Raw genomic sequence first — 72089 nt, 5'->3', positions numbered from 1 at the left:
TGAAGGCACCAGGTTTATAGTGTCAGGAGGAAGAATTGTGAAGATAGGAAAAGCCATTGAGCTCTTTGTCCTAAATAGGGGGCTTGTGTGATATGTACATTATATCTCTTTAAAATTGTCTTCAAAAATGTCAGGAACTCTAGAAGGAGCTAGGGGTGCTAGATTGTCCCCTGGAATCCTGGTGAAGATCCTACTGCAAGCCTGGTAAATTCAGGGTACAGCTTCTGTTTAGTTTGTTTTTGTGTCAGCGCATTGTTTATATTTGTAGAGTTTGACATCCCTGGTTATCTTAAGCATTGGGGTTGGGGCTAGAGTGTTAAGAAGTGAAATATCCTTTTTGCTCTGCTTCTTGGTTGGAGGCTGTCCCCAGGGACTGTGTGTCCCACCAGGTCCATGGAGACCTGAGAATCCCAGAAGACACTAATAGACTGCAACCTGCTGGGATATATGTCACAGGAAAATCACTAGGAGTGATGTGATTAGGAAGTGAACGAGTTGTTGTCCTTTCTTTGACCAAGTATGTGCAGTGTGTTGATTTTCCCAAAATAAGAAAGTTCTGGATGTCCTTAGGATTGTACAAATATAAAGAAATACGTGGTTCCCAGCATGAATATTTCACTCTGTCATGAAAAAGTAAACCCTGTACCCCAGGAGAAAGAGAGAGAGTCAGCCAACAGTTAGGGAACACCCCTGGAATTAAGTAGACTACCTTAGATCCGCTTGCACCAGATTATGAAAGAAGGATCCGGAAGTGTCAGTAGTCAAGAAGGATGCTTGTATTGAGGCAGACCCATCCCACATGAAGACCTCTAGTCAAAGTAGACCCCATTCTGTTTCATTTGAGTCTTCAGAAGAGGGAATTTCTTGGTCGTCTGGATTGGAATCATTCCCCTCTACCTGGGCTGCATCTCATGGATCAGTTCACCTTTCTCACCCTTCCTCATCTCTGAACTCTTGCCTAAATGAACTGGTGTTGCATTTCCCACCTCCACCTGCTCATGGCCACTGTCGGAGAACCTAGAGTTTTTGGCCCCACTGGCTGTCCTCTAGTTAAGACTCAGCTACTGGTATCAGCATCCAGACAGCTGCCAGATGTACTGAGTGCCCACAGCTGGGCGTGTTTTACATTCCTGCCAAGACAGCCTCTGTCTTTTGTGCATTTGATCCCCATGACCAACCATTGTGCTGACAGCTACTGCTCTCTTCCAGACAGCGGCTATTAAAGGCAGTGTAGGTTTCCCACCAGTACACATTTTCCTGACCTCAGCTGTGAGGGCTGAATAGGAAAATGTTTTAGATTTCAGGAGCTCCTTTCTAGAGAGGTGTGCTTGCACAAAATTCAAGCTTGGTGTGAATTAGAATGAATTGCATTGTTAGTGTCTTTTCTCCTGAAATACTTCTAAGTGTAGTTTTTGTAAAATGATGTGTTCCTGCCCTCGGTGTTTGTATCCAGGAAATTTGTATTAGAATTCACAGGCACCTGGGTGGTTCAGGCAGTTAAGTGTCTGCCTTAGGCTTGGGTCATGATCCCAGGGTGCTGGGATTGAGCCCTGGTTGGGCTCCCTGCTCAGCTGCCACTCAGCTACTCAGTCTCCCTCTGCCTTTTCCCATCTCTCTTTAAAATAAATAAATACATTCGTTAATATTTTCCCTCTTTAGAAAGTTAAATTTTAAGTTGCTCTTGCATGATTTACTTACAGTACCAAGAAATAGGAACATGAATTGCTTCCATTGGCTTTTTGGAGATACTAACCCTCACAGATATGCTTAGAACATACATGATCACCTGATTATGTACTTCAGAAATCTGACATCTGGGTTTGTGATTCAGAATCAGAGTGAGCATTGAAAGAAAACAACAATGTTTTCAGAAACTAATCAGTAACTCTGATTTATTTTTATTGGGAAATAATCACATGTCGTATTAACGAGCAGCCTCCTGTCTCTCTCACTTATGTCCTGATCTATAAACATGTGTCCATATAATGTGCTCATTTGTACCTCTAGTACAAATTCTATTCATGCTTTCCCTCATTCGTCCTTAAATTTTGGGTGTAGTTTTGAAAATGGTCCAAAGGAGTTTTTCCAGGTCCTCCATGGATATACAGTAGAAGTCACTGACTCCTCACCTATTCTTAGTTTACATTGACTTACCTTGTTTATTTTATGTTGGCTTATAAATTCTCAAGTTCTGTTAGCTATAGAAAAAACAGTTGCAACGTGCTTTTAGATAAAATAAAATCTCTTAAGATTTGTCTATTAGATTTTGCCTGCAGCTTTAGTGTGTCATAATGTATATATGATCACAACATCTTTTCAAAGAATACTTTTTGTTGATATTAGACATAGGGAAGCAACAAGGAAGCCATCATCATGGTAAGTTGGTAAACACACTCATCACTGCCAAATGTTTGCCCAAGCTCCTTGGAAATGCCTCTGTGCTCCTTCTCCTCCAGGAGGAGCTAGTTAAGAGGTATGCTCACCTCCTGGAGTCTGACTAAGGGTTTGTAAAGTTGATTTTTTGTGACAGATACACAGTAAAAGTCTTTGAGATTCCTCATTGTCTCAAATGGTATTTCAGCTTGTCCTTTCCTTGCCTGATCATTTCTGTCTTGGCCCTCATGGGACTGAAGTTCTGTGGAAGCTTCTCATTTTAACTGCCTTCTTGGGAACTTGTGCCTTTCTCATATACCTCTGGAGAACCATCCTCGCTGTAAGTATATTAATGTACCTTCTGTACTTTCATTCATAAATAAGCAAAAAATGTTAGAGTCCCTGGACATTTTTATGTCTATTCAATACTACAAATTTCCCTCTAATATGTCAATTTTGATTATCACCTAGATTGATGTAGTTTTAAATTTCTATTGAAGTGCCTTCTTGATCCATATGTTCTTTTTTTTTAAGTTCAAGCATAATTGGCAAACAGTGTAATGTGAGTTTCAGGTGTACAACATGACTCCGCAATTCTGTACATTTCTCAGTGCTCAGCAGAAGAAGTGCACTCTTCTTTCCCTTCACCTCCTTCACCCATCTGTCCACCCACCTGCCCTTCCACCCATGTCTTCTTTAGAAGTGGGCTGTTGAATCTCTCTCTCTCTGGTCATTTCTCCAGCTATCTTTCTGTTCTCGATCTCTAGTTTAAGTCAACAGGGGTCTGAGAGCATAGTTCCGGTGATTTCAATTCCTTTGGTGGTTCACATGTGTTGTATGGCCCCGAATTTTGGCTCTCTTAGTGACTGTTTCATGTCAGCCGAGCAGAATGTCTATACTTCATTGTTGAATGAAGTATTCTGCCAATGTGTAGTGGATGGGGTGGATGGGTGATGCTGGTCCGTTCACCTGTGTTCTCATGAATATTCTGCATCTCTGGGTCTGTCTATGAGGGATAAGAGGATTTTGAATTATCCAGCTGTAGGAATGGATTCATCTGTTCCTACCAGCAGTATTTTCAGTTTCTGTTTCATGTGCTCTGACACTCTGTTGTTGATGCATACGCATTAGAAATTGTTGTGTCTTTTTGGAGAATTGACCCCTTCATCTTTGAAATAATGCCCGCCATTATTCCTGACGGGTTTCCTTACTGTGTGGTGTGTGTTGAAGGACCATTTCACTGGCAACAGATTTCTAGCTCGATGTTCCTTTAAACAGTATAAACACTTCATCCTTCTTGATGGCATGGTTTCTGAAAAGAAGTGTGATGTCATTCTTATCCTTTTCTCTGGAGTAAGGTGTTACTGCTCACCTCTCCCCTTCCCACACCCACTCCCAATCCCTGCTCCAGATTTCCAAAACATTTTTTTTTTCTTTAATGATCTGTAGCAGAATATTCTAGATTAGGAAACATTGGTGGTTTTGGTTCATTGTTTGTGTGTGTGTGTGTGTGTTTTGGTATTTATCCTTCTTTCAATGTTTTGATTTTCCTGGATCTTGATTAGGTAACTCCATTAATTTCAGACAATCCTCTGTCATTATTCCTTCAAATAGCTCTCCGTCCACTCTCCTATAGGAATAGTTATTCCTGTTATGTGTGTGTTACACATTTTGTAATGACCTATCAGTCTTGAGTTTTCTGTGTTTTCTGTGTAATTTTTGTCTTTGTGTTTCTCTTTTGGAAGTTTCTTTCCTGTCAATGATTCTTTCCTCTGGTTTATTTTGAGTCTCTTCATGAAGCCAGCACAAGCACTCTTGATTTTTATAATGGTGTTGTTGTCTTTCTAGACAACATGTTACAATCTTAGAGTTTCCTATCTCTGCCCACATTTACCATCTCTTCTTCCTCTTGTGCACTTTTCCCTTAGACCCACTATCTTACATCAAAGAGACTTGAAAGTCCAGCCTGCTCTCCCCATCACTTCTGCCACAGGAAGTGTGATTCTCGTGCTTGCTGTCATGGTTTTACCTGCAGCATGCCTTGTAGGGTTGTGTTGAAAGCTAGATACTGCGTCCTGCTGAAGGAAGGGAGGTAAGTGGGAGTTAGGGTGAGGTTTTCTGCTTCTCTGGCTCGGAGATAGACTGAGGTCCTCACCAGTGAGACAGGGAGAAGATGGCACTGGAGTTGAGGATTTCCCTCACCTCTGTGGCTGAGTCTTTGGGAAACCGCCATTTAGACTCTGGAGACATAGTTTCATTTGAGGGCAGACCTTTGTAAGAAGAAAGAACTCTTTTGAGTTTCTTTCTCCGTGGGACTATTCCCCCTCTCCCTCACAATGGAGAAAACTTCCCTTCAAAGAGAACAGAAAAATATTATATATTTGGTGTAGCCATCGACCTTTCCACTTCCCCTGCCCATGGGGCTGGTGACATAGGCCACAGGAGCTCAGAGGTTCCTTATCAACATGTGAAATCAAAGGAATAACCATGGCTTTCTGATTTCCCTCCCCTGATGCACTCTCCCCAACAACATACTATGACTGGTTTATTGATAGCATGGTGATATTCCAATATCCTGGCAAGATTTGCAGGTTGGCCCCAGCCTCTCATCATCCTGTAAACCTTTTAAAACAGGAAATATGTTAATGGTGTCAAAGTGAGGTCTTGCCTAGATGTTGTTGAGCTATAATAACATGAGGTTGACTCAAATCTGAATTGCCTCACTTCCCTTTTTGGAACCATCAGCTGTCATTTCTGTCATGGCTTATGCTTCATCTCATAATGGGCCACTCTTTATCTCATCTGATGGCTTTTACTTCTTTTTGATGACACTGCATTTAAACAGTCTGGGAAACTGCATAGCACTTGCTATGTCATAACTGTGTGTGAATTCAGCAAACAGCCAACTCTTTGTAAGGTTTCAAGATAGCTTTGTAGAGAAGGAAAGAGGTGGCATATCCTTGACACAGCCTTTGCTCCCTTGCCTGCCTGCCTGCATTCTTTCCTCCTTCCTTCCATTTTCTTTCTTTCAGTATTTTAAAATAGTGCCAAATTCTGTACTTCAGTGCAGATACTAGGTTGCAAAAATGTGAGGGAAATATACTAAGTGAAAAAAGTCCAGTGGAGAAAGTCAATTATCCTTTGGTTTCAATTATTTGCGGAACATAAAGAACAGCATAGGGAATATTTGGAGAAGGAAGGGAAAAATGAAAAGGGGGGGAAAAGTCAGAGGGGGAGATGAACCATGAGAGACTATGGACTCTGGGAAGCAAACTGAGGGTTTTAGAGGAGAGGGATATGAGGAGCCTGGTGATGGGTAATAAGAAGGTTACCTATTTCATGGAGCACTGGGTGTTATACACAAACAGTGTATCCTGGAACACTACATCAAAAACTAATGACAGAAGGGACAAGATGGCGTGGGAAAGTTGGAAGAGGCACCTTTTCAACCTGTACTCTAAAGCGAGCTGATTACCTACCAAAGAACTCTGATCACCTATGAAATCAGCATGAGATCAGAATTTTACACATCTGGATCTCAACAGGGGCAGAAGACACCAATGGGCAGGTAAAGCGGAATGGGAAAGGCGGACTGATATTGCAAGATAAACAAAAGGGGGAGGGAGCCACCAGAGCTGACCAGTTGGAAAGTAATACCCTAATAAGGAGCGAGCGTGCCCAGTGTCTGGGGACCAGCATTAACTTGGAGACTGGTTGAAAGCACTCCAAAAGAGCAAAGGAACGTGGGGGGTAAATTGTTGGAATTGGGGCAGCAAGGGGCAGCTAAGTCCTCGGTCCCAGGACAGCCTTCCCTGCCTCTGAGCCAGAGAGAGTGTGACAAAGAAACCAGATCTTGGTCCCAGAGCCGCCAGCAAACCCGAGATTGCGTGGGTTCTGGCTCCTGTAAGGGGATGGGAGCCACACAGGATGGCAGAATGTGTGAGCCCTGCTACAGAGCCTCTAATGTGCATGTCCCTCATCCTCCCCTGAGAGAGGTACAAAGGCCCAGCCAGCGCTCTTTGATATGCGCCATTGTTTCAGAGCCTAACAAAGGCACCCCAAACTCTCCCAGGAGAGAGGTGCTGGAAGGCCCAGCCTGGTGCTTTTGGAACTGCACCCCTTCTCAGAGCCTGAGATGTGCAAGCGACCCACAGCCTCCCCCAAAAGAGGTGCATGCAAGCCAGGTGCTCTTAGACCTAGAAAGACTAGGAACTCCCAGCCTGGACCAGCGGGAAAATCTCAGTGTGCGATCCATGCTTAGGACCTCTCTGGCGGTCTGGAGATCCCAGACAGACGCCGCTGCCATGCTTTTGGGTACAAGCAGAAGATCCTGCGTCCCCAGGAACCGTGACTCAGAACCTACTCTGCCAGCAGCCAAGGGGAAGTTTATATGGGCTCTGCAATACCCACAGAACAGACTGAGGCTTCTCTCTGAGAGGGAGGTCAGGGTACAGTTTGCTTTCCTCTAAACCTACAAAAACCATTCAAAAGAGGTTAAGACGAGAGGGGGGTAAAAGGTGAAGAAACATAAAAAGCTCCAGAGAAGAAAAGCCTGAAAAAACCGGTTTCCTCAGAGCCCACCCCCTAGACTGGGACTGGAGGACTTAACTCAGGGAACATTACTGACTGAAAACCAACGTGGCAGGCACCTCCCCAAGAAAACCAACCAGGAAAAAAAAAAAAAAAGAGACTACAAGAGAACCACCACCACTACTTCATAGGACAACTTTTATTTTTAATTTGTTCCACTATTCTGCCTAATTTTTTGTATATAGATAATTGTTTAACCGATTTACCATCACAGAGAGCTGTCCAGCACATGAAATTCCATAATAAATTTCCAACCTAAACTTTTTGTTGCATACACCTGTGTTTCTCTTTTGCACTTCTATTTTTTGAATTTTTAAAATTTTTAGTTTAGCTGAGTTTATTCCTTTTTTATTTTTATTTTCTAATATTCATATAGAGTTAAACTTCAAAGAAATCCCCATTCCCCAATCAATACTACGCCTAGAGGTAAACCATTTTTAATCCCTTTATCCTAGCAAAGTTGAGTCCTTTAACAAAGATATCAATTACATCCAGCAAGGATCAAAACAATCTTCCTTGACCACACAGAGAATTTATAACCACTCTCCCATTTTTTTCTTCCACCAGTGTTTCTGTGTTTTTGTGTTTGTCCTGATAGTATATAAATCTTACACTTGGGGTTCTTTTCAACAAGGTTATTCCTGTATTTGCATATATTTACATATTTTCTCTTGTTATATACTTTTATCAGTCTTTCTGTTTGTCTTTTGTTTGTATACCTCATAAATCTTTCCTTGGGGCGCATTTGGGCTGAACCTTCTCTTTCATCTTCCCTTTCTTTCCTGTCTCTCTCTATCTCCTATTTTTTTCTTTGTCTTGTCTTTTTTCTCTCATTTTGGTGGGGAATCCTGATTGCTCAGAATTGTTACAGAGTGCACCCTGACTGCACCACGGTCGATATATCCAGCTACATCTGTTCAGTCATCTCTCACCAAAATTACTAGGAGGAGGAATCCCAACAGAGAAAAATGCAGAGGATGGACCTTCCACAACACAGCTAAGGGCTATCAACATAAACAATATGTCGAAAAGAGAATTCAGGTTAACATTTATCCAGGCAATAGATAGGTTGGAGAAAGCCATGGATGACCAAACGGAATTGATTAGGGCCGTGCTGAAAGGGACAAGACAGGATGGTCACAATGTTAGGGCAGAGTTAAAAGTTACCAGGGCTGATGTTCACAATGCTCACAGTGAGTTCCAATCTAATCTAAATTTTCTAAAACCTAGGGTAACTGAGACAGAAGATAGAATTAGTGATCTGGAAAACAAACAGATAGAGAGAAATATCAAGAGGAAGCCTGGAACAAACAGAATAGAAACCACAAACACAGAATCAGGGAAAGAAATGATGCCATGAAACGATCCAACGTCAGAATTATTGGAATTCCTGAAGGGGAGGAGAAAGAAAGAAGTCTAGAAGATATAGTGGAACAAGTCCTTCATGAAAATTTCCCAATCTAGTGAATGGAACCAGCATTCATGTACTAGAGGCCAAATGTTCTCTACCCAAGATTATAGATTCCAGAAAAACATCAAGACACCTGATAGTCAAATTGAGGAATCATAATTGTAGGTATAATCTCTTGAATGCCGCTAGCACTAAGAGGCTCCTTACTTACAGAGGAAAGCCCATGAGAATAGTATTAGACCTGTCCACAGAGACCTGACAAGCCATAAAGGGCTGGCAAGATATTCAGGGCACTAAATGAGAATAATATGCAGCGAAGAATACTTTATCCAGCAAGACTGACATTCAAAATGGATGGAGAGATAAAGAGATTTCAAAACCGGCGAGGCTTAAAAGATTATGCAACCACCAAGCCAATGCTGCAGGAAATCTTAAGGGGGGAGTTCTATAAAAGAGGAAAATTCCTAAGAATAGTATTGAACAGAAATATAGAGACAATCTACAGGAAGAAAGCCTTAAAAGGTAGCACGATGTCAATGAAAACATATCTATCAATATCACTCTCAATGAAAATGGCCTAAATGCTCCCATAAAATGGCAAAGGTTGCAGATTAGATAAAACGATAGGACCCATCCATATGTTGTCTACAAGAGACCCATTTTGAACCTAAAGATGCACCCAGTCTGAAAGTGAAGGGATGGAGAAGCATCTTTCATGCCAATGGGCCTCAAAAGAAGGATGGGTAGCAATTCTCATATCAGATAAATGAGATTTTAAACTAAAGACTGTAGTCGGAGATACATAAGGACACTACATAATCCTTAAAGGAACTAACCACCAAGATGATCTAACAATTGTAAATATCTAGGCCCCCAATATGGGAGCAGCCAATTACACAAGAAAACTGTTAATCAAGATAAAGAGTCATATTGATATGAATACATTAATAGTAGGAGATCTTAACCCGCCTCTCTCAGAAATAGACAGATCATCGAAACAGAAAATCAATAAAGAAACAAGAGCATTGAATAACACATTGGACCAGATGGACCTCATAGATATATACAGAACATTCCACCCTAAAACAACAGAATACTCATTTTCCTCAAGTGCACGTGGAACCTTCTCAAGAATAAACCACATACTGGGTCACAAATCAGGACTCAACTGATACCAAAAGACTTAGATGATTCCCTGCATATTCTCAGATCACAATGCTTTGAAACTGGAGCTCAATCACAAGGAAAAGTTCCGAAGGAACTCAAATAACTGGAAGCTAAAGACCACCCTGCTTAAGAATGCTTGGATCAACCAGGAGATCAAAGAAGAACTGAAACAATTCATGGAAACGAATGAGAATGAAGACACTTCGGTCCAAAACCTATGGGATACAGCAAAGGTGGTCCTAAGGGGGAAATACATAGCCACCCAAGTCTCCATCAAAAAAATGGAAAATTCCAGAACACAGCAGCTGTCTCTACACCTTAAAGAACTGAAGAATCAACAACAAATCAAACCAACTCCACACATAAGAACGGAAATCACCAAGATTAGAGCTGAGATCAATGAGGTAGAAACCAGAGATACAGTAGAACGTATCAATGAAACTAGAAGCTGGTTTTTGGAAGAATCAATAAGATCGATAAACCATTGGTCACACTAACCCAAAAGAAAAGAGAGAAAGCCGAAATTCATAAAATTATGAATGAAAAGGGAGAGATCACAATAAACATCAAGGCAGTAGAAACAATCATCAGAAGTTATTATCAACAGTTTATATGCCAATAAGCTTAGCAACCTAGATGAAATGGATGCATTCCTGGAAAACTATAAACTCCCAAAATTGAACCAGGAAGAATTCAACAACCGGAATAGACCAATGTCTAGTAATGAGATTGGAGCAGTAATCAAAAATCTCCCAAAAACAAGAGTCCAGGTCCTGACGGATTCCCAGGGGAATTCTACCAAACTTTCAAGGAAGAAATAAAACTTATTCTCCTGAAACTGTTTTAAACAGTTGAAGCAGAAGGAAAACTTCCAGATTCTTTCCATGAAGCCAGCATTCCCCTGCTTCCCAAACCAAGCAAAGACGCTACCAAAAAGGAGAATTTCAGATCAATATCACTGAGGAATATGGATGCTAAGATTCTCAGCAAGATCTTAGCAAACAGGATCCAACAGCTTACTAAAAAGATTATCCACTATGACCAGGTGGGATTCATCCCTTAGCTACAAGGACGATTCAACATTTGCAAATCAATCAATGTGATAGAACAAATTAGTATGAGAAGAGAGAAGAACCACATGGTCCTCTCAATCGATGCAGAAAAAGCATTTGACAAAATCTAGCATCCGATGCATTAAAACGCTTCAAAGTATAGGGATAGAGGGAACATTCCTGAACTTCATCAAATCTATCTATGAAAGACCCACAGCAAATATCATCCTCAATGGGAAAAAGCTTGCAGCCTTCCCGTTGAGATCAGGAACACGACAAGGTTGCCCACTCTCACCACTCTTGTTCAACATAGTATTAGAAGTCCTAGCAACAGTAATCAGACAACAAAGAGAAATAAAAGGTATCCAATTTGGCAATGAAGAAGTAAAACTCTCTCTCTCTTTGTGGATGACATGATTCTTTATATGGAAAACCCAAAAGACCCCACCCCCAAACTACTAGAACTCATACAGCCATTCAGTAATGTGGCAGGATACAAAGTCAATGTACAGAAATCAGTGGATTTCTTATACACTAACAATGAAAATACAGAAAGGGAAATTAGAGAACTGATTCTATCTACAATATCACCAAGAACCATAAGATACCTGGGAATAAACCTAATCAAAGAGGTAAAGGATCTGTACTCGAGAACTACAGAACACTCAAGAAAGAAATTGAAGAAGACACACAAAGATGGAAGACCATTCCATGCTCTAGGATCAGAAGAATAAACATTGTTAAAATGTCTATACTGCCTAGAGCAATCTATTCTTTTAATGCCATTCCAATCAAAATTTCACCAGTATTCTTCAAATACCTGGAGCAAATTATCCAAAAATTTATATGGAATCAGAAGAGACCCTGAATCGCTAAGGAAATGTTGAAGAACAAAAATAAAATGCGGGGCATCACGTTACCTGATTTCAAGCTTTACTACAAAGCTCTGATCACCAAGACAGCATGGTACTGGCATACAAACAGACACATAGACCAGTGGAACAGAGTAGAGAGCCCCGATATTGACCCTCAACTCTATGGGCAAATAATCTTTGACAAAGCAGGAAAAAATATACGGTGGAAAAAAGACAGTCTCTTCAATAAATGGTGCTGGGTAAACTGGGCAGCTATATGTAGAAGAATGAAACTCGACCATTCTCTTATACCATACACAAATAAAAACTCAAAATGGATAAATGACCTCAACGTGAGACAGGAATCCATCCGAATCCTAGAAGAGAACATAGGCAGTAATCTCTTCGATATCAGCCACAGCAACTCCTTTCAAGATATGTCCCCAAAGGCAAAGGAAACAAAAGCCAAAATAAACTTGGGACTTTAGCAAAATCAAAAGCTTCTGCAGGGCAAAGGAAGCAGTCAATAAAACACAGAGACAACACACGGAATGGGAGAAGATATTTGCAAATGACGGTACAGACAAAAGGTTGATATCCAGGATCTACAAAGAGCACCTCAAACTCAACACACACCAAATAGATAATCATATCAAAAAATGGGCAGAAGGTATGAACATACACTTCTCCAATGAAGTCATACAAATGGCTATCAGACACATGAAAAAATGTTCATCATCACTAGCCCTCAGGGAGAGTCAAATTCAAACTACATTGAGATATGGCCAAAATTAACCAAACGGGAAACAATATGTGTTGGAGGGGATGTGGAGAAAGGGGAACCCTCTTCCATTGTTGGTGGGAATGCAAGTTGGTGCAGCCTCATTAGAGAACAGTGTGGACATTCCTTAAGAAATTAAAAATAGAGCTTCTCTATGACCTGCCATTGCACTACTGGATATTTACCCCAAAGATACAGATGTAGTGATAAGAAGGGCCATCTGTACCCCAGTGTTTATAGCAGCAATGGCCACAGTTGCCAAACTGTGGAAAGAACCAAGATGCCCTTCAACGGACGAATGGATAAGGACGATGTGGTCCATATACACTATAGAGTATTATGCCTCCATCAGAACGGACGAATACCCAGCTTTTTTAACAACATGGATGGGACTGGAGGAGATTACGCTGAGTGAAATAAGGCAACAAACAGAGTCAGTTATCATATGGTTTCACTTATTGGTGGAGCATGGTGGACATGGGGAGTTATGAGAAGGGAGTTGGGGGAAATTGGAAGGGGAGGTGAACTATGATAGATTATGGACTCTGAAAAACAATCTCAGGGGTTTTAAGTCTTGGGGTTGGGAAGTTGGGGTGGTGGTATTAGAGAGGGCATGGATTGCATGGAGCACTGGGTGTGGTACAAAAACAAAGAATACTGTTAGGCTGAAAATAAATAAAAAATAAATTAAAAAAAAACAAGAAAACAAAAACTAATGACAGACTGTGTGGTGACTACCATAAAAAATAGCTAGGGAAATAAATAATGAATTAAAGGATACCTTTTCAATGTCTGCATGATCCCTTGTCAAAATTGAAGAGGTTGAACATTCATTGACTACTATGTGAATAGAATTTGGGGGCAAAAATAAGTTAAACACAACTTGTGCTCTTTATCATAAATTGATTGTAAACTATGATGACTTCATCAGAAATTCTAATTTTATCTTCCTTGTTAATCCTGTGAATTCATGCTGCTAAGCAAAGTGATTGTTGTAATATCTATGGATTATAATTGTGGTACTATCTGTACTATAGATTATTACTCATAATATGTTTTGTCATCCAGCTTATCTTTGTTTCTTCCTCTCTTAGATAAAGCCTCGACAATATGAAGGTAAGATTTGAGGCTTCAGTTTTCTTTGCCAAAAATTCTCAGTACCTGTATTTGATGTGTGTTTAATTTGATGAGGGATAAATATGGTGACTTCTGATGTCTCACTGACTTAAGTCTCGAAAATGCTTCTCTTCCCCATGTGGAGTCTAAGTGACAGTGTGGAGGGAGTTGCCATCTCTAAGAGACCAGGAGAAGGAACTCTTCGTGGGACTAGGGAGAATACAAGGTGTAATTTTGCAGAGACATGTTTAGGAGGCAAGTGATGATGACAGCGTGAGATCTGGAGTGAGCACTTCACCATGAGCTGGCTCTTGGTGAAATGTCAAGAGGAGAAAACTCTCTGAGTCTAGCAAAATGGCTACACATAGGGAAGAAGGCAGATATTGCCATGCAGAGCGTGTGTTACAGGAGAGAAGTAAACTGTGGTTTTAAGTCTGAAGTGGAGGGGTCGTTGCCTGCCAGGGGAGAATGAATGGAATAAAGCCTGTGCCAGCGGGGATAATGGATAGTGTGTGGGGATCATGGATTGTGGTGATTCCATGGTGCTGGCTGTTGACGGTCTGGGTGGCCACCTGGCACTTAGGAAACCATTGAATGTCGTTGTTCATTGTTGTGAGTGTGGAAGTGGTTCTGGTGAGAAGAGAGGTCTCAGAGCAGGAGAGCACTCACAGTGGGTCAGGAGAAGAGAAGTTTGCACTTTGAGGCAAGATGAGAGAATTATTTTTTAAGAGATTCTGTTTATTCAGTAGATATATATATAGAGAGAGAGCACAAGCTGGCAGAGTGGGAGGCAGACAGAGAGGGAGAAGCAGGTCCTTGCTGAGCAGAGAGTTGGATGTGGGATGTGATCCCAGGACCCAGGATCCTGATCCCAGCAGAAGGCAGACCCTTAACCAACTGAACCACCCAGGTGCCCCACGATGAGAAAATGAAGTGGCTCTTAGAGGAGTCTGTGTTCTAGACCTTACAAGTGTTATGCAGCTGCCATCAGTCTCCTCATGAGTGTTGTTTCCCTTTAAGGGTGCAGGGTAACATTCTCCTGTTGTGATGAAAAAAGCTTGTCTTCTCAGGCTTGTGCATTATCTAGGGCCTCCAAAGACTCTCTGTAACGTGGAGATTGTACCCAAATGTGTTTATAGCAGAGAACTGGTCCTCCAGAGCCCCCAGCCTGGGGTCCATGAAAGGCGATCTGGGAGCAGCAGAAAGTTTCTGAAGGCCTGTGAGTTGTCACTCACCTGACATCTTGAGCTTTCCTTGTGTGGAATTCCAAGTAGGACCTGGAAGTAGACGATCCACTGAGCAGAAACAATGTATAGTTTTGCTCAATATGTGTTGTTTGCAGGGACCTGCTTTTGTATCTGAATCACTGGAGGAGAGAGATGTTAGTTGCTAGGATGCTTGATTTTTTGGTCACATCTCTGGCGATGACATTAGCATATGCAAGGTTGGAATTTTCCAAGAATGGTGCTTACAGGTGGGAGAAAAATGAGAAAGCTTTCGATTGTTTCTTTTTTTATGTTTGAAAAACATTTTAAGTAGGAATCTCACTGATATAGAATGTCTTAGGTTTCAAATGCTGCTACAACATGCTTCCTTCAGGCACAATGGGAATGCTAGCAAGTTAGTGACACCCAAGTGTCAGAGAATGTACTCTGGTGCTAATATATTGGGATTATTCAATGTCGCTGTTTTTGCTAATTATCTTAAAATTCTTTTTTCTCCTTTCAGTTACTTTAGACCAAATCAAGATGAAGATTAATAACCTTAAAAACGAAAACAGGGATCTTGAAAAAAACATAGCGAGTTGGGAAGAGAAGGTATGTGTACCCTTTCAAATATTTTTTTGTGATTTCATATTGGTTACTTACCCTCTGGTAGTTCATTCTATCGATCTATATCATGCAACCCAGAAATGGTCCTTGAGTAAGAGAAGCTTCACAAATGTAGAGTACTGCCTCTTTCTTTGTCACAAAAGGAGAGGCAAGATATAGGTTTCTTTAACATGCTATTTTGGACTTCTGATTCTTTTTCATATTTTTTGTAGGCCAGGGAAGCAAAGAAGCAAGCGGAAACAAAGAGAGAACATAAGCATTCCCTTGCTGGAGTACGTAAATTAAAAGTAAGACTCCTTTCTTTGCCTGAATTGTGTTCTAACAGCAGAAATAAAAGTAATAAAATATTATTATTATTATTAAAATTATTATTATTTCAAAGATTGATTTGAGAGAAGGAAAGAGTGAGGCGAGGGGGTCTGAAGGAGACAGAGAGAGAATGCCAGGCTGACACCGTGCCCAGTGTTTCGCCTGATGCGGGGATCAATCCCATGACCCTGAGATCAGGACTTGAGGCAAACGAAAGCAGGAGTCAGACACTCCACAGACTGGGCCACCCAGGTGCAACCCAGGTGCCCCAAGGAATGAATCACTGTTACTCATTCAATATGTTTTCTTGAAGGAGAACATCAAAAAGGTGGAAGAGATTAATGAAAATTTGAAGGACTCCCTTCATTGTAAACAGGCTCTCTTACAAGCTCAGAGAGAAAAGAATATTAAGAATGTGGATGTGGTAAAAGTTAGGTGTTAGTTGTACTATAATGTGGCTTGGGAGGCTTTTGGTTTATTTGGGTGAGGTGAGTGCAGTGTACTCCTGTGCTGTTTGCGCAGTAGAGCGTGGGCATCTGGGAACAGAAAACTCTACTGAACCATGAACTGTGATTTCACTTTGGACCACCCCGATGAGATTTGCAATTTCAAGGCCTAGGAAGTATGGTTTATTTCACAGCTGGGTAATCATCACATCATTCAGTGCTACCCTCTAAGTTACATAGAAAATCCCACAAAATATGTGAGCAGTGAAGGATGATAGCAAGCCCAATATGTGTAGTAGAATATTATTTTATATCAGTTCCTCTAAGAAAGCCATTTGTGCGTTTTTTGACATGAACTAGTTTCTTTACTTGCCCCTTATTCCATTTATGCCTCAAGGGATTTCTTTGTTGCCCTCCATGATCCTGTCCTGTTAGGTGCCCACATATGTCTTTTCTCAAATCTGTCTTAAAGGCCCAAGATGCACTGGCGGATCAAGAGTTGAGAGCCTTGACATCAAAAAACCAAGAACTGAAAGGTACCTTGTTTTGGGGGATGAAATCTCCATATGGTGGCAATGAGTTTGCATCGGGCAGGGAGAGAATGCCTTTCTGCCTTCACAGCGTTGCCCTTCTCCTTTCCCCATTGAAACCAAGTTCTCAGGTCATGGCACAAACATAGAAAATTAAACTCATCCTTTACAGAAAGGAAAACATTCCTGGAAGACCAGTGTAATGCCCTGAGTTATAAAGAAGCAGAATTGAAACTGCTAAAGAAAAAATTGGATATGGTGGTGGAGTTCTCTGAAAACCGAAAACTGACTGCAGAAGAGTAAGCTATTGCTGTGTTGTCATAGATATTGTTGTATGAATTTTCGTGACGGCAACTATTTGGATCTTCGGGAATTGGATCTTTGTGTACTTTTGCCAAATGCATTCTGTAGAATTGGGCTGCCATTCCTGTCTTGATTTGTGTAACCTGAATTTTCCTTTCTGTTCTAATGACTTGCCACATGTTATTGTGTGATTCATTGGGGAAGAAGGGGGAAGGTACCAGCATTAATCACTTTGATACGTGGATCCCCTCTGGATCAGTCTACATTTCCGTTTCATTTTAACTCTCATCACATGCTCTGACCACTCCTGCATTAGGTCCATTTCTTGTTCAGTATGAGACTTGGGTCCAGAACATGGAGAGAAAAATGGAATTCTCTTCCTGCAGAAACAGGGAAAGTTTCTTTGTGGAAAGTGTGCTGGGGCTCCAGCAATACTGGGTCCCTTTATCTGGTGTACAACTGAAATCAGTCGCTGAAGCCCAATACCTTAGAAGGCCAGGGTATTTTCTGTCCACCTGATTTTCTTTTTTTTTTTTTTCTATCTCTTTCTTTCTTTCTTTCTTTCTTTCTTTCTTTCTTTCTTTCTTTCTTTCTAAGAGATTTTATTTATCTATTTGACAGAAAGAGACACCGCGAGAGAACTCAAGCAGGGGGAGTGTGAGAGGGAGAAGCAGGCTTCCCGCCGAACAGGGAGTCCAGTGTGGGGCTCTATTGCAGGACCCTGGGATCATGACCTGTACCAAATACTTTTAAGCAGATAATTACTGAGCCATCCTGGTGCCCCTCCACACGATTTTCTAGGTGTATGTCTCTTGGATCCCAACCAAAGCCTGCAGTTTCACTAAGTCTCACCTTTGCTGGCGGATGAGAGCTTCACTTGTTGCATTCCAACCTGTCCCCAAAAGGTTGCTTGTTCATTTACTTTGTATTCACTTGCCTGTTCTAGAATTCACTGATGTGTCCTCCGGAAACTGGCTCCCACTGCCAGGCTGGCTTTCTCCTAGGCTTCCTTCTTCTCCATCTGATTATCATGTTTCTTCATGTGCCCTTTAGAAATTGGGTGCATTCACTCACAAGTTTGCTCTCTTGTCCAGTGTGTCCTTTTATTTCTCAGGAGAGATAAGGACGTTGGAGTCCCTCATTCATGTGGAAAAGCAAAACTGTTCCCTGTCTACCCTGGAGACTCAGCTTTGTGTTATTCCTTCCCACATTGGGGGTGGGGGCCACTCTCTCTCACAGGCACTTGGGTTCTGTTCATTGGTAAAGACCCACTCCCCTCACTCTTTCCTTCTCTCAAATCAATCTTTGAAATAATATTAATTTTAATAATAATAATATTTCATTACTTTTATTTCTGCTGTTAGAACACAATTCAGGCAAAGAAAGGAGTCTTACTTTTAATTTACATAATTCAGGACCTTCTTGGGGCAGGCCCAATGTCCTGACCACCTTTCTCTCTTCAACACCATATCCCTGAGCCACACACTGACTGCCGCTCCAGAAGACATTTGCTGAAGGATGGTTGAGAGACCAGAAGCAGATGCTCCTGTCCTCTCTTTCTAGAGCTTTTGTCTGTCCCTAAGTCTTTCTGCATGAGATTCTTGACAAGTGTCCTGTTGAAACCTTGTGAATGAACACCATGAACAAAAGAGTTGAGGGCAGCCCAGCAGACCAAACTTTCTAAGCATCACCGTTTGCTGCCTTCACCGTCCATGAAGCTGGTTTTGGTCAAGAAGGTTGACTTGGGGCGCCTGGGTGGTTCAGTAGGTTAGAGCCTCTGCTTTCGGCTGAGTTCATGGTCCCCCTGGGATGGAGCCCAGCATTGGGTTCTCTGCTCAGTGGACAGCCTGCTTCCCCCCCCCACACTCTGCCTACCTCTCTGCATACTTCAGATCTCTCTCTCTCAAATAAATAAATAAAATCTTTTTTTTTAAAATAAAGTTAGAGTAACTGGAGTTGACAGATTTACATCTGAACTATGTTCCACTGAGATAACACCCTGAGTATGTGACAGTTCACATGGATTATTTGAGGACATATTTTCAGCACTAAGATTGGCCTTTTCCTATACCAGGATCTTTCACGAGGGGCCAGGGGTTGTACTTCTAAAGCCTAGAGATGTGTGGGAGTGAGTTTCCATACCAGTGAAGCCATATTCTGGAAGTTCCTTTGGGCTGAATGTGGGGGCACAGCCTTGGTCTGAGGATCAGGGCTCCCCACAGAGACTAATGATGGGCCCCTATTCATCCTAATGAGTGTAGCTCGTCAGGCTTGGCTTTTCACTTTGAATTGAAATGAGCCTTCACCATCTCAAACCAAAGATGCATTCCAAGAGGGCACAGAGTGCAATATTATTTGGTGACATGGTGAATGAATTAAAGTAGACAAGTAAAAAGACAGCCCCGATTGCAGGGAGCTTGGCCAGCAGCAAAAGTTCGATGTTTCTTCAACCCTAAATGGGGCCTTCATTCATTTTCCTGTTGTGTTGTCAGTCTGTGCTTTTGGCGGGGACATTCCAACATAGGCCATCAGGTGTGCTAGAAGAATAAATGGCAAAAATTCATTACCGTGGCTACTGGACAATGTATATATCTCTCCCATCTTAGGAAGCTAGAAGAGAAACTGTATGAATTGAATGCAACTAAGAATGAGCTGTTAGCTGCCAATAAATATCTGAAAGTAACTGAAGAAGAAATGGAGAAGTACAGGTAAGTTTAGACACTACATACTATTGGCTCCTGAAAAGTTCCCTTTGGATTTTTTTTTTAATTTTTTAATTTTCTTATAAACCTATGATGTATTCTTAGCCCCAGGGGTACAGGTCTGTTATTCACCAGGCTTACACACTTCACAGCACTCACCATAGCTCATACCCTCCCCAGTGTCCATATCCCCACCATCCTCTCCCTACAACCTTCCCCCCAGCATCCCTCAGTTTATTTTGTGACATCTTGTTTCATTTATTCTTTTCCTACCCCACAACCCCCCACGTTGCATCTCCACTTCCTCATATCAGGGAGACCCTATGATAGTTGTCTTTATCCGGTCGACTTCTTTCGATAAGGATAATTCCCTCTAGTTCCATGCACGCAAATGGCAAGATATTTCTTTTGATGGCTTCATAGTATTCCACTGTATATATATATACCACATCTTCTTTATCCACTCATTTTTGATGGACATCTAGGTCCTTTCCGTAGTTTGGCTATTGTGGACATTGCTGCTATAAACATTCAGGTACACGTGGCCCTTCAGATCACTACGTTTGTATCATTAGGGTAAATAGCCAGTAGTGCAATTGCTGGGTCATAGGGTAGCTCTATTTTCAGCTTTTTGACAAACCACCATGCTGTTTTCCAGAGTTGGTTGCACCAGCTTACATTCCCACCAAAAGTGTAAGAGTGTTCCTTTTTCTATGCATCCTCGCCAGCATCTGTCATTTCCTGACTTGTTAATCTTAGCCATTCTGACTAATGTGAGGTGGTATCTCATTGTAGTTTTGATTTGAATTTCCCTGAAGCCGAGTGATGTGGAGCAATTTTTCATGTGTCTGTTGGCCATCTGGATGTCTTTGCAGAAATGTCTGTTCATGTCCTCTGCCATTTCTTGATTGGATTATTTGTTCTTTGGGTGTTGAGTTTCTGAAGCTCTTTATAGATTTTGGACCCTACCCCTTTATCTGATATGTTGTTTGCAAATATCTTCTCCCATTCTGTCAGTTGTCTTTTGGTTTTGTTAACTGTCTCTTTTGCTATGCAGAAGCTTTTGGTCTTGATGAAGTTCCAATAGTTTGTTTTTGCCTTCGATTTCCTCCCTTTTGATGATGATTCTAGGAAGAAGTTGCTGTGGTTGAGGTTGAAGATGTTGTTGCCTGTATTCTCCTCAAGGATTCTGATGGATTCCTTTCTCACATTGACGTCCTTCATCCATTTTGAGTCTATTTTCCTGTGTAGTGTAAGGAAATGGTCCAGTTCATTTTAATGCATGTGGCTGTCCAATTTTCCCAACACCATTTGTTGAAGAGACTGTCATTTGGACATTGGACGTTCTTTCCTGCTTTGTTGAAGATTAGTTGACCATAGAGTTGAGGGTGTATTTTTGGGTTCTCTCTTCTGGTCCATTGATCTATGTGTCAGTTTTTGTTCCAGTACCATTCTGTCTTGATGATGACAGCTTTGTAGCAGAGCTTGAATTCCAGAATTGTGATGCCACCAACTTTGGCTTTCTTTTTCAATATTGCTTTGGCTCTTTGAGGTTTTTTCTGGTTCCATATTAATTTTAGGATTATTTGTTCCATTTCTTTGAAAAAAAATGCATGGGATTTTGATAGGGATTGCATTAAATGTGTGAATTTCTTTAGGTAGCAAAGACATTTTCATAATATTTGTTTTTCCAATCCAGGTGCATGGAACCTTTTTCCATTTCTTTGTGTCTTCCTCAGTTTCTTTCATAAGTACTTTAGAGTTTTCTTAGTATAGATACTTTGCCTCTTTGCTTAGTTGTATTCCTAATTATCTTGTGGTTTTTGTTGCAGTTGTAAATGGGGTTGACTCCTTAATTTTGGTCCTTTTATCTTGCTGTTGTGTAAAGCAATGCAACTGATTTCTGTGCATCGGTTTTATATCCTGACACTTTACTGAATTCCTGTACAAGTTCTAGCAGATTTGGAGTGAAGTCTTTTGGGGTTTCCACATATAGTATCATATCATCTGCAAAGAGTGAGGGTTTGACTTTTTTTTTTTTTTTTTTTGCCGATTTGAATGTTTTGATATCTTTTTGTAGTCTGATTGCTGAGGCGTGGACTTCTAGTACTATGTTGAATAGCAGTGGTGATAATGGACATCCCTGCCGTGTTCCTGACCTTAGCGGAAAAGCTCTCAGTTTTTCTCCATTGAGAATGATATTTGCAGTGGGTTTTCCATAGATGGCTTTGATAATATTGAGATATGTGCCCTCTATCCCTACACTTTGAAGTGTTCTGATTAGGAAGGAATGCTGTACTTTGTCAAATGCTTTTTTAGCATCTATTGAGAGTATCATGTGGTTCTTGTTCTTTTCTTAATGTATTGTATCACATTAATTGATTTGCGGATGTTGAACCAACCTTGCAGCCCTGGAATAAATCCCACTTGGTGGTGGAGAATAATCGTTTTAATGTACTCTTGGATCCTATTGGCTAGTATTTTGGTGAGAATTCTTGCATCTGTGTTCATCAAGGATCTTGATCTGTAATTCTCTTTTTGGATGGGATCCTTGTCTGGTTTGGGGATCAAGGTGATGCAGGCCTCATAAAACGAGTTTGGAAGTCTTCCTACCATTTCAGTTTTTTGGAACAGTTTCGGGACAATAGGAATTAATTCTTCTTTAAATGTTTGATAGAATTCCCCTGGGAAGCAATCTGGCCCTGGGCTTTTATTTGTTTGGATATTTTTGATGACTATTTCAGTCTCCCTACTGGTTAAGGGTCTGTTAAGGTTTTCTATTTCTTCCTGGCTCACTTGTGGTAGATAATATTGTCTCTACTAGTACACCCACTTCTTCCAGATTGTCAAATTTGTTGGCGAAGAGTTGCTCATAATATGTTCTTATAATTGTTTGTATTTCTTTGGTGTTGGTTTGATTTCTCCTCTTTCATTTGTGATTTTATTAATTTGGGTCCTTTTTCTTTTCCTTTGATAGGTGTGGCCATGGGTTTATCAATCTTATTAATTCTTTCAGAGAACCAGCTCCTAGTTTCATTGATTTGTTCTATTGTTTTGTTTGTTTGATTGTTTGTTTGTTTTGAAAGATTTTAAGTATTTATTTGACAGAGAGAGAGATCACAAGTAGGCAGTAGGCAGAGAGGCAGGCAGAGAGAGGGAGGAGGAAGCAGGCTTCCCGCTGAGCAGAGAGCCCGATGCGGGGCTCGATCCCGGGACCCTGGGATCATGACCTGAGTCGAAGGCAGAAGCCCAACCCACTGAGCCACCCAGGCGCCCCTGTTTGTTTCTATTTCATTGATTTCTGCTCTGATCTTTATGATTTCTCTTCTCCTGCTGAGTTTAGGTTTTCTTTGGTGTTCTTTCTCCAGCTCCTTTAGGTGTAGGGTTAGGTAGTGTATTTGAGACGTTTCTTATTTCTTGAGAAAGGCTTGTATCGCTATATATTTTCCTCTCAGCACTGCCTTTGCTGTGTCCCACAGATTTTGAACCATTGTGTTTTCATTGTCATTTGTTTCCATGAATATTTTTTTCAATTCTTCTTTATTTTCCTGGTTGACCCATCCATTCTTTAATAGGATGGTCTTTAGCTTCCTTTCTCTGTCATTTGAGTTCCTTCCAACTTTCCTCTTGTGATTGAGTTCCAGCTTCAGAGCTTTGTGGTCTGAAAATATGCAGGGGATGATCCCAATCTTTTGATACCGGTTGAGACCTGATTTGTGACCCAGAATGTGATCTATTTTGGAGAATGTTCCATGTGCATTAGAGAAGAATACATATTGTTGCTTTGGCATGGAATGTTCTGAATACATCTGTGATGGTCCAGTGTGTCATTTAAGGCCTTTATTTCCTTGTTCATCTTTCGCTTGCATGATCTGTCCATTTCAGTGAGAAGAGTGTTAAAGTCCCCTACTCTTCTTGTATTATTGTTGATGTGTTTCTTTGATTTTGTTATTAATTGGTTTATATAGTTGGCTGCTCCCATGTCAGGGGTGTAGATATTGAAAATTGTTAGATCTTCTTGTTGGAGAGACTCTTTGAGTATAATATAGTGTCCTTCCTCATCTCTTTTATTATAGTCTTTGGCATAAAATCTAATTGATCTGATAGAAGGATTGCCACTCCAGTTTTCTTCTGATTTTCATTAGCATGGTAAATTGTTTTCCACACCCTCACTTTAAATCTGGATGTGTCTTAGGGTCTAAAATGAGTTTCTTGTAGGCAGCATATGGTTGGGTATTGTTTTTTTATCCATTCTGATACCCTGTGTCTTTTGATTGGGGCATTTAACCCATTTACATTCAGGGGAACTATTGAGAGATATAAATTTAGTGCCCTTGTATTGCCTGTAAGATGACTGTTACTGTATGTTGTCTCTGTTCCTTTCTGATCTACAACTTTTAGGCTCTCTCTTTGCTTAGAGGACTACTTTCAATATTTTTTGTAGAGCTGGTTTGGTGTTTGCAAATTCTTTCAGTTTTTGTTTGTCCTGGAATGTTTTTACCTCTCCTTCTATTTTCAATGATAGTCTAGCTGGATATAGTATTCTTGGCTGCATATTGTTCTCGTTTATTGCTCTGAATATATCTTGCCAGTCCTTGCTGGTCTGCCAGGTCACTTTGGATAAGTTTGCTGTCAATCTAATATTTTTACCATTGTATGTTACAGACTTCTTGTTCCGGGGTGCTGTCAGGATTTTCTCTTTGTTGCTAAGACTTGTAAATTTTACTATTAGATGACGGGTTGTGGACCTATTCTTATTGATTTCGAGGGGGGTTCTCTACACCTCCTGGATTTTGATGCTTGCTCCCTTTGCCATATTAGGGAAATTCTCTCCAATAATTCTCTCCAATAGACCTTCTGCTCTGCTCTCTCTTCTTCTCCTTCTGGAATCCCAGTTATTCTAATGTTGTTTTGTCTTATGGTATCACTTATCTCTGGAATACTCCCCAAGTGGTCCTGTAGTTGTTTGTCTCTCTTTTGCTCAGCTTCTTTATTCTCTGTTATTTGGTCTTCTATATCACTAATTCTTTTTTCTGCCTCATTTATCCTAGCAGTAAGAGCCTCCATCTTTGATTGCACCTCTTTAATAGCTTTTTTGATTTCAACATGGTTAAACTGTGGTTCTTTTATTTATCCAGAAAGGGCTTTTATATCTCCAGATAGGGTTTCTTTAATATCTTCCATGCCTTTTTAGAGCGTGGCTAGAACCTTGGGAATCGTCATTTTGAACTCTAGATCTGACATATTACCAATGTCCATATTGATTATGTCCCTAGCCTTCGGTACTGCCTCTTGTTCTTTTTTTTGGGGTGAGTTTTTCCACCTTGTCACTTTGTCCAGATAAGAATATTTGAAGGAGCTAATAAAATACTAAAAGGGTGGCAAAGACCCCAGGAAAGTGTGCTTGAGCCAAATCAGAAGAGACCCCAAATCATGGTGGGAGAGAAAGGGGGTAAAAGGAAGTGCAGGGAAAAAAATTTTAAAAGAATACAAATAATGAAATAATATTAAAAAGAAAAATATATATACATATTAGACTGGTGACTAGAACACGGTCATTCACTTAATTTGGGGTGTATTTTTGTCTCTTACAAGAGATTACCTCCCAAAATTTTAAAGAATGGAAAACATATATAAGAGTAAACACAATGAAAGGACAGAATATGACTATGAAGATGAAAATAATTTTTTTTAATTTCTAAAGAAACAGTTGATATGTAAGTTGGTTGGGAGAATAAAGAAAAAGAAAGTGGAGAAGAATTGCTCAGGCTGGAGAGTAGAACAAGCCCGGTGGTAGATTTAGGGTGTAGTTTCATCTATTAGAAGAAGTTGTACACCAAATTTTTTAGAAGAAAAAAACCCTACGTGTATACAGAAACTGAAGTTAGATACAATGAAGGATAACATACAGCAATAATAATGAAGGTTCGAAAAAGATTTTTTTAATGAAAAGTATTGTTAAGATAAACTAGTTTAAAAAACGTTAAAAGAAGAAATGGTAAAAGTTAAAAAAATTAGCTGAAGATAAAAAAAGTAAAGTTAAAAAAATTAACTTTGCAAGACTAAAGTATCATGAGGAGAAAGCTGTGAATTCATGGTTTGCTTTCGCCTCCTCTGGTATTCCGCTGTTCTCCTTGGTAAGTGAACTTGGTCTTGACTGGATTTCTTGTTGGTCTTCTCAGGAGGGGCCTGTTGTAGTGATCCGCAGGTCTCTTTGCCCCAGGCGGAATTGCACCACCCTTTCCAGAGGCCAGGCTAAGAAATCCGCTGGGGTCTCTGGGGTCACTTTCAGGAGATTTTGTTTCCTGAACACTTTCCGTAGAGTTCCAGAGATCAGTAATGAAAGTGGCGGCCTCCCAATCTCTGGCCTGGAGGAGCTGAGAGCTCAGGGACCCATTCCTCAGTGCGCCCTCAGAGAAAAGCACTCATCATTTCCCTCTCCCTGGCCTCCGGCTGTGCTCAGACCTCACCCACGCTGTGACCAAGTGTCTCTGTCTCTGGCACACAGCTCCACCTGGAGTCTCTGAAACCCTTAGATCGCTGAGCTCTTTTGGGGGGATTTCCCCAGATCCTGTGCCATGGATTACGGTTCAAGGTAACGCTGAGTTGAGAGGTCACTCCTTGGCTCTCTTTCTGTTCCCGGCTTCCCTGCTCTAATACATGCATGTTCTATGACACTCAGACACCCCCGGGCCTTCTGTGACCCTGCAGGACCTGGGTGCACGCTGTCCCTGCACGGGCTTCAGCCCGGTTTAGCCTCTGGAGCAACGTCCCTCAGTGCGCATCACTTTTAAAATTCCTGGTTTTGTGCTCTGTTGCTTGTCAGAAGCTGGACCCTCCCCCCAGGGTCTCTCTTCCCGTCGCTTTGGATTCACTTCTCCGTGGGTCCTACCTTTCAGAAAGTAGTCGATTTTCTGTTTCTCAAATTGATGCTCTTTTTCTCTTGGATCTCCTGTTGGATTTGTAGGTGTTTGGAATGTTTTGATAAGCTATTTAGCTCGTCTCCTGCTACCTGATGTCATCTCAGCCTGCTGTTTCTCGACCATCTTGACTCCTCCCTCCCTTTGGATTGTTAATCTTTGTACATTTTGAGGACTCAATTAAGTAATATACACTAAAATTTAGAGGATGTATCCAGAGCGAATTAACTGACACATAAAGATAAGGCACAAAACAATTACGTTACTAAACATATCCGGATCCCCAGTTTGGCCTGACTGTGGAAACTAGCTCCATACCAGCGTCCTTGAGGTGGTGTTTGGAGGAAAACAGTTTGTCCTAGGATGAGTCCTTCCCATAAGCCCAGTAGTGGCATCTGATGGTGCTGGTCTTTGCAAACCTGGGAACCATAGTGAGGATAGAAGTTAAAGGAGAATAGAGCTTCATGACAAAAGACATTTTTCATGTGATAACTGAGGGAAAGATTGAAAACGGGTAAGGAAGTTTTGTCGGTTTTGATCCCGCAGGCAAAGAAAAATGATGAAGAAAAGGCTGTAAGAACAGCTTTGATCCCACAGTCCAATTATAGTCAGGTGAAAGTGTTTCCTGTGTCAGGATCAATTGTATGAGGGGACAGATAAGAGGAGGATGGCCACATTGGCAGATGATTGAAAATCACACCCAGTGTTGTGTTTTGTCTGATGAAAACAATTATCCCCCTCACAGACAAGAAGTGGAAAAAATGCGGGAAGAGCTGCAGGAGTCTAACCTCACCTTCAACCACAAGGTAATGGGACTTGTGTCCAACACACTGACCCCTTGGCGCCCCCTGCAGGTGATGGTCGTGGCCCTTAGAGCCCTGAACATGGGTTTCTGGTGTGTTGGCTTTTTCAGATCGCAGTTCAAGAGAGGAACGCTCTGGCTAACTGGGTAAGTATTTTCCTTTTCCTCATCTTCGTTTGCGGCACAGTTGGACACAACTGAAGGTGGGTGTGTTTTTCTGCCGCAGATGAAGGCTCGGTATTGGGAAACAAGGATGATGCAGCAGAGCAGGGAGAACGCCTACCTGAAATACAGGTGTGAGAGTTTAATGTGCGTTTTTACGGGTGTTTGGAGAGGTGACGGCTATGCTGTTTACTGCGTAGGAGAGGACATGGTGTTGTAATTCTTAGAGATGTCCATTCTTTTTCTGTGTTCAAGACTGCGCATGATGCAAAGGGAGATGCTACCTGTGGGATCCGTGAGGCGGGAACTGATGCCGGGAAGGCCTGAGTCGCAGAAGCCTGTGTGGCAAGGTAGGGAGCACGATGTGAAATGCAGCAGCCTGATTTCTGCTGTGAAACCACACGGTGTCCTTCCTGTTCCTGTGGGTGATTGCTGTGTGTCCACCTCCAGCCTGCAGGTTGTCTGAAGGGGTGACAGGAGGGTGCTTTTCTTATATGTCCCCAGGCAGCAGGACACTTGCCCCCGTGACAGGTGGAGCTCACGCCACTCCACACCTTCCCCCTGCTACCCCCTTTGGAAGAGCTGAGCCTGAGAAGGTGCGAGACGAGCGCCCTTTCCACTTAGACTCAGTGGTCAAACCTTGACAAAAAAAAAAAGACTATTTGTGAAAAAGGGCATTTATTTACTCATTATGGAGGTTTATATATTTTTGTTTTATTTGTCATCTATAGGACCATATTGAGCAATGAAATATATTTTACTCCTCTCATGTTATCGGTGCAATGCCATAGCTTTATTGCTCAATCTGTCTATGATTTCTTTTTTCGTGACTATACAAATGTCAAAATCTGTTTCTTCCCTGAAATGTTTATTTGTTGGCCAGTCACGCATTCTAGGTCCCAAATGCAGGATGGACAAATGAACCATTCACCTGTGGCCTGAGAAGAGAACATGGGCTGTTCATGTTGAGGGTTTGTGGATGTCCCCACGCAAGGCTATTCTCACTTAGGTGTTTAATCTATGAAGATACAGTGATTTTTTTCTGATGTGTGTTGAGCACCCCAATTTTAGTGTTGATAGCCAGTTGTACCCCGACCTGTTTACAGGTGATGGGTTACTTACAGAAACACTGGAACCAGGGCCCTGGAGTGTCTCAGGCAAGAGGAGACTGGTGTCTCTCATTGCAAAGGACTCACTTGAGTCACGGGTGAAACCTTCTGATAAGGGACCCAAGTGTGGGAAAGAGTGCAAGATGGGGAGAGGAAGGCATGGAGGGCACGAAACCAATATAAAACTCTGACCTTTGTCTGATCTAGCATCTAGAGTGGTTCCCAGGATGAACAGCAGCACTAGCCCTCAAAGCAACCCAGAGATGCATACGGTAAGTGCTTGGGCATTTTTAGTTGTGTCCGTTTCTGAAATGGATTGCAGTGTGGACAGGTCCCTGTCCTAGCCTGTGGCCTTGGTGTGTGTCCTGCGATCATCCCTTTCAGAGTGCACACTGTTCACCCAGGAGCCTCTGCCTGCTCCGTTAGAGATCTTCAATTTTGTGCTTCCTCCCAAAGCTGTAGATGCTTTGAGACACGTGATGGTAGGATGCTCACCTCATGCATCTGTGTGTGTATGTGTGTGTGTGGACGTGCGTGTATGTGTGTGTGTACATAACTGAAGGAGGGTGACATCTCACCCCACAGTGAAGTCAGCTACTCCAGCTGACTCCTTGCCGTTTGCTTTCCTGTGGGAGCTGGAGCATTTTTACTATTCGGGTCAGGAGACTAACCTGGGAGGGTATCTGCAGAGGTCCTCAGATGGAAAATGGGAAAAGCCAAGACCGCGTCACACTTGCCCCACATGCTTTGGGCAGCTTGAGTGTTTGTGGAGAAGGTGAGCTGTGGCCTCCCGTGCGTCCCATCTGAGTGGATGAAGACGACAGCTGGAATCCCTCCAGTTGGCCCCTGGGTGAGATGATGATGAACTCTGGCAGGTGCCAGGTGTGTCATAGAAAACACCCCCTGGAGCAGCAGCCCTGAAGAGGGAATCCCAGTGACTCTCTGCAAGGCCCACACCTCACACGTGTTTTACTTGTGCTTCCATGAGCGGGTTCTGATGGGGTCTGATGGCTGTGCCAACTCATAGGGTCTCTCCCGACCCATCTTGGGAGCATTGCCTGTGCTCTCCAGACACACTGGCTCCCATTTGGGGGTATCGAATCGGCCCATCAGTGGGTCTCAGTACCAAAGACTAGGCATTTGCTCTGTGCCTGAGCTAAGGACTGTCCAAATGTCGGGGACGTAGATCCACAGAGCTGGTCTCGCTCACTCAAAGGGGTCCTGTTACTCTCAGAAAGCACTCTTCCAGGTCCTCTGCAGGACTCCGGACACTCCTATCTCGTCAGCGGTGTCTGTGGCCATGGACAGCCCTTGTGGAGTGTAGGAGATCCCATTGTCAGGGAGGGAAGCAGAGCTGTTCAGGGGGGATGCTGGTGGGCTTCCGGCTGACCCATAAGCACCTGCACTTCCACGTGTGGACAACAGGCTTTCCACGGCCTATCATTGTGTTTGTTCTCAATGTATAGAAGGAGCTGCTCTGTTTGCTGTGATGGGGGAGGTGTGGTCCCAGCTGTAGATTCTGGCCTGTCATGAATGGAGTTTTTTCCTTAGTTGATTATCCTTGGTGTCACACTCTTGTCTCTGTCGAGGTGTGCAGATCTATATTAACATGTGGTGACAGTAGTTTTCCCCATGGAATCTCTTCACCCCAGGTGCTAGGTGAGACACAGGGGGCGGATAGCTGTTCTGGCACAGATGCTATAGTATTGGAACATGGTGGTGGGGAAGATGTGTGTGCGGATGTGTACCCCTGCCTGCCCACAGTGCACTCCGGGGAATTAACTGGGGGAGGAGGGCCCCTCCCTCCACAGTGAAGTCTTCTGGCAGCGCGACTCCCTTTAGGTTACGTTCAGGTGCACTGGTGTTGTGCTCATGCTGGGGATAGATGGGTCTGGGAATCCTCACAAACGGAAACTGGGGAAAACTCTCTCTGCATTTTATACTGTCTCCTTTGCAGTCTGCAGTGTTCTCAGGGCATGTTTCACAAGTCATCTCCATTTTACTTCTGATGGAAAATGTGCCTTGCAGAACCAGCCCACTTAAGACCCTTTCTACAAGTATTTTGAAGTGTCAAAGCTCTTATGTGCACTGTCGTAATCGCACACTGGGTCACACGTTCTGAAGGGGGACATCAGTGATTACGTGCATGATCACTGCCTCCCAGCCCTTCAGCTGGGTTTCCAGGAGCAGGTCATTTGGTCCTAAGTTACTGTGAGAGTTGATTTCTTTTCTCATCACACATGTGGAGTTTTCCACTGGGAAGCATATACCCTTTTGTGAATTCTCTTATATAGCCTTCCCATCTTCATTTCCCATTGTACAAAATTACTCTGGAACTCAGTAGGTTGAAATTTCCAAATGGCTGTGTTTTCAGACAAACACAGGGGACGCCTGTGTGGCTCAATGTGTTAAAGCCTTTGCCTTAGGCTCAGGTCATGATCCTATATCCTAGGATCAAGCCCCACATCAGACTCTCTGCTCAGCAGAGAGCCTGCTTCCCTTCCTCTCTCTCTCTCTGCCTCTCTGCCTGCTTCTGATCTCTCTCTGTCAAATAAATAAAATCTTTAAAAAAAAAAAAGACAAGCACAGCTGCTCAGTGTAAATAAAGGTTTTTGATATCATGTCCCTTGGACGACACTGTTCCAGTGCCCCTGTCAGACCACAAGGCCCTAATTCCTCAAGTGTCTTTGTAGCCATGGACAGAAACTGTAGAGAGTAGAGGACCCCTTTGTCAGGAGCGAGGCAGCATGGGTAGAGTCAGGGACTTATAGGCCAACGATTCCCCTCAAGTGGCTCGGAAACTTTGTGGAGAAAGGACATTCAGTTTCATCACATTCTCTCTATTCTGCTCAAAGCAAAATCTTCTCTGGTGGCTGAGGAGGATAGAGGAAGTATTGTCCAGGATTTCGATGCCTCCGTGTCTGGAATGTGCTGCTTTAGTTTGCAATGATCCTTTTTCATCTTGAAGACACTACTTATTGCTGGAGAATGTGGGCCGACATGGGCAGTGATGTGTGGTGACAGGCTATTCCTATAACAGCCATTGCCCTCTCCCCGCTCATTGTACTGGCCCCAGCTGGGAGGGGCATGTAAGTTTTCTAGCATGATGCAGCTCTCCTGGAAGGTGGTATTGGAGAAGGAGCCGGATGCTGAGAGCTCTTTGTTTTGGTTTCTTTTCTTGGTGTTGCAACTTTTGTCTGTTTTGCTAAAATATTTTCTTGTCTGTTCTGCAGGTCGCTAGAGGTGTGAGAGAGTTCCCTCATTGCCCAGGGCTCCTCCGTATGCCCTACCACATGGGGTGGAATGTACCAGACTTCCCTCCTCCTCATCCACCTCCACAGTGGTCGACATGGGGGCCTCGGCCACACCTCGTTCCTCCACCACAAGGTGAGATGATCTGAATTGACATGGGTCATAGAGCTTATTCATAGTTGAACCCCTTCTGTCGGTGGAGAGGATGGAGAGGTGGTACCACAAGGTTTTGCAATGCAGCAATAAGCCCAAGTGAGGACATGGTAACATTCCTCCACTTTGTCTGACGTCCATATCATGGACTGTCTGGTTCACCATAAAGAACTGGGCAGCAGGCGTCTACTATGGAGCAGAAAAGTGACATTCCACAGAGGACAGACATAGAAGCATTGCCCAGGTGCACTACACAGACACGATGTTCTGGGCTCTGGGCTGGATGAAGCACAACCTTCACATCAGTCTCACATGTGGAGACCCCCAGTTGTCCAGCATTATAGATTAGTTCTGGAAACATATGTCCCAGGCAGAGTGGTCGTATCTGCGAGGGTGATGGACAGTTCCCGCCTTCGTCCACAGGGGTCAGGGGAGTACTGTGAGAAACATGGTGGACCCTCCAGAAGGAGAAAGGGGAATAGGCTGGGGCAGGGGTAGAGGGTTGGCTTGAATCCTGTGTGGTCGTCGCCAGTCTGAAACCACCTCTGTCCCTTGTCGGCCTTCGGTCCCAATCAGAAGCCTGTGGAGCCCAAGGGGACAATAGCAGCACCGTGCCCGAGAAGGTCCCAGAAAAGAACCAAGTAAATGCTGGGGTGTTTTCAGTTGTACCCATTTCTGGAGTCCTGTTTCTCTCTGGGCAGCACAGTGTCCTGACCTGTGTGTGTTGGGTATATCCTGGGGTCTGTGTGTGGTGTCGTTTCCCGTTCAAAGTGGCAAGTCTTCATGCAGAGCTTACAGGCGTCTATTTCCAGATCATCACCTTCTGGTTGTGTCAGTGGAGCAAAGGCAGAGTTTGTGTTCAGGGCTTGACATTCAAGGGGAAACCAGGCTGGGGACGCTGTATGATTCTGAAGTTCTTCAGGACACACGTGCTTGTGCCTGGCTATTTGCACACACTAAGCAGTGGGCAGGTGCCATTGTTGGGAAGGAAGTGTCTCCGTTGCACAATGGCAGACATCTGTCTCTTACCGTTGTGCACATCCAGCATCTGCATACGTTGTTCTGGGAGGGAGAAACACCTCTCATTTCATCTGCAGTGTGTAGGGTTTAAGCTGTCATTTCCTTAGTTGTATAAACACCTGACACAGGTCTGTGGTCCCTTCATTGTTCATTAGCGTAGGGGTCTGCCCTTGTCCTCTGCAGTTTAGAAACTTTTAGGTAATGCTCTTGTCTGATCTGGGAGGTGAGAATGAAAGAAAAAGTGGCAGATGCCGGAGGCAGGTGTAGAGGGTTTGTTGGAATGTTGCCCAGTCACTTCCAGGTGGAGAAGCTTCTGTCTTTTCCATGGTGTGGGTCAGATATAGATGCTTGTGCGTCCTTCACAAGGACCAGCGGTGCTGACCACAGGCCTCTCGTGGCATGAGGGAGTGAAGACTGCTAAAGACATGGTAACTTTCTTCTGGTTGTTCTGTATTTAGAATTGATGGACCTTGTCTTCCAGTCATACTGAGAGGGTTGTAGGCTCCTTGTGGTGGCAGAGACCTGCCCTTCTCCGAATGCTGGGCACAGCAGGTTTCACACACATATGATATGGAGACGATGCTCTGTGCTCCAGGAGGGATGAGGCCTTAATGTGAGGAATTGAAGGTGTGTGTCTGAGAGAAGGGAGGGACACACTGATGACAGGACATAGACCGTGTGTTCTGTATAAGGGAAGAACTAGAGATGTATCCAGAAAGAAGGGAGGGAGCCCTGAGTCACACAGAAAAAGGAGGTTGTGGATGCCCAGAAGGCCCGAGGTGCTCAGGGAGAGGCTGTGCTTCTCTCAGGGAGGGTGAGGCCGTTCCTGGCAGGCCAGCAGCTTGAGAGTGAGTGTGAAGACACCATGCCGTCCACACCGACTGCAGCATGTGTTCACTCACACAGTGTGGATCACACCTTTATTTGTCTCAGAAATTCATTTTTGCCATGAGGCCATTCACTCATAGTCTGTGAAGAGCGTTGTTTCCCTGAATTTCTGAAAATTCTGAACCATGTGAAAGAGTGTCGTGGAGATTTGGGAAATTTAAGTTGGTCTTTGGGGATTCTTGTCTGGCTGACTTTAAGTCCCGCAGTGAGAAAACATGAAGACAAGACGGAGAACCAGTGAAGGGTGGCCGCCCTGGCCTCAGCCCAAGTCAGACTGTTAGTGGGAGAGTCAGGGTTGGCCAGGAGCAGCCCTAGCTTGAGCCCTGTCACCAGGCCTCCGCATCGGCATCACCACCCTGTCTATAGCTGTGCATTTCCCTGGGACTTCAGTCCCAGTGTCCAGATTTGCCTGTATTCCAGATTTCTCAGTCCAAATACCAGCTCTCAGTGGGGCCTTCTCAGAGCCTCAGCTTTTATTTTAATCTGCCATAGAGAGAACATATTGGATTCTGAGGTCACTAGAACAATAGGAGTTGAAGTACATAAAGAACCTGCTGGGCTCCTGGGCGACTCAGTGGGTTAAGCAGCAGAATCTTGATTCCTGCTCAGGTCATGATCTCGAGCTTTAGAGATTGAGGCCCAAGTTGGGCTCGGTGCTGAGTGTGGAGCCTATCTGGGATTCTCTCTCTGCCTCACCTTCTCCCCCATCCCTCTTCGCTCACAAGTTTGTGCTTTCTCTGTCTCTGTCTCAAAAAGAAATAATAATAATAATAATTGGAAAAGAATCTGGCCTCTGACCATTCACCATTCTCACTGTTTAAATGAAAATAGCTCCATGCCAATGAGCATCAAAAAATGTTTGTTTAAGTCCATAAAATACACTAAGAGTGTAATACCTCAGCCCCGGTAGTGGCAATTCTCATTTCAAAGACAAGGCAAAGAGCCCCCTTTTTTCTATTAAATGTCAGGTCCTAGCCACAATGAAGTAAAATATAGTTAAGAGAACAGGTACAATCAGATATTTCTATGTGAGATGTGAAGACAGTTATTGTCTATTACATACAGACTCACAGATGTGGCCACACACCCAAGTGTTCATCCAAGGCCTCAGATACAGTATGGAAGGCAGAGAGCATTTAGGAAAACATAAGATCCCATTGTACTAACCCAAATCCTCTTGCCTTACAGGGTAATCATTTTGTAATCTGAAGACTTCCTTGACCTCCAACAACCAGGCTCCAATGAGTTTATATGAATGTTTCTTCCTGGTGGTCTGAATGCTTTCCCTGCCCATCCTGTACCCTGTGCTTTGTCTCTCCTGGTATCTTCTCAATAAACTGTTCATGGTTCTGTCTCTGTGTCAGCATCTCCCTTCAGTGGGACCTACAGTCCCTCTCCTTCGAGGGCACAGGGTGAAGCCTTCAGACAGATAACACCCTGGCAGCAGTGGGGGGATGGAGGATAGAGCAAGATTACCCTTCATGGTACTCCTACGGCAAGGGACCCCAGGAACCTTTCTGGGGAGGGGTCCCAGGTTGAATTTAGATCTGCTGGTGTTTGTATTAACTCTGGTGACCGATCCTCTTGAGCACATGGCACCTGCTTGTTTAGGGAGGTAGTGATCAGCGGGACAGACAGTGAGCAGAAAATGAAGTGTCTTGTGAGCCCTGAGAGCCTGGTGAGGAGGCCCTGCATTAAACCAGGTTTTGTGCAAGGTTTTCACCTCACCAGCTGCCCTCCAACCACAGGGGGGCCTTGAGTGGAGCTGATAGTGGCAGTGTTTGTGGTAAGACCCATGATGCCCCACAGTCCTCCCACAGTTTCCCTGTTGAGGGATGGGCAGGGCAGAGGTCCCAGACAGGAGACCCATCCCTTCTTCAGCAGCAGGAGGATTTGGGTGTGTATGCTTCTGTCCCCTTTTAGGCCCTTTTTTCCCATTCCCTTCTGCAGCAGAGCTGCTGGATCCTGCAAAGCCCTCCTTCTTCCCAGGTCATGGGGTCCAGCTCCATTCTCACTGCCGCAGGATAGAGAGCCAGATCTGTATTTCCAGCCGGTTCACCCGATGCCCTGGGGAGACCCTGGGCCTTTGCAGTAACTTCCTGCCTCCTGAGGTGTGACAGAGAAGCTGCCTTGTTGGCTGAGTGTTGAGTAGGGGGCTCTGGGAGCTTCCCCCAGAACATGCTGGTAGGTGAGAAAGTACTGTAGGCGATGACATATTGGGGCTCTTCCCAGGGTTTGGTCCTCATTGTCCCTGAGGACATTTGAAGACCCTATTGTACTCGGGGGTCTCTGGATTGAGAGGTCACGGGACACTGCAACAGAAATACTGTGGTTGGTTTTTTACCAATGCCGACTTCTTTCTGGGGAGAAATCGTGACTCAGCTTCAGAGAAACTGGAGCTACATTGGGTTGGGCCAGGAATGCAAGAACCATTGACCTTCAGGACCTTCTAGGAGGAGGAGCTGGGATCCCGCTCTCTGAATTCTGCTAGACCCAGTACCCCAGGTAAAAGCACAGACTGTCCTGCACTGATGCTTTTATTACTTTTCAGTGTTTATTTTTTTCCAACAATGTTACAGTACTTGGAAAACAAGTGCAAACTTGACAGGTCCCTGATTCCATAAACCTTTCATTTTTTTAAAGGTTAAATTTACAAGGAAAACAGGAATTGTTTTATTTATCCTTTCTCGTGATCATTGGAAGGAAACTCATCAATAATATCTTCAAAACGTGCCTTTTACCTCATCTCCTTTTCTCTGTTTTCTTTTTTAATGATTTTATGCAAGTACAGTGGTGAGGAGGGGGAGGCAGAGGCAGAGGGAGAAGGTGACAACACTGAGTGGGGACTCCAACGTGGGACTCGATCCCAGGATCCTGACATCAAGACCCGATCCACCCAGGTGCCCCTGCTTATCTCTTTATTTTCAACTGAGATTTGCCATGTTTTCTAATTTTCTCATGAGCCGGGAACAATCTTCAGCAGTTTTAAATTGGTTAAAGAGTTCAGGAAGAGCTCTTTCGCAGGATTCCACTGAGATTTCTTCTGTTCAAAGTGTCAAGACCACTTCTCAATATGCAAAAGATTGTACTAAGCAAAATCTGTGAATCAGCATTTGAAAAAGCTGCTGCTATTTGTTGAAGATATTAAAATAGATGCTTAGATCTACCGATTCATGCACTTCCCACTTTTTTCTTTTCCTTTGTTGCTTATTTCTAATTCAGATATCATATGCATAGCTCTTCCTGAGTTTTCCATGCCTCACACGTACCTTTAGGTTCCTTTGTGACTTGTAAAGAAAACAGACCTTCTGGTGAGCGTGCAAATTTGTGTCCCTTCAGAATTTGTTGTTTACATCTCTATTAACGTTTTGCACCCATTTAAAACTATCATGCCACCTTGACATATTACAAAAGAAGTGTAATCTATATGCATCCATATGATTTCATTTAATTATAGTGTATTTATTGGAGATTTTCTGTTTATGACTAAGGCCTGAGAATATCTCCCAAGTCCATTAAATTTGGAAAAATCATATATCCTAAGTATGAAATTTTGAAAGTTTGCATATTGAAATATGGAATATGAAAGATGCATGTTTGCATCTCCTAAATGGAGATGATGTCCCTCTTAAGGTTAGTTTCTGAGCAAGGTGCAAGTGGACGTAATCATTGTGAGGGAAGAAAAAATGTCTTCCATTCTTTTCCAAACATGCTGCAGTTGCTCCATTATCTTATGTCTGGATATGGGCAATTATTTTTTCTTGTCAAATTTTTATTTAAGTTCTACTTAGTTAACATGCAGTGTATGGATATAAGCAATATTTTGACGGTATCCTTTTTTTAACCATTTTTTGATTCCATAAATTAACATATCCTTATTTCTTCTCCAAGCTAAGAAAATCAACCAATGTATCATCTATCTTTATGACCCAATTCTTTATTTTTAGGATTTTATTTATTAATCTGAGAGACAGAGAACGAGAGAGCATGTATGGAGGGGGTTAGGCAGAGGGAGAAGCCGACTCTGCTGAGCAGGGAGCCTGCTGCATGGCTAGATCCCAGGACCTTGAGAAATGACCAGAGCAGAAGGCAGGTGCTTAAACCTCTGAACCACCCAGGCACACCCTTATGACAGTTTTTTTTTTTAAGATTCCATTTATTAGTTGGACAGACAGAGATCACAAGTAGGCAGAAAAGCAGGTAGAGAGAAAGGAGGAAGCAGGCTCCATGCACCGCAGAAAGCTCGATTCAGGGCTCGATCCCAGACCCCTGGGATCATGACCTGAGCCTAAGGCAGAGGCTCTAAACCACTGAGCCACCCAGGTGCTCCCCTTATGACATTTTTTTTTTAATTTTATTTTTTAGTTTTACAGAGAGAGAGGGCACAAGCAGAGGGAGTGGGAGAGGGAGAAGCAGGCTTCCCATAGAGCAAGGAGCCCGATGTGAGGCTTGATCTCAGGACTCTGGGATCAGGACCTGAGCCAAAGGCAGATGCATAACAACTGAGCCACCCAGGCGCCCCCCTTACGACATTCTTAATATGACATCTCTTATAATTGAAGCTTTTCCTCACTGATGGGCTTTACCTGTTTTCCCGTCAATAACCAGGGGATAGCATTTACTTTGAATATTCTCAATAGTGTTTCAGGTCTAATGTTGTAGTAGCATTACAAATTATTTTTGAATTTTGTTATACATATAAGACTACATCTTACTATCACTATATGATTAGGCATATAAACACTATAATAATCTATAATACTCTAAATTCAGAATCTTTCCAGAGATTGGGCTTTCAATATTTTCTTGTGATCCCCTAAGATGTAAAATGTTTATTGCACAAAACTTAACATCTAAATAACTCCCAAAATATTCTTTCATTTTAAAGTATTTTTTTTATTTGCTACAAACCACAACAGAATAAATTATGAGTTTGAGTAATTTGTGACCTTTGTTTTGAAAAAAAAAAAAAAAAAACCTTCATGATGAAATATTACATCTTCATTGAGAACAGATTCTGTTTCTGTTCTGTGATAGTGAGCCAGAGATGGCCCCTGTGTATTGGCAGGCTGCAACCCCTGAGCTAAAGACCTGTGGCTGGTGCCTAAGTCAGATTTGTTTTCTACACATCTAGTCTTTTAAAAACATAACCCTGCAGAGCATATGTTAAGGTATTGACTGCCTGCCTCAATTCTGTATGTCGTGAAACTGTGACCAACATTTTCTTATCATAAATAAAGTCAGTGAGTCAATCAAGCAATCCAGATTAATCCTTCAGTTCTAAAAGACCCTGAACAACTGTTGGCCTTCTAAATCCCTGAGGCAGAGACCCCGCACCCCATCCAGGCTGCATAAAGGCATTACTTAGGCTCATGTGTACTCACTTCAATATCCCCAGTATTGGAAGGATTAATACTGTGATGGGCCACCCCTCTTGCAAACCTGTCAGTCCCCCAGGATATGGGGGTTCTATGTTACTGTCACATCTTTTTCCATCAGCCTGAAACTCATTGAACTCACTCTACATCCTTCCAGTCTTGGAATGTCTTTATAAAATGAAATATTTGATTATCCAATTACTGCTGAAGAGGATGAAGGGGAGGAAGAGAAAAATGAGGTATCATGAGAATAATTGAGCCAGCCAACATGAATCACTTGGCCACATGTAATTTTTTTAACAGGTTCAGCCCTGGTGTAAAATATCATATCCTTCATTTTTCATGTTTTGAGGATCCTCTACACCATTTTCCAAAGTGGCTGTACAAACTTCCATTCCCACCAGCAGTATGAGAGGGTTCTCCTTTCTCCCAACTTCTCCAACACTGGTTGTTTCTTGCCTTGTCAGTTTTTGCGGTTCTACCTGCTGGAAGATGGTATCTGTGTGGTTTTGATTTGAATCTCCCTGATGGATAATGACGATGAACAGTTTTTCATGCATCTGTTAGCCATTTGTATGTCTTCTTTGCAGAAGTGTCTGGTCCCATCTTCTGCCCATTTATTGACTCAATTATTTGTTTTTTGGGTGTTGAGTTTGAGAAGTTCTTTATAGTTCTTGGATATCAGCCCTTTGTAGTGTCATTTGCAAATAAGTTCTCTCATTTTGTGGGTTGCCTTTTTGTTTTGTTGACGGTTTTCGTTTGTGGCACAGAAGCTTTTGATCTTGATGAAATCCCAAAAGTTCATTTTCACTTTTGTTTCCCTTGCCTTTGGAGGTGCATCTAGGAAGGAGTTACTGTGGCTGAGGTCAAAGAGGTTGCTGCCTGTGTTCTCCTCTAGGATTTTGGTGGATTCCTGCCTCAGTCTGAGCTCTTTTATCCAGACTCAGACTTTTCACGACAGACAACAAAGTGATGGTTGGCAGCATGGGTGAAGTAGGTGATAGGGATGAAGGAGCTGCTTGTCCTGATGAGCCCTAGAGAATGCATGAATGTGTTGAATCCATCTGTTGTATTCCAGGAACTAATATATGTGAACCATATTGGAATTAAAGAATTACAAAAAAGGAAAATAGTTTGCAAACTGTGTTAGGTGTATGGAAATGTTTAGTCCTGTCTTTTCTATTTGGTTTTGTTGGTAAGTCTAAACCTATTACAAAGTGAAAAGTTTATTAGTAATCTTTTATTTTATTTTTAAATGCATAATGTAGCATAATTATTCCTACCATTACTTACTAGTAATTGCCACCTATTCTCTTCTATTGTTTTATTTATTTATTTATCTATTCATTTATACTATTTAAACATTTTATTTATTTATTAGACACAGAGAGAGAGATCACAAGTAGGTAGATAAGCGGGGGGAGGGGGGGAAGAAGGACCCCGCTGAGCAGAGAGTCCGATGCGGGTCTCCATCCAAGGACACCAAGATCATGACCGAGCCAAAGGCAAAGATTTAACCCACTGAGCCACCCAGGCACCCCTGTTGTTTTATTTAAATTATAGCATTTATGTTACCAAAATTGAGTAATACACAATATAGAAATCACAGAAAGAGCAATTACAGATGTTTTATGTTAAGGTAAAACATATATGACATTTTGTATTCTATCATAATGTAGTTTTCTAATCTAGAATGGGTGTGTCCTTACATGGCGCTCTATGAAGTTGGTGCCTGCCATTCCAGGGGCTAATTACTCATGGAGGGAAAAATCATGGTTGTAATACTAGAATGATTAATACCAACAAAGGCTATTTAGAGGTTACTGGAGGGGATAAAATAGAGTTGATATGGGGGGACCACCTTGGTGGCTCAATTGATTAAGCATCAGAGTCTTGATTTTTGCCTCAGGTCATTATACCAGGGTCATGAGACTAATCCCAAATCAGGCGCCACATTGAGCATGGAGTCTGTTTAGATTCTCCCTCTCGGGTGTCTGGGTGGCTCGGTGGGTTAATCCTCTGCCTTCAGTTCAGGTCTTGATCTCAGGGTCCTGGGATCGAGCCCCACATCATGTTCTCTGCTTAGTGGGGAGCATGCTTCTCTCTTCTCTCTACCTGCCTCTCTGTCTATTTGTGATCTCTTTGTCTGTCAAATAAATAAATAAAATCTTGTTAAAAAAAATTCTCCATCTCCTTCTAGCCCACCCCACCAATTCAGTCTTTTTTCTCTCGTTCTCAAAAAAATATGTATAAGTATATGCATGTATGTATGTATAAATGGTTGATTTCAAGATACACAGTTAATTGTTAATGTTTATAGGAAGGGAACATAATTAGATTTTTAATTTTGTCACTACTGCAATCTACTGTCAATTGTTGTTCAGCTTGTAAAGCTGCACTTACTAATACTGATTTCAAGGATAGTGAACACTCTTAAGCCTCAGATCCTATGACTTCCAAGACTGTAAGAAATAGGAATTTTTTCCTGGAGGACAAAAGTGTTCATTATTCCTGGCACAAGGTATACGCTGTAGATAGTCCTCCATCCCTTGTTAAAGGTGCATTTTTTTTTGTTCCTGGCAAGATTTGAAGAGTGCTTGCAAGAAGAGTTGCTTGAGGGGCGCCTGGGTGGCCCAGTGGGTTGAGCCGCTGCCTTCAGCTCAGGCCATGATCTCAGGGTCCTGGGATCGAGTCCCGCATCGGGCTCTCTGCTCGGCGGGGAGCCTGCTTCCTCCTCTCTCTCTCTCTGCCTGCCTCTCTGCCTACTTGTGATCTCTCTCTGTCAAATAAATAAATAAAATCTTAAAAAAAAAAAGAAGAGTTGCTTGAACTGAAACTTCTGGAGTGAAAGAGTGGGGTTGGAGTAGTCATGGGACAGAAATTACTTGTTATTTAAGAAGTATCAGTCTTGGGACTGTAAGTGATCAGGAAAGTAAGGCATCCTGGCAGTCATTTGGTGTATGATGGGCAGCACTACACTAATTTCTCAATATTTCAGATCCCATGGGTCATGATAGGGAGGAGGAGAGGAGAGGAGAGGAGAGGAGAGGAGAGGAGAGGAGAGGAGAGGGTTGGTGCCCTCTGGTGTCTTCACTGGCAAGCCCTGTCTTGTACACACAGTGGCTGCCTTCACAGTTGCCTGCAGCTCTTTACCCGAGGGTGTCCATTGGCTTCCTTGGCTTCTTTGGCCATGGCAGTGAGCTCGGGAGCCAGGTAACCAATGTCCATAAGAGCAACACTCATCCCGTGCAGGTCTTTTTGCACTTGGATGGGATGACTCAGGGCTGTTCTGCATGTATTTAAAACGTTCCCAGTGTATGGAGACAGAGTTGCCCAAGCAGTGACCTCTAAACTAACACCCTGTCTTCTGTGTTGGCTGCCCTCCTTCTTCACATCCTAGCTCCCATCATTTCTTCCCACCAAAGATCCTTCCAGAGAAACTACTTAGACTCACATCCTTGTCTTAGAGTCACTTTCTGAGGCACCCAACCCCTCATAACTCCTGGTGCTGCCAACAATGGTGGGTGTTGTCTCTCTGTGCCCCAGGAGAGGATCTACCTTTTAAAACACACACATTCTTGGGAGATCTCAAAGCTCAGTCATGAGAACCAACTTACATTTTTCCCTTGTGTAGGAGAACTGAAAATCTACGCATGCAAGGCAGTAGAGTGACCTAGATAATAGTGAGATTATTCAACTTGTCACACAAAGTGGAATGCTCAGGCTGGAAGGAGACATACATTGTAGTATCATTATCAGTGGTACTGTTAATGAGTTCAAACATCCTATCTCTTGAAGCTTCTTCTTTGACTTCCATTTTGTCCATAAGGGTACTTCTTGGTAATATGCTCACCCTCAACTCACGTCCAGTCCTTATCTTTGTATCCAGTCCTAGGCTCACTATCATCCAACCCTACCCCCCCTGCTCCCACTTTCTATGTCCCTTCCTCCTTTTCTGCTCTCCAAGGTTTCCCAAGATCCATCTTGGCTCCAGACTCCTACTCTTCAGGTGTTGGAAGATCCTTGGGTCCACCATCTCTCCTGATCCCCTCTAGTTAGTAAGAGGGGGTGTGAGTATAAATGAAGGTCTTGCTCTACCTTTCCTTATATCCTGGCCCTCCAAGGGGGAATGGGCCCCAGTCTGGAGTCCAGGATTGCCTGGATATTAGTCTATATCAAAGAAGGAATTGAATTCAACTATAATTATACATTGGAAATAAAGGAAGTCTCAATATATTTCAGAAGACTGAAACCCACAAGAGTTGTTCTTTGATCATAATTGCAAATGTGCTGGATTAATCAAGAAAGGATAACTAGGATTTCCCCATATATTTGGAAATTGAAAAGCTTATTTAATAAAACTGCAAAAGGGAAAAAAAAACTGCAAAAGGGAATCTCATAGGAATAACCGGTATGGTATGAATGAAAATGATACTGCATATGTGGTATTAACATAGACTTCCAGGGGGGAGACAAGATGGTGGGGAAGTACTAGAAGGCGCCCTTTCAACCTGCACCCTAATGTGAGCTGATTACCTTTCAAAGATCTCCAATCACCCACAAAAACAGCCTGAGATAAGAATTATACACGTCTGGATCTCTACTGGAATAGAAGAAGCCAGTGGGCAGGTAAAGCTGAGTGGGAAAGTTGGACTGATATCAGAAGATAAACAAATGGAGCCACCAGAAGCGACCCATTGGGAAGTAATATCCCAATATGAGAGTGCCTTGCACCTGGGGACCATCATTAACTCGGGACTCTGGTAGAAAGCACTCAAAAAGAGCAAAGTACCACGGGTGTGGGGTGGGGTCAGGGGGCGGGTAATTGCTGGGATTGGGTTGTCAGGGTAGGGGCTTAAGTCCCCAGACCCAGGACAGTTACCCCTGGCACAGAGCCAGAGAGAGTGCAGCAGAGAAACCAGGTCTCAGTTCCCTGAACCACCAGTGCGCCTGAGAGTGTGCTGGGCTCCTGTGAAGGGCTGGGAGGCTCACCAGCCAACAGAAGCACAGTCTTTTTGCAGTACCCATGCAAGTGCCCTCCTGTGCCATCAGAGTCCGAGTCATGCCCCACACCCTCCCCTGAGAGAGGTGCACACAAACTCCAGCCAGGTGCTCTAGGACCGGAAAGTCCAGGCACTCCCACGACCGGGCCAGCAGGAAAATCTGCGTGTGGTCACTGCTTGGAACTTCTCTGGCACTCTGGAGCTGCCCAGACAGCGAAAAATTTTAAGTCCCCAGGGACCGCGACTGGGAACCTGCTCTGCCAGCGGCCAAAGGGGGATTCATATGGGCTCTGCAGCCAGACTGAGGCTTCTCTCTGAGATGGAGGTCAGGATGCAGTTTGCTTTCCTCTAAACCTACAAAAACCATCAAAAGCGGTCAAGGCAAGAGAGAAAAACAAAAGTGAACAAATATAAAAACCTCCAGAGAACAAAAGCCTGAAAAAAACAGTTTCCTTGAGGGGGGCGGGTGGACTTAGCTGAGAGAACTTCAGGGACTGAAAACCCACGTGGCAGGCCTTTCCCCAGAAAACCAACCCATAAAGGGAAAAAAAAATAGATGACAAGAGAACAACCACCACTACTTCATAGGACAATTTTTATTATTAATTCGTTCCCACTATTCTGGCTAATTTTTTATATAGTTAATTTTTTTAATATTATATAGAATATTTTTAACCTATTTACTCTCACAGTGAGATGTGCAGTACATCAAGTTCCATAATAACATTCTAACCTGAAATTTTTGATACATTCAACTGTGTTTTCCTTTTGCATTTCTATTTTTTAAATTTCTTTTTTTTAATTTTAGTTTAGTTTAGTTTATTCCTTTTTTTAATTTTTATTTTCTAATATTCATATAGAGTTAAACTTCAAGGTAATCCCCTTTCCCCAATCAGTGCCACCCCTATAGGTAAACCAATTCCTAATCTTCTCTTATCTTAGGAAAGTTGAGTCCTTTAACAAAGATATCAAGATATATCGAGGAAGAATCAAAACAACCTTCCTCACCCACACTGAGAATATACAACTACTCTCCCATCTTTTTCTTTTACCAGTGTTTTTGTAATTTTGTGTTTATCCTGATAGTATATAAATCTTATATGTGGGGTTCTTTTTGATGAGGTTCTTCCTTTATTTGCATATATATATATATATATATATATATATATATATATATATATATATATATGAAGGGATGGAGAAGCAACTTTCATGCCAATGTGCTTCAAAAAAAGGCTGGGCTAGCAATTCTCATATCAGACAAATTAGATTTTAAAAACTAAATAATATATATATTATTTCTTTCTCCTGTCATATAGTTTTATCAGTCTTTTTGTTTGTCTGTGTCTGTTTGTATACTTCATAAATCTTACCTAGGACCCATTTGGGCTAAACCTTCTCTTTTATCTCAATTTCCTTCCTGTCTCTCTCCTTCTCTCTTTTTTTCTTTTCCTTTTCTTTTTCCTTTCATTTGGGTGGGGAACCCTGATTGCTCAGAAGCATTCCAGGGTGCACCTTGACTGCACCACAGACGATACACCCAGCTACACCCATTCAGCCATCTCTCACCAAAATGACTAGGAGGAGGAATGCCCAACAGAAGAAAAATAGAGAGGATGGACCTTCTGCAACAGAGCTAAAGGCTATCAAAATAGACAATATGTCGGAAAGAGAATTCAGGCTTACAATTATCCAAGCAATAGCTAGGTTGGAGAAAGCCATGGGTGACCAAAAGGAATTGATTAGGGCTGAATGGAAAACGACCAGAGACCATGATTTCAATATTAGGGAAGAGCTGAAAGCTACCAAAGATGAGCTTCACAATGGTCTCAATGAGTTCCAATGTAATCTAAATTCTCTCAATGCTAGAGTAACTGAGACAGAAGATAGAATTAATGATCTTGAGGACAAACAGATAGAGAGAAAGGATAAGGAGGAAGCCTGGAACACACAGCTTAGAAGCCACGAAAACAGAATCAGGGAAATAAATGATGCCATGAAACATTCCAACGTCAGAATCATTGGAATCCCTGAAGGGGAGGAGAAAGAAAGAAGTCTAGAAGATATAGTGGAACAAGTTCTTCATGAAAATTTTCCAAATCTCATGAATGGAACCAGAGTTTATGTACTAGAGACTGAAAGGTTTCCCCCCAAGATTACAGATTCTTGAAAGTTGTCGAGACACCTAAAATTAAGAATGAAGAATTAGAATTGTAGGCAGAACCTCTTGAAAGCAGCTAGGACAAAGAAGATCCTTACGTACAGAGGAAAACCCATCAGAATAACGTGAGACCTGTCCACAGAGACCTGGCAAGCCAGAAAGGGCTGGCAAGATATATTCAGGGCACTAAATGAGAAGAACATGCATCCAAAAATACTTTATCCAGCAAGACTGACATTCAAAATGGATGGAGAGATAAAGAGTTTCCAGGATCGGCAAGGCTTAAAAGACTACGCAACCACCAAGCCGATACTGCAGGAAATATTAAGGGGGCTTCTTTAAAGGAGGAAAAAGCCCAAGAATAGCATTGAACAGAAATATAGAGACAATCTACGGAACGAAAGACTTCAAAGGTAACATGATGTCAATAAAACGTATCTATCAATAATCACCCTCAATGTGAATGGCCTAAATGCACCCATAAAATGGAACGGAGTTGCAGACTGGATAAAATGACAGAACCCATCCATATGTTGTCCACAAGAGACCCATTTTGAACCTAAAGATACACCTAGACTGAAAGTGAAGGGATGGAGAAGCAACTTTCATGCCAATGTGCTTCAAAAAAAGGCTGGGCTAGCAATTCTCATATCAGACAAATTAGATTTTAAAAACTAAAGACTGTAGTCAGGGATTCAGAAGGACACTACATCATTCTGAAATAGACTATCCACCAAGATGATGTAAGAATTGTAAATATCTATGCCCCCAATATGGGAGCAGCCAATTACATAAGAAAACTGTTAATCAAGATAAAGACTCATATTGATATGAATACACTAATCGTTGGAGATCTTAAACCGCCTCTCTCAGAAATAGACAGATCATCCAAGCAGAAAATCAATAAAGAAACAAGGGCATTGAATGACACATTGGACCAGATGGACCTCATAGATCTATACAGAACATTCCACCCTAAAACAACAGAGTACTCATTCTTCTCAAGTGCACACGGAACCTTCTCAAGAATAGACCACATACTGGGTCACAAATCAGGACTCAACCGATACCAAAAGACTGAGATGATTCCCTGCACATTCTCAGATCACAATGCTTTGAAACTGGAGCTCAATCACAAGTAAAAGTTCCAAAGGAACTCAGACACCTGGATGCTAGAGACTACCATGCTTAAGAATGCTTGGATCAACCAGGAGATCAAGGAAGAACTAAAACAATTCATGGAAACCAATGACAATGAAGATACTACCATCCAAAACCTATGGGATAGAGCAAAGGTGGTCTGAAGGGGAAATACATAGCCATCCAACCTCCCTCAAAAAAACTGAAAAAATCCAAAACACAGCAGCTCTCACTACACCTTAAAGAACTGGAGAATCAACAACAAATCAAACCAACTCCACACATAAGAAGGAAATAATCAAGTTTAGAGCTGAGATCGATGAGGTAGAAAGCATAGATACAGTAGAACGTATCAATAAAACTAGAAGCTGGTTTTTTGAAAGAATCAATAAGATCGATAAACCATTGGTGACACTAATCCAAAAGAAAACAGAGAAAGCTCCAATACATAATATTATGAATGAAAAGGGAGAGATCACAACGAACACCAAAGAAGTAGAAACAATCATCAGAAGTTATTGTCAACAGTTATATCTAATAAACTTAGCAACCTAGATGAAACGGATGCATTCCTGGAAAACTATAAACTAGCAAAATTGAACCAGGAAGAAATTGACAACCTGAATAGACCAATATCTAGTAACGAGATTGAAGTGGTGATCAAAACCCTCGGAAAAAACAAGAGCCCAGGACCTGATGGATTCTCCAGAGAATTCTACCAAACTTTCAAAGAAGAAATAACACTAATTCTCCGGAAGCTGTTTCAAAAAATTGAAGCAGAAGGAAAACTTCCAGACTCTTTCTATGAAGCCAGCATTACCCTGATCTCCAAACCAGGCAAAGACCCTACCAAAAAGGAGAATTTCAGACCAATATCACTGATGAATATGGATGCTAAGATTCTCAACAAAACCCTAGCAAACAGTATCAAACAGCACATTAAAAAGATTATCCACCATGATCAGGGGGAATTCATCCCTGGGCTACAAGGATGGTTCAACATTTGCAAATCAATCAATGTGATAGAACAAATTAATAAGAGAAGAGAGAAGAACCACATGGTTCTCTCAATTGATGCAGAAAAAGCATTTGACAAAGTCCAGCATTGCATCCGTTCCTGATTAAAATGCTTCAAAGAGTAGGGATAGAGGGAACATTCCTGAACTTCATCAAATCTATCTATGAAAGACCCACAGCAAATATCATCCTCGATGGGAAAAAGCTTGCGTTCTTTCTCTTGAGATCAGGAACACGACAAGGATATCAACTCTCAACACTCTTGTTCAACATAGTATTAGTAGTCCTAGCAACAGCATTCAGACAACAAAGGGAAATAAAAGGTATCCAAATTGGTAATGAAGAAGTCAAACTCTCTCTCTTTGCAGATGACATGATTCTTTATATGGAAAACCCAAAATACCCACCCCCAAACTACTAGAACTCATACAGCCATTCAGTAATGTGGCAGGATACAAAGTCAATGTGCAGAAATCAGTGGATTCATTATACACTAACAATGAAAATACAGAAAGGGAAATTAGAGATCTGATTCTATCTACAATACCACCAAGAACCATAAGATACCTGGAAATAAACCTCACCAAAGAGGTAAAAGATTTGTACTCAAGGATCTACAGAACACTCATGAAAGAGATTGAAGAAGACACAAAAAGATGGAAGACCATGCCATGCTCTTGGATCGGAAGAATAAACATTGTTAAAATGTATATACTGCCTAGAGCAATCTATACATTTAATGCTATTCTGATCAAAATTCCACCGTATTCTTCAAAAACCTGGAGCAAATAATCCTAAAATTTGTGTGGAATCAGAAGATACCCCGAGTTGCTAAGGAAATGTTGAAAAACAAAAATTAAATGGGGGAGCATCACGTTACCTGATTTCAAGCTTTACTACAAAGCTGTGATAACCAAAACAGCATGGTACTGGCATAAAAACAGACACATGGTCCAGTAGAATGGAGTAGAGAGCCCAGATATGGACCCTCAACTCTATGGTCAAATAATCTTCGACAAAACAGGAAAAAATATACAGTGGAAAAAAGACAGTCTCTTCAATAAATGGTGCTGGGAAAACTGGACAGCTATAAGTAGAAGAATGAAACTTGACCATTCACTTACACCGTACACATAGATAAACTCAAAATGGATAAAAGACCTCACTGTGAGACAGGAATCCATCCGAATCCTAGAGAAGAACATAGGCAGTAATCTCTTCGATATCAGCCACAGCAACTTCTTTCAAGATATGTCTCCAAAGGCAAAGGAAACAAAAGCGAAAAAGAACTTTTGGGACTTCATCAAAATCAAAAGCTTCTGCAAAGCAAAGGAAACAGTCAGGAAAACAAAGAGGCAACCCACGGAATGGGAGAAGATATTTGCAAATGACAGTACAGACAAAAGGTTGATATCCAGGATCTATAATGAACTCCTCAAACTCAACACACACAAAACAGACAATCATATCAAAAAATGGTCAGAAGATATGGACATACACTTCTCCAATAAAGACATACAAATGGCTATCAGACACATGAAAAAAATTCATCATCACTAGCCATCAGGGAGATTCCAATTAAAACTACATTGAGATATCGCCTTACACCAGTTAGAATGGCCAAAATTAGCAAGACAGGAAACAACAGGTATTGGAGAGGATGTGGAGAAAGGGGACCCTCTTACACTCTTGGTGGGAATGCAAGTTGGCACAGCCTCTTTGGAGAACAATGTGGAGATTCCTCAAGAAATTAAAAAAATAAAACTTCCCTATGACCCTGCCATTGCACTCCTGGGTATTTACCCCAAAGATACAGATGTAGTGAAAAGAAGGGCCATCTGTACCCCAATGTTTATAGCAGCAATGGCCACGGTCGCCAAATTGTGGAAAGAACCAAGATGCCTTTCAACGGATGAATGGATAAGGAAGATGTGGTCCATATACACTATGGAGTGTTATGCCTCCATCAGAAAGGATGAATACCCAACTTTTGTAGCAACATGGACGAGATTATGCTGAGTGAAATAAGTCAAGCAGAGAGAGTCAATTATCATATGGTTTCACTTATTTGTGGAGCATAATAAAAAGCATGGAGGACATGGGGAGTTAGAGAGAAGTGGGTTGGGGTAAATTGGAAGGGGAGGTGAATCATGAGAGACTATGGACTCTGAAAAACAATCTGAGGGGTTTGAAGTGGCGGGGTGGTGGGCGGTCAAGGTACCAGGTGGTGGGTATTCTAGAGGGCACAGATTGCAAGGAGCACTGGGTGTGGTGAAAAAATAATGATACTGTTATGCTGAAAATAAATAAATTTAAAAAATATTTTTAAAAAACATAGACTTCCTTCAGTCCTGGGAATTCAACTTTGGATAGAAAGATTTATGGTGTTCAAATCATCCCATATTAACAGAGAATGTATTACACCTAAATCATCTCTAGAAATGCCACTTATCTCTGTAAGCTCACTAGGTGTCAGTGTGGAGCTTACATTATGTACATACATGGAAAAATGACAAGCTGATTCTCATGCTTGCTCTGTGTGGGATCTCCATGACACTTACTAATTTAAGTCAACAGGTTCATCATACGCTTTTCTGTCAATGGACTTCTGGACAGCACCCAGACAGTGTGGCACCACCAGGAGTCTGAAAGTAGGAGAGGAAGAGTCAGAGGTAACAGGAATAGTGAGAGGAAGGGACAAAGGGGAATTGCATGAAGGCAGGTGGGACATGGCCCAGGAGGGTGGAGGGGGAACCATGGCCCACGGAGGAGGGGCTTTCAGTGTTAGGGCAAGAAAAGGCAGGAATCCCGAGCATCAGAGTTCTCTGAGCCCAGGGCTCCAATCTTCCTCCAGCGGCCATTTCACTTGGGAAGGTGAGTCCCCGTCATTTGGCCTGGAAATGTGGGACCCAGCCTCAGGATCTTGAGGGAGAGCATGCTGCTCTTTGGCAGGTAGTGTCTAGTGCTTGCCCTGTGGGGAGGTGGCCCTGAGCCATCTCTCTCCCTGCCCCTGTCCCTGCTGCATTCCTCCTGCACCAGCAGGGCCTATCTCAAGTTCCAGAACCAGGCCCCAGGTCCTGCAGCTTGGAACTGACACAGAGGCACAGCTGATCTCAACCCAGAGTATTGAGAATAAGGTCCATATTCTCCCTCTGGGGCTAGCAATGTGCAGTAGGATGAGGGGTTGCTATCCTCAAATTCACTGCCCATCCTGACACAGGATGTTAGGTGGATGGCTTCAATCCCTGCAGCCTTCTCCTACAACCAAGCAGAAATGTCATACTTCACCAAGCTTTCTTCTGCCTGTGAAAAGATGGCAATTAGTACTCGAAGGTAACATTGGTTCCTTACCAGACTGATGGAAATGATTTCATCCATCTACCATATCTAAAGCACCTTTCATTGAAAATGCGATCTAAAGAGACATGCAGTAATTCATAACACATGTGAAGCTCCCTCTAGGTTTGCATTTTGACCCTGGCACCTATGTGTCACTGAACACTTTATTGGCATGGTCAAAATAAACTCTCATGATCAAGATCATGGTGCTAGATGATGTCTTGTATCAGTGTACTTTCATATATCCTGGCCTGACTGGAAAATATTCCTAAGAGGAAAAAGAAGGAAAGAAAAAAAATTACAGTAGTGTAATTGTGTAGTATGACTATTTTGGTGGGTAAATGCATCTATCTTTACATTTTTAAAAAATATTTTATTTATATATTTGACTGAGATCCCAAGTAGGCAGAGGCAGGCAGAGAGAGAGGGTGAAGCAGGCTCCCTGTTGAGCTAAGAGCCTGTTGCAGGGCTCATTCCCAGGACCCTGACATCATTTCCAAAACCAAAGGTGGAGGCATCACCCACTGAGCCATCCAGGCGCCCCTGTAACTTTCCATTTTGTATGTCAGTATTCTTATTATTGAATGGAGAGGTGCAAGTACTACACATTATGTAGTGACATTGTCAAGTTCGGTTCATTCTTCACTCACAGAGAAAGAAGGAAGTGATTTCTTTGTGTCTGAGGTGCTGACACAGAGGCCTGCCCTGGTGTAGAGAACAGGCTCCCTGGAACCAGAGCTGCCTCAGTGCCTCCCGCTGAGCAGCCCCAGCTTAGAGCATTGCAGGGATTCCCAGGGAAGCGGGCAGAGGGCGCCCAAGCGCCTCAGGCCAGCAGGGGCACTTTGTGTGCCCATGCACCACAGCAGATTTAGGGAGCAGAAGGCTCACCATGGCGTCATCTGACGCTGCTTTCCTCACAGCCAGAAGGGTTTCTGCCACCAGCTGAGGACCCAGAGCCCCTCAGAGGGCCAGGGCTGCATTTGCAGCCAGTTCTGATGCTACCCTGGAGAGACCCTCGGGGCTTTGCAGCAGGTTGGTGCCTCCTGTGTTGCGATGCAGAAGCGGCCTTGTTGGCTGAGAGCTGAGGAAGGGGCTCTGGGTGGCTTCCAGAAACCTGCTGGTAGGTAAGCCGCCTCATTGTTACATTTTTGGTGGTGTTCCCACGGTTTGGTCCTCATTTTCCTCGAGGATATTTGAACAAGACCTATTTTACTCAAGGATCCCTGGATGGAGGGGCCGCGGGAATGCCATACTGGAGATGCCATGGTTCGTTTGTTACAGAAGCTGGCTTGTTTCTTGGGAGAAATCCCGACTCAAGAGGAACAAGAGCAGCATGTAGTAGGGAGCTGAAAACACAACTTGCTGGCTCTCGGGGTGTCTTAGAAGAATGCACTTGGGGCCCACTTGCAGATTACTGTTGCAATCAGAGCCCCAGGTAAAACAAAGTGCCGTCTAGTTTGTAACCTTCAAGGTTAGAAGTATCAGCAAATGTTCGGTTTGTTGAGAAGGAAGGAAAACTGAATGTAGGCCAAAGAAGCGGTGACTGATCCTTTGGCACATTGGGGAACTTCGGAGAGGTTCAGTCTTGTCAGAGACAGGGGGCAATTTGAAAGGCTGTTAAGAACCAGAAGTGCATTGGAGGCATCTGGTGGTACAAATCTTTATGGCTTTTCATGGGTGAGGCCTGTTGGAGGAGGTGGGGGGCTGGATAGAGAGATGAGAATAGAGTTCTGCTAGCTGGAATAGTGGGACACCCATGTGCAAGATCAAGTCCATGTCCTCCTTTTGGCTCCCCATTTATTTGGAGTGGTAGTGTGTCATAACACCCCCTACCAAAACCTCTTCCCTCTGCTGTGACATTCCCCTTATGACTGTCCCGTCTGATCAAACGAAATAAGTCAGTCAGAGAAAGGTAGGTACTATACGATTTCACTCATTTGTGGAAATTATGATATAAAGCATATGAGCGAAGAGAAATTAAAAAGAGGCACACTACAAAACAGACTCTTAACTAGAGAACAACCTGTTGGTAATCAGAAAGGAGGTGTTGGTGGGGCAGATGGGTTCAACAGACGATGGGGACTGAGTTGTATTCTTGTGATGAATGCCAGCTATTGCATGGAAGTGCTGAATCATGATTATACACCTGAAATGAATACAACAGTGTGTGAGTTAATTGTACTATAAATTAAAACTTCAGGAAACTTTCCTTGGAGGAATTACAAATCAATAGTCAAGCTCTTTGTATTTAGTGGTTTTGTGTTTCAGTGCCAGCAAAGCCTTTTCTAGTTGGCATATCCCATGTTGGTTGAATGTGCGTGACAGTTGTAAACTACTCAAGTGAGCCTTGAGGAACAGAGAGGCTTAAAAGGGAGAAACTCTCACCCACTCCCCTTGTGAAGGTTGTATCTCCTCAAGATTGAAACCAGTGAGCCAGCATCACCTCACTGGGCATGGTGTTAACACAAAGGTTTTGAGGAACAGCAAGTACAGAACCAAAGTAAGGAGACAATTCCAAACCATATGTTGTTTCTAAACCAGGACTCTACATATGATAGGAGCCAGCTAAAAATATATATTGGCACTTGTTTGGACTGAAGGAGGGAGGGTTTCTCCATATGAAGGCCAACTCAGAATCCTGTATGCCTCCTGGAAGTGTCCTCCATGAGTGGCTATGAGCAAAATAGTGAAATACTGTGAGAGTGCACTGAATGAAATCAGGGAGTGTGTTTGAGGACATAGAGTACACTGAAAAACATGAAGCGTTCATTAGAGAACGTGTTGTTAGACTAGGAATACTTCCGGGACATTTCCAAACAGTATTGTTCTTTCAAAAGAACAGTTTAGAACTCTATGTGTTATCAAAAGTGGTCTGTTATGTTGTAAGTTCAGAAACCATGCATTTGGATTGGAATCAGGATTCAGTTAATAGTAGAGGTAAAGGAATGACTTTTGAATTCTGAACCATCTAAATGTCTAGAAATGCTCACAAGATCAAAATTAGTGTTTTCTGGGAAGGCCATAATCCAAAGAAGTTTCTTCCTTTTGCAAGAGACTCAGAATGCATAAAATGACGTGTTCTTTGCACAGAATATGGAGAAGGAGCAATAGTAAGGAGAGGAATGCAGGCCTGGTCCATACATGTGGGGAAGGCTGTCTCCCCAGATGATTTGTATTTCGGTTGGTGCAGTATTAACCTTCCTGTGACCAGATGATGTATAGGTCAAGTCAGGCTTTGGTTCTTCCTTTAAAGGTGTCCCTGGACCCAAGCGTCCATTCCCTGGAGTTTGGGAGTGCAAGGTTTTATTAGCAGTATTGGAGAGAGGCTTCTCGGGGGAGGTTGGAGAGAATCTTTGTGGAGATTTTTCCCAACAGAATCTCCAGGTTGCAAGGTGTGGCAGTCAAGGTAAGTGTCCCCTGGGAGTGCACTATGAAAAAGTCTGATCTACTGCAGTGTGGTTAGGTTGAATAGAGGCAATTCGATCTTTGCTTTCTAGAAATACATCCCCTTTTCCCAACTGTGGGTCCAGAGAGGCAGTGGTCTAATGCACATCAAATTCAAATCAAATCCAGTGACTATCTCCCAGGGGAAGAGACCTATTTCCACAAAGGGGTGGACTTGAGATTTAGGAGTGACAGCAATCCCTTTGGCCCAGGGAGCTGGAAAGTCTCCGTAGATTTTGCCAATGGAGTCCCCAGTAGTGTGGTCATTTTGTGAGACTAACTTTGAAGACAGAGGACAGTAACATACAATGAAATTTTTCTAAAACTAGCAAAACATTGCAAACTGGTGAAACGCCTGCAGGGTAAAGTGGGTTTTCTGGTCACTGTGTATACTTCAAGAGGGCTTCGCTGGGAGGGGTAATTTTTTTCTAACAGGATTTTAGCCGCAAAAGAGTCATTGGCCTTTCTCCAAGGGAAAGCGTTTGTCTAGTGAGAAGACATAGGCACATTAACTAACACTTACTTCTATCCATGAAATGAGGAAATTGCATGAAATTCAGTTGCCAAATGTCAGATGGTTCATTGAGTGGTTTAAAATGCCCAGGGGAGGTATGGGTTTGTGTCCCAAGATTGTATTTTGGGCAAGTGGGACAAGCAAGGTATGCCCTTTTTGCAGTCTTTGCAAAAGGTCTTGTAACATTTCCCTGACAATACTGGTTCATGAACTCTCTCAAGTTGTCAGCAGACCAATCTTTTAATGCTGGTACAGTTGTCAGGAATGGGAATTATAGAATGTGGGGCAGGGCCAGATTGTTCTTTGCTCCAAGCCTGAATTCCCTCTTTTTTATCATTTTGTTTATTTTATTTATTTAATATTTAACAAATATTTAAATATACATTTAATAATATTTAACTATTAAAAATAATTGATATTTAATATTTATTAATATTTAATAAATATCTAAATATTTAAAATATTTTTATTATATTTTTTATCATTATTTAATTTTTATGTCATTAGATTTGCAACATTGTTTCTCCTTGTCTGGGCCCAATTCCTGGGCATGTCTGGTCAATATTAAAGACATCACAGCCTATATTCTTTTAGGAATTTTCAATTAGCAATAATCGAGCCTCGGATAAACCTCATTGGCTGTGATACTGCCATTGGCGTCAGGTCTCACATGTAAGTCTTTAATCTCTTTTGAGTCTTTCTTAGGCATACTGTAAGGAAGCAGTGCAATTTCATTGTTTGTGGGTGGCTGTCCTCTTTCCATATCATTTGCTGAAGAGACAGATCTTTTCCCCATTGTGCATTTCTGATCTCCTTTGTCATGGGTGAATTGACCATATAAGAATGGGGTTATTTCTGGACTGTCTGTTGTGTTCATTGATGTGTGTGTTCATTTTTGTACCAGGCCTTATTGTTTTGATTATGACAGCATTGTAGTATACCTTCAAATCTGGAATTTTGGTACTTCCAGTGTTGTTCTTCTTTTTCAAGATAGCTTTGGCCACTCAGGGTCTTTTCTGTTCTGTTGGATTCTTTGTTCTGGTTGAGTGAAAACTGGTGTTGATATTTTGGTAGGATTGCATTAAACCGTGGGTTCTTTTAGGTGGTATGGACATTTTAATCTTCGTTGTCCCAATTGCAGAACATGGCATTTGCTCATGAATTTGTTTCTGCCATCTTCCATTTCTTTCACCAGTGTTGGATAGCTTTCAGAGTACAGGTGCTTCACCTCCTTGGTTAAGTTTATTGCTAGGTGTTTTAAACGTTCTGCAGTAATTGTAAACAGGATTGTTTTCTTAATTTCTCTTTCTTGACTTACCTTAGGAGTGTATAAAAATGCAAAAGATCTCTGTGTATTAGCTTTATATCCTGAAACTTCACTGAATTCATTAATCACTCTAGTAGTTACTTGGTAGAGTCTTTAGTGTTTTCTCTGTATAGTAGCATATCATCTCAAAAGAACGAAAGTTTCTTTCCTGTGGTGGAAAACCAATGGGAATCTATGGCTGGCATGTCAACCTACAGGAAAAAACATCAGACCAGTGTCTAGAAATAGATGTATGTAATGTATGTAATGTAATCTTTTTATGAGAAGTTTATATGTAACCTTTTTTTTAAGATTTATTTGTCTTTGAGAGAGATGGGGCAGGGGAGAGAGAGAGGAAAGGAGAGAGAGAGGCTCACTTGAGATACTCTGTTGAGCCTGAGCCCTATCTCAGGGCTTGATGTCATGATCCTAAGATAATGACTTGAGCCAAAATCAAGAGTTGGGTGCTTAAAAAACTGAGTCACTGAGGTGCCCCTGAAGGCTTTTTGTCATCTTTCAAAATTTGAAAAAGAAATTCAAATCAAGAACTGCTAACATGCTTTTCAAAACATTAGTCAAAGTAGGCAGTACATTGTTTTTTTTTGTTTTTTTTATCATTTGATTATCCTTTTATTTTTTTTAATATAATTTTTTATTTTTTATAAACATATATTTTTATCCCCAGGGGTACAGGTCTGTGAATCACCAGGTTTACACACTTCACAGCACTCACCAAAACACATACCCTCCCCAATGTCCATAATACCACCCCCTAAGTGACTCTTAATCTCACAAAACAAACTGAGGGTTGCTGGGGGGAGGGGGTTTGGGAGAAGGGTGTGGTAGTACATTGTTTTTGTTTCTAGTTCTTTAATTTAATTCCAGTTAGTTAGTATATATTACAGGTTTCAGAGGTAGAGGTCAGTGATATCAGTCTTTTATCAAACACAAGGCTCATTACGTCACAAGCACCCCTTAATGCCCATCACCTAGTTACTGTATCCCTCCACCATCCTCCTCTCTAGAGGCTCTCAGTTCCTTTCCTATGATTAAGAGTACTTCTGGTTTGTGCACCTCACTGGTTTCGTCTGGTTTTATTTTTCCCTCTCTTCCCCTATGATGCTCTGTTTTGTGCCTTAAATTCCACATACTTTCACTAGTATGATAGTATGATATTATATGATCATTGTCTTCCTCTGATTTATTTTGTTTACAGTAATACTTTCTAGTTCTATCGTCACAGTTCCAGTGTCATTGCAGATGGCAAGATTTCAGTTTTTGATGCCTGAGTGGCATTCCATTGTGTGTATGTGTGTATGTGTACACACACACACAAACACACATTATATAATCTTTATCCATTCATCTTTTGGAATGGATAGGAAGACTGGAATGGATTGGAAGACATCTGGGCTCTTCCCAGTTTGGTTATTGTGGACATTGCTGCTGTAAACATTTGGGTGCATGTGCCCCTTCAGATCATTACATTTTGTATCTTGAGGGTAAATAGCCAGTACTGTGATTGGTGGGTCGTAGGGTAGCTCTATTTGCAATTATTTGAGAAACATCCGTACTGTTTTCCAGAGTGCCTGTACCAGCTTGCATTCCACCAACACTCTAAGAGGATTCCTCTTTCTCTGCATCCTCACCAACATCTGTTATGTCCTGACTTGTTAATTTTAGGCATTCTGGCTGGTGTGAGGTGGTATTTCATTGTGATTTTTTTCTTTTATTTAATTGTGCATTTGAATTCTATTTCCCTGATGCTGAGTGATGTGGAACATTTTTTCATGTACCTGTTGGCCATTTGTATGTCTTCTTAGGAGAAGTGTCTGTTCATGTCTTCTCCCCATTTCTTGACTATATTATTTGTCCCTTGAGTGTTGAGTTTTAGAAATTCTTTATAGATCTGGGACACCAGATCTTTATCTGATAGGTCATTTCCAATAGTCTTCTCCCATTCTGTCAGTTGTTTGGTGTGGTCCACTGTTTCTTGTGTTGTGCAAAAGCTTTTTATTTTGATGAATTCCCAGTACTTCATTTTTGCCTTTGTTTCCCTTGCCTTTGGAGATATGTCTAGCAAGGAGTTGTTGTGGCTGAGGTCATAGAGGTTCCTGTCTGTGTTCTCCTCTAGATTCCTGTCTTACATTTAGGTCTTTCATCCATTTTGAGTATAGTGTAAGGAAATGGTCCACCTTGCATTCTCATGCATGTGGCTGTCCAATTTTTCCAACACCATTTGTTGAAGAGACTGCATTTTTTCCATTGACTATTCTTTCCTGCCTTGTCAAAGATTGGTTGACCATAGAGGTAAGGGTCCATTTCTGGACTCTCTGTTCTGTTCCATTGCTCTGTGTGTCTGTTTTTTTGCCAGTACCATACTGTCTTGATGACTACAGCTTTGTAGTAGAGCTTAAAGTCAGGAATTATAATGCCACCACCTTTGGTTTTATTTTTCAACATTCCTTTGGATTTTCAGGGTCTTTTGTAGCTCTGTACATATTTTAGGATTATTTCTTCCAGCTCTGTGAAGAGTTGATGGTATTTTCATAGAGATTGCGTTGAATATATAGATTGCTGTAGGCAGCATAGACATTTGAACAGCATTCATTCTTGTAACTCATGAGTATGAAATGTTTTTCCACTTATTTGTGTCTTCCTCAATTTCTTTCGTGAGTGTTCCATAGTTTTCAGAGGACAAATCCTATGCCTCTTTGGTTAGGTTTATTCCTAGGTATATTACAATTTTGAGTGCAATTGTAAAGGGGATCAACTCCTTAATTTCTCCGTTCTTCTCTCACATGATATAGAAGTGCTGCTGATTACTGTGCATTGATTTTATATCCTACCATATTGCTGAATTTCTGCATGAGTTCTAGAATATTGGAGTGAAGTCTTTTGGGTTTTCCACATAGAGTACCTTGTGATCTGCAGAGTGAGAGTTTGACTATGTCTTTGCTGATTCAGATGCCTTTCATTTCTTCTTTATCTGATTGCTGAGGCTAGGACTTTTAGTACTGTGTTGAATAGCTGTGGTGATAGTAGACATCCCTGTTATATTCCTGTTCTTAGAGGAAATGCTGTCAGGTTTTCCCCACTGAGAATGATATTCACTAGTCTTTTCTTATTTGACTTTTATGATATTAAGGTATGTTCCTTCTAGCCCTACACTGTAAAGACTTTTAATCAAGAAAAAATGCTATACCTGTCAGTGCTTTTTTTTTTTTTTTTGCATCTATGAGTGGATCATATGGTTCTTGTCCTTTCTTTTATTTATGGAGTATATCGTATTGATTGATATGCAGATGTTGAGCCACCCTTGCAACTCAGGAATAAATACCACTTGGTTGCGGCGAATAATCCTTTTAATGGACTGTTGGATCCTATTGGCTAGTATTTTGGTGACAATTTTTGCATCCATGTTCATCAGGATACTGGCCTGTAATTCTCCTTCTTGCTGGGGTCTTTGTTTTGTGGAGCAGGTAATGCTGGCTTCACAGAAAGAGTTTGAAAGTGTTCCTCCCATTTCTGTTTTGTGTGTGTGTGTGTGTGTGTGTGTGTGTGTATCAGATTTTTTTTATTGGTGAGTAGTTGAAACAGTGTCAGAAGAATAGGTGTAAGTTTTTCATTAAATGTTGGTAGAGTTCCTTTTGAGGTAGAATTCCTCTGTGAAGTCATCAGGTGCTGGACTCTTGTTGTTGGGAGATTTGTGATTATTGGTTCAACTTCCTGGCTGGTTATGTGTTCAGGTTTTCTATTTTTTCCCATTTCAGTTTTGGTAGTTTAGACAACTCTAGGAATGCCTCCATTTCTTTCAGATTGCCTAATTGTTGACGTAGAACTGCTCATTATATGTTCTTATAATTGTGTTTCTTCAGTGTTTGTATTTCTTTGTTGTTGGTCAAATACAATTCATTATTATATTTATTTAGTTCCTTTCTTTTCTGTTTTTGATAAGTCTGGCAGGGGTTTATCAATTTTATGGATTCTTTCACACAACGAGCTCCTTGTTTCATTTATCTGTTCTACCGTTCTTTGATTTCTATTTCATTGTCTTATGCTCTGATTTTTATTAGTTCTTTTCATCTGCCATGTTTAGGCTTCTTTGCTGTTCTTCTTCCAGCTCCTTTGGGTGTAAGGATAGGTTGTGTATTTGAGACTCTTCTAGTTTTTTGTGAAAGCCTTGTATTACTATATGCTTCCCTCTCAGGCCCACCGTTGCTGCATCCCAAACGTTTTAAACCATTGTTTTCTTTTTTTTTTAATTTTCATTTGTTTACATGATTTTTTTTTTCAGTTCTTGTTTAATTTCCTGGTTGACCCATTCATTCTTTAGTAGGAAGCTCTTTAGCCTCCATGTATGTGAGTTCTTTCCATATATGTGAGTTCCTTTCATGATTAAGTTAAAAATTCACACAGCACTGGGGTCTAAGGATACGTGAGGAATAATACCAGTCTTTGGTACTGGTTGAAATGAGATTGTGACTCAGTATGTAATCTATTGTCGGGATGGGGAATGTTCTATGTGTACTCAAGAAAAATGTCTTTTTTTTTTTTTTTTTTTGCTTGACCATGGAATGTTCTGAATATATATGTGAAGTCCACTTGGTGCCCTGTGTCATTCAAAACACTTGTTTCCTGGTTGATTTTCTGCTTAAATGATAGGTCAATTCCTGTAAGTGGGGTGTTCAAGTCCCCTACTACTATTGTATTACTGTTGCTGTGTTTCTTTAATTTTGTTATATTTTGCTTATATAATTGGCTGCTCCTGTGTTAGCAACACAAATATTTATCATTATTAGATCTTGTTTGATAGAGCCTTTAATATGATATAGTAGCCTTCTTCATCTCTTATGACAGTCTTTGGTTTAAAATCTAATTTTTTAAAAAGATTTTATTTATTTATTTGACAGAGATCACAAGAAGACAGAGAGGCAGGAGAGAGAGAGAGGGAAGCAGGCTCACTGCTGAGCAGAGAGCCCGATGTGGGGCTCGAGCGCAGGACCCTGGGATCATGACCTGAGCCGAAGGCAGAGGTTTTAACCCACTGAGCCACCCAGGTGCCCATAAAATCTAATTTGTCTGATAAGGGTTGCTATGCCAGTTTTCTTTTGATGTCCATTAGCATGATAACTATTTTTCCAAAACCCTCACTTTCTGTCTGGGGGTATCTTTAGGTCTACACTGATTCTCTTTAGATAATGTTATGGATGGGTCTTGGCCTTTTCATCCAATCCTATGCCCTGTACCTTTTGATTGTCCATTTATTTCATTTTCATTCAGAGTAACTATGAAAAGATAGGAAGTTAGTGCCATTTTTTTTTTGTGTGTTTGTGTGACTTTTCTTTATCCCCCAAGCCTTTCCATATATGATTTTAAGCTCCATATTCTCTGCTGTGCAGGAGCTTTTGATTTTGATGAAGTCCCAAAAGTTCATCTTCGCATTTGTTTCCTTTGCCTTTGGAGACATATGTTGAAAGAAGTTCCTGTGGCTGATATCGAAGAGATTACTGCCTATGTTCTCCTCTAGGATTCTGATGGATTCCTGTCTCACATGAGGTCTTTTTATTTTTCAAATTTTTTTCATTTATTTATTTTCAGCATAACAGTATCATTATTTTTTCACCACACCCAGTGCTCCATGCAATCTGTGCCCTCTATAATACCCACCTATAAATGAAACCTAAAAGTCCAAAATCCAAAAAAAAAAAGAAAAAAAAAGGGAAGTTACTCAGCCAGGTGAAAAGAACAGAAAGAATATTATGGGACATGTAGGGAAAACAGAGCAATACGCCACATATCCTGAGTGTATCCTTTGGTTTGTTAGAAAAAGCTCCACCTCAAAATTGTATAGAAGGAAAATCTTCCATAAATATACATATGAAATATATATAAATAATACATACAATATACAGTATTATATAATACATATGAAATAATATGGTCCCTGCTGGCACTTCTATATTTTACAAATTTACAGATTTCCATATATATATAATCTTGTAACATATATATGTATACATATATATATATATTTTATATATATGTGCACACGTATATACACAAAAATAAAATTAAATATATGGAAAGGATAGAATGTATCCATGAAGATGAAAATTTGAAAAGACTTGAAGAAAACAAAACAAAACAAAAACAACTAAAAAACTTAACATACAAAAACAAAAAGTGGAAGAGAAAGAGGGAGAGGAAGAGAAGAGAGTATGATTAGGCAGTTAAAGCAAAGAGAATACTACACTAGATTCTAGGTGTATTTTGGTCTGTTAGAAGAAACTGCACCCCAAACTTATAAAGAAAGAGAAACTTAAATATTTACAAAAAGAAAATTAAATATAATGGAAGGATATAAAGTTAAGTACAAAAGTGAAAGTTAAGATTAAAGAATTGTGGATAAAATAAATTGGTTGACAAGAAGAGAGACCAAAAATTTAAAACTGAAAGACAAAACTGTGAATGGATAAAGAAGATGTGGCCCATAATATACAATGGAATATTACTCAGCCATCAGAAATGATGAATACTCATCTTTTGGATCAGTGTGGATGGGACTGGAGGAGATTATGCTGAATGAACTAAGTCAAGCAGAGACAGTCAATTATCATATGGTTTCAATTACTTGTGGAACATAAGGAATAACATGGAAGACATCAGCAGAGAAAAGGAAAAGTGAATTGGGGGAAATGAGAGGGGGAGTTGAACCATGAGAGACTGAGAAACAAACTGAGGGATTTGGAGGGGAGGGCGTGGGCGGGATGCGTGAATCTGGTGGTAGGTATTAAGGAGGGCATGTATTGCACGGAGCACTGGCTGTTGTACATAAACAATGAATCTTGGAACACTGCCTGAAAAACTAATGATATATTTGATGGTGACTAAGAACACAATGAAAAATATTTTTATTTTTAAAGCCAAGGGAAAAAAAAAAAACCCATGAATTCTATATGCTATATTCCCCTAGCACTGGGGTTTGGGCATTCTCAGTGATCAGTAAACTTGGTGGTGTGTTCTTGCTGATCCTCTGGGTAAGGAGCCTGTTGCCTTGATTCTGTGGCATTTTTGCCCCAGGGCAGAATTGCACTGCACTTGCCTAGGTGTCAAGCTCAGTAATCTACTCCAGTTTGCTCCGGCTTTTGTTCCCTGAAGGTTCTCTGTGCCTCCTTAGAGGAGGAGAATGAAAAAGGCAGCCTCGCAAAGTCCAGGCTGGGATCCAAGAGTCTGAGGCCCCATTCCTCAGTGCACCCTCAGGGAAAAGCAGTGAATCGTTCCTGGCTCCCTGGTATCTGTCTGCTCTGTGTGCTAACCCAGCCTATGACTGGCATTTGTATCTCAGGGCGGAACCCTGTTCGAGTCTCCAAACCCTAGAGACTCCTGCAGGGCACACCCAGGCTGCTCCTTCTGGGAGGAGAGGGGATGTTGCCTGTGTGCTGTTGCTGGGTCCCTGCTGGCACTGTGTGCTGTTGCTGGGTCCCATGGCTTATGGCAGCCTGGAGCTGAGAGTCCACACTGGGGCTTGATGATTCCAGCAAGAGTCCCCGCTTCAATGCCTGGGAGCTCTGCCACACTCGGCAACTCTGTTATTTCTGTGACCTTGGGCATCTCGAGATGACACTGTCCCACCTAGGATTCTGCCCTGCTTCACCACCTGGGTACCGTTCAAGCAGGAATGACCCTCATCAGAGCAAACTTCTAAAAGTCCTTACTTTGCAGTCCTCTACTATATCATTTTCTGGTACCTCCCTGCAGTTTATCTTCCCATATATCAACGCGAATTCACTTCTCCACATGTCCTATCTTGTAGAAAGAGGTCGCTTTTATATTTCTAGAGTTGCAGCTGCTCTTTTCTTACATCTCTGGGTGAGTTCACAGGCGTTCAGAATGATTTGATAACTGTCTAACTGAATTCCTGTGACCAGATGAAATGAAGGCCTCCTATTTCTCCACCATCTTAGAGTCTCTGGGAGTACATCTTAAATTGTATACATATATACATATATGTAGACATATATAGATACATGACAAACAAAAGTGAACAAAGTGTTTATTCTAGCCTGTAATACATCATATGCTTTAATCTACTTCATTTGTTTTTGGTGCCGTGTGCAGCCCATGAAAATGCCCCACATTGGAAAAAAGATTAAATTATTGGCAACATTTAACATTAAATAATTTAAAAAGCTGAAGCAAGCTATAATTTCGAACTTAAAAAGAGCAGAGTACCTTGTTAAGAGGAAAAATACTGTCAATGAATTTAAATATTACACTGTTTGTTGAAAAACACAGATCAAATGGATGCACAAGCCAAAAATTGAACAAGTCCTTCTTTTGTCACAATACATTTCTGAGCTTTCAGAATGTTTACAATCGAGACATAAAGGTATACAGCAAAAATTTATTGAGCATTTACTGTCTGTGCCAGTTGCTGACTCAAACTTTACATGTATTATTATTTCCTTAATCCCCCAAACCTGAGATGGTATAACCAACCACCTTATAGTGTAGAAATGGAGGCTCAGAGACTCACAGTAAATTGCCTGAGGTTGGAATAAAGACATGGACAGAGGTGGAAGTCAAACCCTATGTCTCAGACAATAGAGTTCATCATTTGCCTTTAAGGCTGTGCTGCCTCACAGAGAGAAGACTGGAGGATGTGTGCCAGTTAGGAAGGGCCAGATGTTACTGTGAGTAACCTGTAACCCTGTGCCTTAGCAGCTTCTATTAGGGAAGTATGTTTCTATCACCTGCCACATGTCCACACGCTCTTCATGGGGCCAGGATAAAAGAGCACCCACCATAGGTAATTGCCAGGTGCTATATGAGATGGACGGAGCAGGAGCCAGACTCAGTCCCAGGTGTTCTTTTCGAGATGGCACGTCTCACTGCCTCGCACATCTTACTGGTCAGAGCATGTCTACAGGACTGCATCCAACTTCCTGAGTCAGAGGACAGCTTGGCATCCTTTTTGGAGCCACTTGGGGCCACCACATGGTGCCAGTCCATCTGGGGTACTGTGCAGGGTTGGAGGGACGTGGGATATTGGTAGCAAATGACAGGAGGCCTATGTCAGGATGGGTTTGTGTTCTCCTTCATCACATAGGATTTATAGGGTTCAGTCTATTAGGCATAATTTTGAGACCATATAGTGTTCTCACCACATTTCCAGGATATTCTCAGCCAAAAACATATTTGATTACAATTGTATCATGCTCATATCATTCAGTTCCAATGTAGCTCTTTTTTTCTATTTCTTTACTCCTATATCATTGTTAGAGGTACTTCTCTCTTTCTAAACATATGGGAATTTCTGGTTAGTTTTATATCAGTGATTTCTAGCACGTTATGTTACCACAAAATGTTCTGTGTGATTTCATGCCTCTGAAACAGATTGAAATTTCCCTTATGGCCAAAGTAAATCGGGAGCATTTTTGTAATGGTCTCTGTGCCTAAAATCAATGTGTCCTCCGCAGTGGATGTGGATGTGGACAGATGCATGGAGACAGCTGTGGGATTCAGATGGTTTGCCATCAAGACCTGTATTTCGTGGATGCTCTGTAGACTGCATTGAGTTGCTGAGAGAGGGCTGGAACCTCCTACTCTGGTTGTGTAATTGCTTGTTGTTGCAGTTTGGTCCTGCTTTGCTTTCTACATTGTTCACCTCTTGGTTCTCAGACAGGAGTTTGGAACGGAAGGAGAGAGCATCCAGAAGAGGGAACAGGGACCTGGGTTGAAGGGAGCAGAAAACAAGAAGTCTCCCAAGGGTGGCTCATTTATTATTATTATTATCATCATTATTGTTATTATGTCCCATTAACCAACATATACTACATCATTAGTTTCTGATGCAGTGTTAAAAGATTCATTAGTTGAATGTAACACCCAGTGTTTATCACCACACCTGCCCTCCTCAGGACCGATCACCCAATTACCCTTTCACCCCATCCCTTCCCTCTTGTAACCGTCTGTGGGCTTTTTTTTTTTTTTTTTAATGTTTAAGGAACATTTGCTTAACATTTCCTATAAACTATCTATTCGTTTATTTTTCCTATTTTCCTACCAAGTTTGGTCTTTTTCTTCTTTGAGAGTTCTGGATATGTTAGATATATATTAGATCTCTGTGGTAGAAGTTGCAAATATTTTCACTCTGTACCTCATTGGTAATATCTGATCCCCATTATCCAGCCTGGAGCTAATTTCTGAAGAAGAGCTCCTTCTCCAAATAAGCCAAACATGGGCAGAAGGAAACTGAATTCTTGTTTCTTGGGTGTCAGGCACGTTCTGGGTGCTTTGTGAACATTCTCTCACTTATCGCTTCTGAAATATCTTTCAATATTATTTCTTACCTGAAAACTATAGGGCTAACGTGTTATAGATTTCATTGTTTCTCAGCTTTTATAAAGGTGATATGGTACATAAAACCATGGAGCTGCATCTTGAAATCATACCAGAAAATATTTCTGCATTGAAATATATGAATATGTCTACTGATTAGGATAAAGACTACACAGAGTTTCACTTCCTGATAGGTCAGGTTTTGCATCAAATGAAATATGAGAAGCAGTTTTATTTTTCAGAGCTTCTCCAATTTTGGAATGGGGGATAGGAGATGTCGGAGCTCTATCACCCTTACATTATAGGCAGGGGAAAGGAGTTCTGGTGTTTTATAACCGAATACATCCTCCGACTTTTACCCTTTTCTTCTTTTTCTCTTTGTTTTGTCAGGAAGGGAGGAGGGAGCAAGCTGGAGAGTTTGAGGATTCAAGTGAGTACCAGGAAAAGTGCGGCATCTCTCCACTTCTCTTCTCTCCACCTTCTTGCAGCCAGGGTGAGACTGAGATGGGCAGCTTTTCAGCAGCCCAATATTGGGAAGCCCAATATTCTTCATAACGAAAATTTAACCAACATCCTTTAGACACTTGTTCAAGATCTGTTTGGAGAAAAAGCTGCTTGCTGAGTGGGGAAGGATTAAAAAGAAAGAGGTGACAGTGTGCAGCCTCATCCCTAGAGTGCCAAGCAAAGCACCTCTGGCCCAAAACTCGCATGCCCCTCTCAGTCAGAAGCAAAGCCCTGCAGTTGGTCTGATCTACTTTGCTCAGGTAGGTGGTTAGCAACATCCTCCTTTGACTCCTGTGTCCTTTATGGGTTTCTTAGACAATATTCCAAATTACTTCCAGCCACACACTCTCCGTCTCTCCAAGAATTATAATCTTGCAATTTTCTTTGTCTTATTACATTTCTGGTTCCCTGAACAGATTATCCCCCAGACAAATATGGTACATGCCCTGGTCTGTAATGAAATATTTTGCCAGAGGGCTTGTTTTGATTCTTTAACTCCACTTATCAGGCTGCATGGGGCCTCCATCAGGACTGAGTTTTATGGTTTTTATATTCTGGTTTTTCACGACCTGTCTCCTTTCTCCATCAAAAAGAAACTACCTTGTCTCCTTGTGCCTTAGTGCACTACTGAAAATCTAGTAAATGAGGAGTGACTGGATTCATGATCCGTCTCTCCACAGTTGCAGTCTTTGAATGATACCTTAGGTCAAAAGTGCTCTAATGACAAGCAGGTATTTTAGACCATAGCGTGGAGGTAGAGGGACTGTGAACTGAGGACTTTTACTTTCATAATGAGCACACCACACTCTGCTCAGTCTCACTCAGTTAGGGGTCCAACCCTTGATGTATTTTGGCTCAGTTCATGAACTTTAAGTTGTCAGACTGAGCCCCATGTCAGTGCCAGGCTACCCATGCAGTGGGGAGCCTGCTTGAGATTCTCTCTTCTCTGACTCTTTCTCTTCCTCTGCCTTCCCCTCCAAACTCGTGTTCTCTCTCCCTTGTTCTCTCTCCCTCTCTCAAAGATTTTAAAATGGGAAAAGGACAGCAAATATACAGAAAACTTCAATCTGGGGCACCTGGATGGCTCAGTGGGTTAAGCCTCTGCCTTCAGCTTGGGTCATGATCTCAGAGTCCTGGGATCGAGACCCACATCAGGCTCTTTGCTCAACAGGGAGCCTGCTTCCCCTGCTCTCTCTCTGCCAGGCCCTCTGCTTACTTGTGGTATCTCTCTCTCTCTCAAATAAATACGTTTTCTTTTAAAAAAAGAAACATTTTTGGGCGCCTGGGTGGTTCAGTTGTTAAGCATCTCCCTTTGGCTCAGGTCATGGCTCAGATCACACCCCATATCAGGCTCCCTGCTCAGTGGGAAGCCTGCTTCTCCCTTTCCCACCGTCCCTGCTTGTGTTCCCACTCTCACTGTCTCTCTCTGAAAAAAAACAAACAAAAATCTTAAAAAAAATCCAATCTTATTAGTTATGAAAGGACAAATAAGATTAAAGTGATTTCACTTTTCACATTGGCAAAGGCTTAAAACCTCATAACACCCAGTGTTACTTGCTCCTTTACTGTCTGAAAGGGTTTTTGTAATTTTGGTGTTATTTCTTCCATAAATGTTTGATAGGATTTGCCAGTAAAACTACTTGGATCTAGGACTTTCTTTCTGGTAAAGTTGTTAATAATTATTTCAATTATTATAATAGATATAGAATCATTCAGATTTTTGTTTTATTTTGTGGTGTTATATATATTTTTTAAAGATTTTACTTCTTTGATACAGAGAGAGAGAGAGATCACAAGTCGACAGGCAGGCAGAGGAGGAGGGGGAAGCAGGGAGCCCAATCTGGGCTCAATCCCAGGACCCTGAAATCATGACCAAAGCCGAAGTCAGAGGATTAATCCACTGGGCCACGTGGGTGCCACTAAGGTATATTTTTCAAGACATCTTTCCATTTTCGTCTACATTGTTGAATCTGTTGAATAAAACTGCTCATACTATTGTCTTGTTATCTTTTCTTTAAAAGAAGTTTGATTTATGTATGTTAGAGAGAGATTGTGAGAGATTGGTACAGGCGTAGAGGGAGAGAGAGAATCTCAAGCAGGTTCCTTCCTGAGCACAGAGCCCAACGTGGGGCCTGATTCCATGACCCTGAGACCATGACCTAAGCCAAAACTGCTGAGGCAAACACTTAATCAACTGAGACACCCAGGTGCCCCTAACTTTTTTAAGTGTAACATATGTAGTGATAACTCTTTTTTTTTAGAATTTTATTTATTTATTTGACAGGCAGAGATCACAAGTAGGCAGAGAGGCAGGGGGAGAGAGAGAGGAGAAAGCAGGCTCCCCGCTGAGCAGAGAGTCCAATGCAGGGCTCAATCCCAGGACCCTGGGATCATGACCCGAGCCAAAGGCAGAGGCTTCAACCCACTGAGCCACCCAGTTGCCTCTGTAATGATAACTCTCTTTTCATTTCTCATATTGGCACACAAAAATTTTATATTATAGGATGATCATCCAGGTGTTTTGTAAAGAATTAAAAAGAAAACAAAAACAAGCCTCCAACAATTAAAGATTAGTAAACTAAAAAACTTTATCATCTTGACAGAAGGAACTACTACATGGCCCTTAAAATTATACGAAAACTCTGATGAAATAATACTGCATGCTTATAGGGATAACTAAAGTTTGAAAGATTTATAATAACAAGTGTTGTTGAGGGTATGGAGCGAATAGAACTTTTTAATTAAATTTTATTTTCAATTCTGGTTAGTTAACATAAAGTATAATATTAGTTTCAAGTGTAGGATTTAGTGATTCAGCACACAGTACAAAATCCAGTGCTCATCAATGATTTCTCATGAGTGAAATCATGTGATATTTGTCGTTCTCTGACTTATTTTGCTCAGCATAATTATGCAATTGGAACTTTTATTCAATTTTATTCAGCTTCCACTGAGGTAGGAGCATATGTTAGGCATTAAAAAACTGTGTGGTAATAACTTAATCAAACTTAAACTATGTACACCATTACGATTCTGCATCTCTTCTCCTGAATATATACCAATCATAAAATCTCTGCAAGTATTCAGCAACAGACATGTACTATCATATGTATAGCAACTTTATTCATGTTATCCCAGATTGGAAACAATTCCATTCTCTCACCAAAGTAGAGTGAAGTACATTTTAGGTATGTTCAAAGAATGGGATTCTACAAAATGATGAAGAATGAACTATTGGTACAGATACAGACAATGACATGTATAAATCTCACAGGCATTCTTTGAAGAGAAGTGAGATACAAAGATGCACAGACTGTATGACTCCATTTGTATAAGTGAGAAGGCAAAATTGATCTATGGTTTTAGAAGTCAGAATAATGGTTACTGATGGCAAGAGAGATAAAGGTAAAACTTAAGACCAGTTAGCAGTAAAGGCAAATTAACTATAGGAAAGAGAAAGTAAGAAAGCAATCCCATTTATAAATGGATCAAAAAAATAAAATACCTAGAGTCTAATTAATCAAGGAGGCAAAGACCTGTATACTGAAAACTACCAGAAACTGCTGAAAGAAATCGAAGAAGACGCAAACAAATGGAAACATACTTCATGCTCATGCGTTGGAAGAATTACCATGATTGAAATGCCCATACTACCCAAAACAATCTATAGATTCAGTGCAATTCCTATGAAAATTCTAATGGTGTGTCATGCATCCTCTTTCCTGGATGAGAGCAGCGGTCTTGGTGTCAGCATTCTGCTCTAAACCACATGAACCCTCACGTGGTCCTGCAACCACTTTGCAGGACTGGCTGGCAAGTGTGGCAAGACCCTCCCTCTGACCAATAGTGCAGATTGACACCGTAGGAGTCCCCAAAAGGCTCAGACATGGATGGGCTAAAAGCAGGGTTCAGATGGAAACATGCTAAACTAATGGGGAAGAGTATGCAGAATTTGCATCAATATTTAAGTTAAAGGTTGAGAGTTCCATTATGTTTCAGGCCAAGGGAAGCTGCTAGAGTCAAGACCTAGAGCTTGGGGAGGATTAAATATTCACCCACCTCTCTGAGCGGAGGCAGTGAGGTGAGAAACTCTGGGGAGTGTGCGAGTGTTGTATTCCTCATCATGGAGTGCACATTCTTCATGTCTGGGGCCCATGACAGAGCCAG

Source organism: Mustela nivalis (genome assembly GCF_964662115.1).
Source record: "Mustela nivalis genome assembly, contig: HAP1_SCAFFOLD_232, whole genome shotgun sequence".
NCBI lineage: Eukaryota > Metazoa > Chordata > Mammalia > Carnivora > Mustelidae > Mustela > Mustela nivalis.
The sequence above is the reverse complement of the archived record's forward strand: the minus strand, read 5'-3'. Positions refer to the sequence as shown.